Source organism: Salvelinus fontinalis, chromosome 3 (genome assembly GCF_029448725.1).
Source record: "Salvelinus fontinalis isolate EN_2023a chromosome 3, ASM2944872v1, whole genome shotgun sequence".
NCBI lineage: Eukaryota > Metazoa > Chordata > Actinopteri > Salmoniformes > Salmonidae > Salvelinus > Salvelinus fontinalis.
In genome coordinates this window covers 52676463-52748551 of record NC_074667.1, presented here as the reverse complement: position 1 = coordinate 52748551, position 72089 = coordinate 52676463, and the positions used below count along the sequence as shown (strand labels likewise).

General features: G+C 41.4%; 2 protein-coding genes and 1 pseudogene across 3 annotated transcripts; 1 reads left to right on the top strand and 2 right to left on the bottom strand.

The window, feature by feature from the left end:
- Positions 1 to 27853: 27853 nt before the first annotated feature.
- On the bottom strand, positions 27854 to 51288 carry LOC129851109 (macrophage-stimulating protein receptor-like). Its single transcript, XM_055917376.1, has 21 exons — positions 48911 to 51288; positions 45520 to 46840; positions 38126 to 38302; positions 37873 to 37995; positions 37588 to 37758; positions 37158 to 37318; positions 36075 to 36210; positions 35707 to 35843; positions 34786 to 34965; positions 34533 to 34632; positions 34189 to 34407; positions 33885 to 34025; positions 33535 to 33688; positions 33247 to 33336; positions 32849 to 33067; positions 32537 to 32617; positions 32051 to 32232; positions 31792 to 31901; positions 31432 to 31597; positions 31115 to 31251; positions 27854 to 28769 (listed from the first exon to the last, which is right to left on the bottom strand). The coding sequence occupies exons 2-21, from the start codon at positions 46735 to 46737 to the stop codon at positions 28538 to 28540; spliced, it is 4134 nt and encodes a 1377-aa protein (XP_055773351.1). The 5' UTR covers positions 46738 to 46840; positions 48911 to 51288; the 3' UTR covers positions 27854 to 28537.
- A 668-nt stretch (positions 51289 to 51956) lies between these two features.
- Positions 51957 to 58134, bottom strand: LOC129851110 (protein SAND-like). 2 transcript variants are annotated; one of them, XM_055917377.1, is made up of 6 exons: positions 58004 to 58134; positions 57482 to 57647; positions 54401 to 54805; positions 53411 to 54176; positions 53158 to 53305; positions 51957 to 52953 (listed from the first exon to the last, which is right to left on the bottom strand). In XM_055917377.1, the coding sequence occupies exons 2-6, from the start codon at positions 57612 to 57614 to the stop codon at positions 52813 to 52815; spliced, it is 1593 nt and encodes a 530-aa protein (XP_055773352.1). In that variant the 5' UTR covers positions 57615 to 57647; positions 58004 to 58134; the 3' UTR covers positions 51957 to 52812. The 2 variants fall into 2 exon arrangements, with proteins under 2 accessions (XP_055773352.1, XP_055773353.1); XM_055917378.1 differs by lacking the exon at positions 58004 to 58134 and adding an exon at positions 56899 to 56922 and having other exon boundaries at positions 57482 to 57561.
- An 80-nt stretch (positions 58135 to 58214) lies between these two features.
- LOC129851111 (E3 ubiquitin-protein ligase TRAIP-like) lies at positions 58215 to 71721 on the top strand (annotated as a pseudogene).
- Positions 71722 to 72089: the final 368 nt, after the last annotated feature.

Sequence of the window (72089 nt, the reverse complement as noted above, 5' to 3'; positions counted from 1 at the left end):
TTTGGGCTGCAGGGGCAGTATTGAGTAGCCGGATAAAAGGTGCCCATTTCAAACGGCCTCGTTCTCAATTCTTGCTCGTACAATATGCATATTATTATTACTATTGGATAGAAAACACTCTCTAGTTTCTAAAACCGTTTGAATTATATCTGTGAGTAAAACAGAACTCATTTTGCAGCAAACTTCCTGACAGGAAGTGGAAAATCTGAAATCGATGCTCTCTTCTAGGGCCTGCCTATAAAGGTTGTAATAAATACCATTTAAAATAACACAAGCATATTGCTATTACGTTGTTATAACTAACTTCTTTCAAAGCAGGGTTTCTCACAAACTCATAAGCACACATTTCAAGACACACACACACCCAGAGACAGATGGCTGACACAAACCCCACACAAACACTGATAAGACAGGAAAGGCCTTGATCAAAAGGGTGCTTGGGTCTGCATTTCACGAGATACTGAGACACACACACACCCAAGGACAGAGGGCTGAGGCAAACCTTTCATAAACACTGATAAAACAGGAACATCTACGCACACACCAAATCTCCTGTTTTAGCTGAACATTTCAAAACACAGAACTCTGGTACCAGGCCCAGAAGAACGACGCACAGCTCAACAGGACCAATCAGAAGCCCAGATCTACTAGACTCAACCTACATTATTTACTGTATATAATGTCTGCACACAATGTTTCGGGGCTCCGTCTGCAAGTTCCATATGAGCTGAATGAACGAGTCCGTGCACGCTTGTACCAGATATCTTTACTCTGAATAAACTGCCGCTTGTCATACAATTTACCACCTAGTCTGAATCCATCCTTGACCGACTCTCCCTTCTCCATATCCCGTTATCAACAAGGTCCTTGATATTTATTAGAATACATGCACTTCATACGTCTTCCACTAGATGTCGACAGGCAGTGAGAGAAGAAATGGAGTGAATTACTTGATCTGGGGTCGAACAAAAGCTCTTTATATGACGTGTCACCAGTTTCCTGTTTTCTGGAGATCGCGTGAAGGGACCTGGATTTGCCTTCTGATAAGCTGTCGTTATGGACGACTAATATCTCCGGCTTTGATTTTATTTGATACATGTGACAATATCATTATAAAGTATGTTTTTTCAATATAGTTTTATTAGATTATTGAAATTTTTTCGGGACGTTAGGCATGTTGCGTTGTCTGCGTTTGTTCACGAAGGAGAGCTTAGCGCCACTTTGCTAGCTTTCCGTGCTAATTGACTGGAGAAGAGGACATTCTAAATCCAAACAACAATTGTTCCCGACAAAGGACCCCTTGTACAACATTCTGATGAAAGATCATCAAAAGTAGGACCCATTTTATGATGTTATTTCATATATCTGTTGAACATGTTGTACTAGTAGTTTGCGGCCAGGTTTTGGGCACGCTCTCGCCATAACGTAAACTGCATATCGTAATGAAGTTATTTTTAGAATTCTAACACGGCGATTGCATTAAGAACTAGTGTATCTATCATTTCCTATACAACATGTATTTTTGATTTATGTTTATGAAGTTATTTGGTCAGAATATGTGAGTGCCAGAAAAATATCCGGACGTTGTGGGAAAAAGATGCTACGTTAGCACAATGTATAACCACTGATTTCAGCTCTAGATATGCACATTTTCGAACAAAACATAAGTGTATATATAACCTGATGTTATAGGACTGTCATCTGATGAAGCTTATCAAGGTTAGTCAAAAATTATATATCTTTTGCTGGTTTGTTACGATCGCTAACTTTTGCTGCTGGGGAATGGCTTGTGTTTCTGGCTATTGTGGTAAGCTAATATAATGCTATATTGTGTTTTCGCTGTAAAACACTTAAGAAATCGGAAATATTGGCTGAAATCACAAGATGCCTGTCTTTCATTTGCTGTACACTATGTATTTTTCAGAAATGTTTTATGATGAGTATTTAGTTATTTGGCGTTGGTGTCTGTAATTTTTCTGTCTGCTTTCGGTGCAATTTCTGATTGTAGCTGCAATGTAAACTATGATTTATACCTGAAATATGCACATTCCCGGGTGGCGCAGTGGTCTAGGGCACTGCATCGCAGTGCTAGCTGAGCCACCAGAGTCTCTGGGTTCGTGCCCAGGCTGGGCTGGGTTCGCGCCCAGGCTCTGTCGCAGCCGGCCGCAACAGGGAGGTCCGTGGGGCGACGCACAATTGGCATAGCTTTGTCCGGGTTAGAGAGGGTTTGGCCGGTAGGGATATCCTTGTCTCAGTATGTAAAAAAATGTAATAAAATGTATGCACTATACTGTAAGTCGCTCTGGATAAGAGCGTCTGCTAAAATGTAAATGTAATTTGCTGTACACCATGTATTTTTCAGAAATGTTTAATGATGAGTATTTAGGTATTTGACGTTGGTGTCTGTAATTACTCTGGCTGCTTCGGTGCCATTTCTGACGGTAGCTGTGATGGTAGCTGCAATGTAAAACTGATTTATAGCTCAAATATGCACATTTTTCGAACAAAACATAGATTTATTGAATAACATGTTATAAGACTGTCATCTGATGAAGTTGTTTCTTGGTTAGTTTGGTTGGTTCTTGGTTAGTTAGGCTGGTTTTGTGCATGCTACCTGTGCTGTGAAAAATGTCTGTCCTTTTTTGTATTTGGTGGTGAGCTAACATAAATATATGTGGTGTTTTCGCTGTAAAACATTTTAAAAACCGGACATGCTGGCTGGATTCACAAGATGTTTATCTTTCAAATGCTGTATTGGACTTGTTAATGTGTGAAAGTTCAATATTTCTAAAAATATATTTTGAATTTCGCGCCCTGCACTTGAAGTGGCTGTTGTCATATTGTGCCCGGCTTCGGGCTTGCAGCCATAAGAAGTTAAAAGTATATGGTGAAAGTGTTACATTTGCCCCTGCCACACACTCTACTTCTTCTAATCCTGTATCTCCCTAACCTGCCGCCACTCCCCCAGTGCTCTCTCCCTCTCTCTCTGTGTGTGGGTGTATCTGATTGTGTGAGTGGAGACAGGTGTGCTGGAGTCAGAGCAGATCCCCACCAGCTGCAACCTGTTCCATAATCAAGACCTCTACAAATACTCAGCAATGGCACTTCCATGCTGCCAGATCGTAGCCTATGCTTAGTCAGTCTGCATTTCAAGCAGGTTGTTCCTGCATGTTACCCTGTCTCTGTAGTCCAGAGAGGTTTGGCAGGTTCCTGTTTGCTAGGCCACGTTTGAGGTGATTGATTTTGAGGACAATGGAAGCTTATAGAAAATGATTGCCGTCATCCTGGGGTGTACCGCTTCCTGTGCTTTTTGTTTATTTTGTATTTTATGGTATGTTTTGTGTGTATTCATTTGCATGGTTTTTAGAGTAACAAGTTGTTTTTAACAACATATTGTATATGTAAATCAAGAGAATAAAAACATGGGGAAACTTGATTGCATTTGTGAGAACCATGCCTTAAAACTTCTTGTCAATATGGGGGCGCTGTTTCACCATTGGAAAAAATAGTGCCCAAATTAAACTGCCTCGTACTCAATTCTTGCTCGTACAATATGCATATTATTATTACTATTGGATAGAAAACACTCTAGTTTCTAAAACCGTTTGAATTATTTCTCTGAGTGAAACAGAACTCTTTCTGCAGCACATTTCCTGTCAGGGAGTGAGATTTCAGAAATCGAGGACACTTCTCATTGTATAAGCACGACTTGTGCCGCTAAATATGCACATTTTCGAACAAACTCTATATGCATTGTGTAATATGTTACGGAACTGTCATCTGAAGAATTCTGAGAAGGTTAGTGAAAAAATTTATATATTTTGGTGGTTTATACGTTATCGCTCTTTTTGCCTTGAATCAATGCTGGGGTGATGTTTGCACATGTGGTAAGCTAATATAACGCTATATTGTGTTTTCGCTGTAAAACACTTAGAAAATCTGAAATATTGGCTGGATTCACACGATCTGTGTCTTTCATCTGCTGTACGCTGTGTATTTTTAAGAAATGTTTTATGATGAGTAATTAGCTAATACACGATGGTCTCTGTAGTTATTCTAGTTGCTTTAGTGAGAGTTGTGATGGTGGCTGCAATGGTAAACTCTGATTTATACCTGAAATAAGCACATTTTTCGAACAAAACATATGCTATACAATAAATATGTTATCAGACTGTCATCTGATGAAGTTGTTTCTTGGTTAGTGGCTATTTATATCTTTATTTGGTCAAAATTGTGATAGCTACCTATGCAGGAAAAAAATGGTGGAGAAAAAAAAGTTGTCATTAGCTAATAGATTTACATATTGTGTCTTCCCTGTAAAACATTTTAAAAATCAGAAATGATGGCTTGATTCACAAGATGTGTATCTTTCATTTGGTGTCTTGGACTTGTGATTTCATGAACATTTTATTATATGATATCCCTGTGGCTTTATGCTAGGCTATGCTAGTCAGCTTTTTTGATGGGGGGGCTCCCGGATCCGGGTTTGTGAGGCGTTAGAGGTTAAAAATAAATGTTGAAACTGGTAATTTGTTTCTCTACTTCACACTGCCTGCTCAACCCAGATCTTAAGACTTCTACTTGCACACAATCCCGAATCCGGGAGCACCCCCATCAGTAAAAAAGCTGACTAGCATAGCCTAGCATTGCGTCACAAGTAAATACTAGCATCTAAATATCATTAAATCACAAGTCCAAGACACCAGATGAAAGATACACATCTTGTGAATCCAGCCATCATTTCTGATTTGTAAAATGTTTTACAGGGAAGACACAATATGTAAATCTATTAGCTAACCACGATAGCAAAAGACAACTTTTTTTTCTCCACCAGTTTTTTCCTGCATAGGTAGCTATCACAATTTCGACCAAATAAAGATATAAATAGCCACTAACCAAGAAACAACTTCATCAGATGACAGTCTGATAACATATTTATTGTATAGCATATGTTTTGTTGAGTTTACCATTGCAGCCACCATCACAACTCACCAAAGCAACTAGAATAACTACAGAGACCAACGTGAATTACCTAAATACTCATCATAAAACATTTCTGAAAAATAGACAGCGTACAGCAAATGAAAGAAAGATCTTGTGAATCCAGCCAATATTTCAGATTTTTTAAGTGTTTTACAGCGAAAACACAATATAGCATTATATTAGCTTACTACAATAGCCAACCACACAACAGCGTTGATTCAGGCCAACAATAGCGATAACGAATAAACCACCAAAAGATATTAATCTTTTCACTAACCTTCTCAAACTTCTTCAGATGACAGTCCTATAACATATTACACAATACATATAGAGTTTGTTCGAAAATGTGCATATTTAGCGGCACAAATCGTGGTTATACAATGAGAAAAGTAACCAAACTGCCAACAATATGTCGGGAGAAATCTTGGAGAGGCACCTAATCTAATCAGTAACTAATCATGACTTGACTAAAAATTACAGGTTGGACAGCAAATGAAAGATACATTAGTTCTTAATGCAATCGCTGTGTTAAATTTTTTAAATTAACGTTACTACGACATACAGCGTGCGTTAAAGCGAGACCGCACCGAAATGAATGGCGGAATATGAGTTTTACATTTTTCAACAGAACAACGAATTAACATCATAAATAGTTCTTACTTTTTGATGAGCTCCCATCAGAATCTTGGGCAAGTTGTCCTTTTTCCAAAAGAATCGTTGCTCGGTTGTAGATTGTCGCCTTCAACTTTGGAATTAGCAGTAAACATTAGCCATGTCGGCAAGACGTGCCCAACTCCCTAGAACGCAGCACAAATAAATACCAGAAAATCGCAATATACTGATATAAACTGATATAACTCGGTTTAAAATAACAACATTATGATGTCTTTAACACCTATATCGAATAAAAACAGAGCCGGATATATCTAAGGGCCATAACGGGAGCTTTCTAGAACGACATCCTGAGGTCCTTTTTGCGTCATGGCGAAGAAAAGAAAGGGAGGACCCCACGTTGCCAGCCCATTTATAAGCCCTCAGATCTGCCTAGCAACTCCATTCCAATTCTCACTATTCGCTGACATCCAGGGGAAGGCGTATGCAGTGCATCTCAACCAATAGAATACATGCAAATTAATAAACCGACCTCAGAACAGCCTGCAGATTTCAGCATTCTCACATCCTCATAGGAAAATTGCTCCAACTCGAGTTCTGTTTTACTCACAGATAATTCAAACGTTTTTAGAAACTAGAGAGTGTTTTCTATCCAATGGTAATAATAATATGCATATTGTACGAGCAAGAATTGAGTACGAGGCAGTTTAATTTGGGAACGAAATTATTACAAAGTACAAACAGCACCCCCTATTGAGAAAAGGTTATTAAGAACCTGGTCACTTTTCCACCATGAGCCAGACTAAGGGCACTTCAATCTGTATAACAGAAATTTAGCTTCACAGTATGATTGAAATGTAATGGCAACGTTGCCGCATTAGTAGAGACTGCATTCATGGTAAACGCACCATATGTCGGCTCAATCAGAGATTACCATTTAAAACTTGTTTGGGATAGGGGGCAGCATTTCCACTTTTGGATGAATAGCGTGCCCAGAGTGAACTGCCTCCTACTCAGTCCCAGATGCTAGTATATGCATATTATTATTAGTATTGGATAGAAAACACCCTGAAGTTTCTAAAACTGTTTGAATGATGTTTGTGAGTATAACAGAACTCATATGGCAGGCAAAAACCTGAGAAGAAATCCAAACAGGAAGTGGGAAATAGGGCTATCGTCTTTATACCACCCCTACCTTATCACAACACAACTGATTTGGTCAAACACATTAAGAAGGAAAGAAATTCCACAAATTAACTTTTAAGAAGGCACACCTGTTAATTGAAAGGCATTCCAAGTGACTACCGCATTAAGCTGGTTGAGAGAATGTCAAGAGTGTGCAAAGCTGTCATTAGCTACTTTGAAGAATCTCAAATATATATAAAAAAAGAACACTTATTTGGTTACTACATGATTCCACATGTATTATGTCATAGTTTTGATGTATTCACTATTATTCTACACTGTTGAAAATAGTACAAATAAAATAAAGCCCTTGAATGAGTAGGTGTGTCCAAACTAATGGCTGGTACTGTATATCCTGCCTCTCGCCCGCCCATAAAGGGTTCTCAGAATCCTGTGAAGCATGGGGGTGGGCGGATTTCCTCATCCTTCTCGTCAGTTGTGATTTTGGGCAGCTCCAACAAATGTGACCGTTCCTGGTGCAAAAACATTGTCCTATCCCGGAGCTCGAGTAAATTATATTACTAAGCTGCTGCCGAATGTACAACATCAGGACATGGAAATCGATTATTTCGTAGTCCATGTGGGTTTTAATGACATTATGAAGGGCAGCACTGAACTAAAACGGGATTTTAAAGAGTTGATTGACTCTCTGCTAGACACTAATAAAATACCCATCATATCTGGCCCTGTACCTGTTGTGGAAATATTGAATCAAATATGTCTCAGATACCAGAACGTTTAGATTCAATTTTACTTTAATACAAATGTAACAGAAGCTGAGCAATTCCATGGAAGAACATCTCTCCAGTCTCAGTACTCTGCTTTTATACAGTTTTACCCATAACATAGTCACCACTTTATCTAACTGATTAATACCTTTTAGCCTTGTCCATCCTAATCTTATTTTCTTGTTTAGTGCTCTTATTGGCTCAGACATTAGGGCATAGATTATACTGGTGGCATGACACACAGACATGCACACTCCTACTGCAGATCTAATGGTGCATATAACTGATTAACTTCTTATGGCTGCAGGGGCAGTATTGAGTAGCTTGGATGAAAGGTGCGCAGAGGTGCCCAGAGTAAACTGCCTGCTCCTCAGTCCCAGTTGCTAATATATGCATATTATTAGTAGTATTGGATATGAAAACACTCTGAAGTTTCTAAAACTGTTTGAATGTCTGTGAGTATAACAGAACTCATATGGCAGGCAAAAACCTGAGAAGAAATCCAAACAGGAAGTGGGAAATCTGAGGTTGGTCGATTTCCAACTCATTGCCTTTCGAATACACAGTGGGATATGGATCAGTTTGCACTTCCTACTGCTTCCACTAGATGTCAACAGTCTGTAGAACCTTGTCTGATGCCTCTACTGTGAGGTGGGGCCGAAGGAGACAGGAATGAGTCAGGTCTATCATGAGCTGACCATGCTCTGACCATGCGCGTTCACATGAGAGGGAGCTCTGTTCCATCGCACATCTGAAGTCAATGGAATTCTCCGGTTGGAACGTTATTGAAGATTTATGTTAAAAACATCCTAAAGATTGATTCAATACATCGTTTGACATGTTTCTACGGACTGTTATGGAACTTTTTGACATTTCGTCTGCTTTTAGAGAACGCGCTTCCTGACTTTGGATTTGTTTATCAAACACGCTAACAAAAATAGCTATTTGGACATAAATGATGGACATTACCGAACAAAACAAACATTTCTTGTGGAAGTGGGAGTCCTGGGAGTGCATTCCGACGAAAATCAGCAAAGGTAAGTGAAGATTTATAATGCTATTATGAGTTGTGTTGACTGCACAATTTGGCGGGTAACTGTATGGCTTCCTTTTGTGGCTGAACGCTGTTCTCAAATGATTGAATATTGTGCTTTTGCCGTAAAGCTTTTTGAAATGTGACACAGCGGTTGCATTAAGAACAAGTGTATCTTTAATTCTATGTAAAACATGTATCTTTCATCAAAGTTTATGATGAGTATTTATGTTATTTGACGTGGCTCTCTGCAATTTCTCCGGATATTTGGAGGCATTTCTGAACATGGCGCCAATATAAATGGAGGTTTTCGGATATAAATATGAACTTTATCGAACAAAACATTAATGTATTGTGTAACATGAAGTCCTATGAGTGTCATCTGATGAAGATCATCAAAGGTTAGTGATTCATTTTATCTCTATTTCTGCTTTTTGTGACTCCTGTCTTTGGTTGGAAAAATGGCTGTGTTTTTCTGTGATTTTGCGGTGACCTAACATAATCGTCTGTGGTGCTTTCGCTGTAAAGCCTTTTTGAAATCGGACACTGTGGTGGGATTAACAAGAAGTGTATCTTTAAAATGTTGTGAAATACTTGCATGCTTGAGGAATTTTAATTATGAGATTTCTGTTGTTTGAATTTGGCGCCCTGCACTTTCACTGGCTGTTGTCATATCGATTCCGTTAACGGGATTACAGCCATAAGAAGGTTTTAACTAATGTTCCTGTCTAAAGGTCTTCACAAGTTCAGGCCAATGTTGTCTATGTATGATTCATCCATGTGCATGTCCAGTAGCCTTCACAAGATCGAATATGGCCCAGACCAGTCTGTGTTGGTCCACCTTGCCTCATCCACATAGATTCTGCTTACTTTCTGTTTTTACATGTCTAATGGTCAACCTCTCGTGGGTAGGGGGCAGTATTTTCACGTCCAGATGAAAAGTGTGCCCAAAGTAAACTGCCTGTTACTCAGGCATAGACGCTAGGATATGCATAGAATTGGTAGTATTGGATAAAAAACACTCTGAAGTTTCTAGAACTGTTAAAATAATGTCTGTGAGTATGACACAACTGATATGGCAGGCAAAAACCCAAGGAGAATCCTTCCAGAATAAGCAAAAATTGAGGTGTCTGCCCATCCAAATACCTCCCAGATTGCAGTTTCCACTAGATGTCAACAGTCTTTATAAAGAGTTTCTGGCTTGTTTTTTGAAAAATGAGCTAGAATTTGCAGTTTTTTTAGGTGGCTCCCATTTTGACTGTAGTATTGTGTCGCGCGTGAATGAGGGCGCGCACTTTGTTATTTATCTCCGGGATTGAACACACTACATTCCGTATTAAATTTGATAGTTTATTTACATATTAGGGTACCTGAGGATTGATTAGAAACGTTGTTTGACTTGTTTGGACAATGTTTACCGGTAACTTTTGGGATTCCTTTGTCTGTATGTTGAACGAGTGGAACGGGTGGATTACTGAATCAAGTGCGACAACTAAACTGACTTTTTTTGGAATATAAAGAAGTACTTTATCAAACAAAATGACCATTTGTTGTGTAGCTGGGACCCTTGGGATTGCAAACAGAGGAAGATCTTCAAATGTAAGTGATTTATTTTATCGCTATTTCTGATTTGTTTGATGCCTCTGCTGGTTTGAAAATGTTTTTAATGCTGGTGCATGCGGGGCACTGTCCTCAGATAATCACATATGCTTTTGCCATAATGCCTTTTTGAAATCTGACAACGCGGTTGGATTAACCTTTACAGCCCAGACGTTCCGCTAGCGGAACTCCTCCCACATTCCACTGAAAAGGCAGAGCGCGAAATTCAAAAAATATTTTTCCGAAATATTTAACTTTCACACATTAACAAGTCCAATACAGCAAATGAAAGATACACATCTTGTGAATCCAGTCAACATGTCCGATTTTTTAAATGTTTTACAACGAAAACAGCACGTATATTTATGTTAGCTCACCACCAAATACAAAGAAGGACAGACATTTTTCACAGCACAGGTAGCATGCACAAAGCCAACCTAACTAACCAAGAACCAACCAAACATCTATTTTACATTTACATTTTAGTCATTTAGCAGACGCTCTTATCCAGAGCGACTTACAGTAGAGTGCATACATTTTTTATTACATTTTACATTTTTTTACATATTACATATTACATATTACATACTGAGACAAGGATATCCCTACCGGCCAAACCCTCCCTAACCCGGACGACGCTATGCCAATTGTGCGTCGCCCCACGGACCTCCCGGTTGCGGCCGGCTGCGACAGAGCCTGTGCGCGAATCCAGAGACTCTGGTGGCGCAGCTAGCACTGCGATTCAGTGCCCTAGACCACTGCGCCACCCGGGAGGCCAGAACCAAGAAACAACTTGACAGTCTTAACAGATGACAGTCTTATAACATGTTACACAATAAATCTATGTTTTGTTCGAAAAATTTGCATATTTGAGGTATAAATCAGTTTTACATTCCAGCTACCATCACAGCTACCGTCAAAAATAGCACCGAAGCAGCCAGAGTAATTATAGAGACCAACGTGGAATACCTAAATACTCATCATAAAACATTTCTGAAAAATGCATCGTGTACAGCAAATGAAAGACAAGCATCTTGTGAATCCAGACAATATTTCCGAATGTAAGTGTTTTACAGCGAAAACACAATATAGCATTATATTAGCTTACTACAATAGCCTACACACAACCGCATTCATTCATCAAGGCACGTTAGCGATAGCAATAGGCACGTTAGCGTTAGCGAATAAACCAGCAAAAGATATCAATTTTCACTAACCTTCATAAACCTTCCTCAGATGACAGTCCTATAACATCAGGTTATACATACACTTATGTTTTGTTCGAAAATGTGCATATTTAGAGCTGAAATCAGTGGTTATCCATTATGCTAACGTAGCTTCCTTTTCCCAGAATGTGCGGATATTTCTATTAGACTCTCACCTATTCTGACCAAATAGCTATTCATAAACATTACAAAAAAATACATGTTGTATAGGAAATGATAGATCCATTCGTTCTTAATGCAATCGCAGTGTTAGAATTCTAAAAATATCTTCATTACAACATAAGGCTTATGTTATAGCGAGAGAGTGGCCAAAACCGGGGCGCAAAACTACTAGTATACAGTTCGACAGATATAGGAAATAGCATAATAAAATGTTTCTTACTTTTGGTGATCTTCCATCAGAATGTTGGTCATGGAGTCCTTTGTCCAGAACAGTCGTTGTTTGGATTTAGAACATCGTTTTTCCCTCTTGAATTAGCAAGCACACTGGCTAAGTGGAGCGAAGCTCTCCTTTCTGACAAAAGGCACACAACGCAACACGCCTAACGTCCCGAATAAATTTCAAAAATCTAATAAAACTATATTGAAAAAACATACTTTACGATGATATTGTGACATGTATCAAATAAAATCAAAGCCGGAGATAGTAGTTGCCTATAACGACGGCTTTTCAAAAGGCAATTCCAGGTCCATCTGCGCACTCTCCAGAAAACAGGAAATGGATGACTCGTCGTGCCAAGAGGATATATTCCACGTCAGACCAAGATAAACACTTAATTTCTTCTCTCACATCCTCTTGACATCTAGGGGAAGGTGTATGACGTGCATGTATACTCATACGTTTCATGCCCATTTATAGGCAGGCCCTTGAACAGAGTATAATTTTCAGACTTTCCACTTCCTGGTCAGAAAGTGTGCTGCCAAATGAGTTCTGTTTTACTCACAGACAAAATTCAAACGGTTTTAGAAACTAGAGAGTGTTTTCTATCCAATAGTAATAATAATATGCATATTGTACGAGCAAGAATAGAGTACGAGGCCGTTTAAATTGGGCACGTTTTTCCCCCAAAGTGAAAATAGCGCCCTCTATCCTCATCAGGTTAACAAGAAGTTAGCTTTTAAACGATGTAAGACACTTGTATTTTCATTCATGTTTAATATTACGATTTTTGTATTTTGAATTTCGCGCTCTGCAATTTCACCGGATGTTGCCCAAAGAGGTTAACCCTTGTATCACCAGTTTGACTATTTTTTGCACAAATTCTGATCCATTATCTGAGCTGATTTCTGTAGGTATTCCAAACCTAGGTATTACTTCTCTGGTCAAAAATGTTATCACTGTTCCTGTTCCCTGATCTGCTGATGGTATTGCTTCTATCCATCTGCTAAATCTGTCTATGATAACTAACATGTATCTTTTGCCACGTACTGGCTTTTTTTTAATGGACTATCATATCCACATAGTCCATTAAAATGTGTCGAAATGGTCCTTCTGGGACCGGTATGTGACCTATAGTTGTAGTTATTCCTTTCTGTGTGTTATTTTGCGCACATACTTCACATCTCGTCAATACCTCATCTACTGTTGCCTGTACATATGGTGACCAGTATCCTTGTTTTTTAATTTTCCTTATTATCTCCCCCCTAGCGCAATGGTCAAGACTATGCACATCATCAATAAGAAAACTCAACAAGGTAGTGGATGCTACTATGGCTCAATCATGTTGCAGCCAATTCCACTAGTCGCTCTCTTTCACGTCATTTCAGGTCACAACTTGCAGACTTGTTTACATGCTGCTGTGTGTTTTGTTGCTAACCTTACTTTACCTGACAACTTTCCGTTTTTTACTTTTAAATAACCGTTTATATTTTTAGTTTTTCCCTCGCTCGACTTTTTTTCATTCAACTTTTTCACTCCAGACGCTTTATCTGGACGTGGTTCGTCAGGACCTCCACTAAATTGTAACATTAACATGATGCCTTCTAATTGCAATCGCTGTACTCATAATATACAGGAGAACGATCGCCTTACGGCGAGGATAGCTGTGCTGCAAGCCCAGCTTCAGACGCAATCATTAGGCAAGGGTAATTTCAGTGTAGGAAAGGATGAAACAGCGTCTGTGCCACCAGTAAGTACAGATAGTAGAATAAATCCCCTCGCACAGTCCCCGCAGCTGGACAACTTTCTCATGGCTTCTGGAGGGAAATGATGTAGGAAAGCTCAACCGGCGTCACTCAACCGGCGTCGCTCATCCAGCCGACAGAAACTTTCAAACCAGTTCTCCTCATAACTTCTTCTGGCTGCAAGGGAAAGTGTTGAGTAGCCAGTGAAATCGTGCCCATTTCAAACGGCCTCCTACTCAATTCTTGCTCGTACAATATGGATATTATTATTAATATTGGATAGAAAACACTCTCTAGTTTCTAAAACCGTTGGAATTATTTCTCTGAGTGAAACAGAATTCATTTGGCAGCACTTTCCCTGACCAGGAAGTGAAATGTCGGAAATATGTGTTCTGTTCAACTTGATGCCTATATATGGTCATGACACTTAGGAGTCTACTTACACTCCATACGCCTTCCTCTTGGTGTCAAGAGGATGTGAGAGAAGAAATTTTGTGTTCATCTTGGTCTGGGGTGGAATAAAAGCTATTTCTTTGACGTGACCGTCCACTTCCGGTACTCTGAAACGCGCGACAAGGAAGTTCCATTGCCTTCTGTTTTGCTGCCGTAATAGATGACTACTATCCCCGGCTCAGAATTATTTTGATACATGTGAACATATCATCGTAATGTAAGTTTTTTCAATATAGTTTAATCAGATTATTGAAATTTTTTGGGGAGTTTTGCCGTGTTTCGTCTTCTGACTGTGTTTACGTCGGAGAGATTTGTGCCACTCGGCTAGTGCCAATGCTAAGTGAAGAGGGAAATTTGCCATTCTGAATCCAAACAACGACTCATCTGGACAGAGGACACCTTGTTCAACATTCTGATGAAAGATCAGCAAAAGTAAGAACCAATTTATGATGTTATTTCATATATCTGTCGTGCATGTGAATTGGTCGTGGGTGCCCAAGTGTATCTGGCTATTGTGGCTGCGCAAATATAGCGCTACATTTTGTTTTCGCTGTAAAACATTTAATAAATCGGAAATATTGTTTGGAATCACAAGATGCCTGTCTTTCAATTGCTGCACACTATGTATTTTTCAGAAATGTTTTATGATGAGTAATTAGCTATTTGACGTTGGTGTCTGTAAATGTTATGGCTGCTTTCGGTGCAATTTCTGATTGTAGCTGAAATGTAAACTATGGTTTATACCTGAAATATGCAAATTTTTCGAACAAAACATATGCTATACAATAAATATGTTATCAGACTGTCATCTGATGAAATTGTTTCTTGGTTAGTGGCTATTTATATCTTTATTTGGTCGAATTTGTGATAGCACCTGATGGAGTAAGAAACTGATGGAGTAAGAAAAGTGGTGTCTTTTGCTAACGTGGTTAGCTAATAGATTTACATATTTTGTCTTCCCTGTAAAACATTTAAAAAATCGGACATGTTGGCTTGATTCACAAGATGTGTACCTTTCATATGCTGTATTGGACTTGTTAATGTGTGAAAGTTAAATATTTAAAAAAAAAAAAAATTGAATTTCGGGCCCTGCACTTGAGCTGGAGGTTGTCATAAGTGTACCGGTGTCGGGCTGCACCCCTAACAGGCTAAGCGGCGAGGCGGAGTCAGAGGCCGATCCTTCTCTGGTCTCTACTCCTCCCGTTACAATGGTCTGAGACGCCGAAGCCTCCCACCATTAGCTCTGACAAATTGAAAACCCTAGTCATTGGCGACTCCATTACCCGCAGTATTAGACTTTAAACGAATCATCCAGCGATCATACACTGTTTACCAGGGGGAAGGGCTACCGACGTTAAGGCTAATCTGAAGATGGTGCTGGCTAAAGCTAAAACTGGCGAGTGTAGAGATATAGGGATATTGTTATCCACGTTGGCACCAACAATGTTGGGATGAAACAGTCAGAGGTCACCAAGCGCAACATAGCTTCAGCGTGTAAATCAGCTAGAAAGATGTGTCGGCATCAAGTAATTGTCTCTGGACCCCTCCCAGATAGGGGGAGTGATGAGCTCTACAGCAGAGTCTCACAACTCAATCGCTGGTTGAAAACTGTTTTCTGCCTCTCCCAAAAGATAGAATTTGTAGATAATTGGCCCTCTTTCCGGGACTCACCCACAAACAGGACCAAGCCTGGCCTGTTGAGGAGTGACGGACTCCATCCTAGCTGGAGGGGCACTCTCATCTTATTTACGAACATAGACAGGGCTCTAACTCCCCTAGCTCCACAATGAGATAGCCAGCCTGCCAGCTTAGTGGAGTCTGCCACTAACACAGTCAGTGTAGTCAGCTCAGCTATCCCCATTGAGACTGTGTCTGTGCCTCGACCTAGGTTGGGCAAACTAAACATGGCGGTGTTCACCTTAGCAATCTCACTGAAATAAAGACCTCCTCCATTCCTGGCATTATTGAAAGAGATTGTGATACCTTATATCTCAAAATAGGGCTACTTAATGTTAGATCCCTCACTTCCAAGGCAGTTATAGTCAATGAACTAATCACTGATCATAATCTTGATGTGATTGAAACAGGGCTTAAGCCTGATGATTTTACTGTGTTAAATGAGGCCTCATCCCCTGGTTACACTAGTGACCATATCCACCATGCATCCCGCAAAGGCGGAGATGTTGCTAACATTTATGATAGCAATTATTTTTTTTTTTAAACAATGTTTTTGTCTTTTGAGCTTCTAGTCATGAAATCTATGTAGCCTACTCAATCACTTTTTATAGCTACTGTTTACAGGCCTCCTGGGCCATACACAGCGTTCCTCACTGAGTTCCCTGAATTCCTATCGGACCTTGCAGTCATAGCAGATAATATTCACATTTTTGGTGACTTTAATATTCACATGGAAAAGTCCACAGACCCACTCCAAAAGGTTTTCGGAGCCATCATCAACTCAGTGAGTTTTGTCCAACATGTCTCCGGATCTACTCACTACCACAGTCATACTCTTTGTCCCGTGGAATAAATTTTGTGGATCTTAAAGTTTTTCCTCATAATCCTGGACTATCGGACCACCATTTTATTACATTTGCAATCACAACAAATAATCTGCTCAGACCCCAACCAAGGATCATCAAAAATTGTGCTATAAATTCTCGGACAACCCAAAGATTCCTAGATGCCCTTCCAGACTCCCTCTGCCTACCCAAGGACGTCAGAGTACCAAAATAAGTTAACCACCTAACTGAGGAACTCAATTTAACCTTGCGCAATACCCTAGATGCAGTCATACCTCTAAAAACCAAAAACATTTGTCAGAGAAGATGGCTTTCCCTTCAGCAGTGATAAATTCATTAACTTCTTTGAGGAAAAGATCATGATCATTAGAAAGCAAATTACGGACTCCTCTTTAAAGATATACTTCTCCTTAATGCAACCGCTGTGTCAGATTTCAAAAAAGCTTTACAGCGAAAGCACACCATGGAATAATCTGAGTACAGCGCTCAGAGGCCAAAACAAGCCATACAGATACCCGCCATGTTGTGGAGTCAACAGAAGTCAGAAATAGCATTATAAATATTCACTTACCTTTGATGATCTTCATCGGAAAGCACTTCCAGGAATCCCAGTTCCACAATAAATGTTTGTGTTGTTCGATAAAGTCCATCATTTATGTCCAAATACCTCCTATATGTTAGCGCGTTTAGTTCACAAAATCCAAATTCACAAGGCGCGAGCACTAGGTACAGACGAAAAGTCAAAACAGTTCCATTACAGTTCGTAGAAACATGTCAATCGATGTATAGAATTAATCTTTAGGATGTTTTTATCATAAATCTTCAATAATGTTCCAACCGGACAATTCCTTTGTCTTCAGAAATGAAAGGGAACGCAGCTCACTCTCACGGCCGCGCGCCTAACTTAGCTCATGGCATTCTGCCAGACCCCTTAGTCAAACAGCTCTTATTCGCTCCCCCTTCACAGTTGAAGCCTGAAACAACATTCTAAAGACTGTTGACATCTAGTGGAATCCTTAGGAAGTGCAATCGGACCAAATTTACACTATCTTGGATAGGCAAAGGCTTGAAAACCTACAAACCTCAGATTTCCCACTTCCTGGTTGGATTTTTTCTCATGTTTTTGCCTCCCATATGAGTTCTGTTATACTCACAGACATAATTTAAACCGTTTTAGAAACTTCAGAGTGTTTTCTATCCGAATCTACTAACAATATGCATATCTTAGCAGGCAGTTAAGTCTGGGCACGCTTTTCATCCTAATGTGAAAATAGTACCTCCAGCCATAAGAAGTTAAATCTGCTTATTCATCCAAAGCTCAGTTGTCCTGAGTCTGTACAACTTTGCCAGGACCTAGGATCAAGGGAGAGACTCAAGTGTTTTAGTACTATATCTCTTGACACAATAATGAAAATAATCATGGCCTCTAAACCTTCAAGCTGCATACTGGACCCTATTCCAACTAAACTACTGAAAGAGCTGCTTCCTGTGCTTGGCCCTCCTTCCGTGGCCTCCAATTGCTCTTAAATACAAGTAAACTAAATGCATGCTCTTCAACCGATCGCTGCCTGCACCTGCCCGCCTGTCCAACATCACTACTCTGGACGGCTCTGAATTAGAATATGTGGACAACTACAAATACCTAGGTGTCTGGTTAGACTGTAAACTCTCCTTCCAGACTCACATCAAACATCTCCAATCCAAAGTTAAATCTAGAATTGGCTTCCTATTCCGCAACAAAGCATCCTTCACTCATGCTGCCAAACATACCCTTGTAAAACTGACCATCCTACCAATCCTTGACTTCGGTGATGTCATTTACAAAATAGCCTCCAAAACCCTACTCAATAAATTGGATGCAGTCTATCACAGTGCCATCCGTTTTGTCACCAAAGCCCCATATACTACCCACCACTACGACCTGTACACTCTCGTTGGCTGGCCCTCGCTTCATACTCGTCGCCAAACCCACTGGCTCCAGGTCATCTACAAAACCCTGCTAGGTAAAGTCCCCCCTTATCTCAGCTCGCTGGTCACCATAGCAGCACCTACCTGTAGCACGCGCTCCAGCAGGTATATCTCTCTGGTCACCCCCAAAACCAATTCTTCCTTTGGCCGCCTCTCCTTCCAGTTCTCTGCTGCCAATGACTGGAACGAACTACAAAAATCTCTGAAACTGGAAACACTTTTCTCCCTCACTAGCTTTAAGCACCAGCTGTCAGAGCAGCTCATAGATTACTGCACCTGTACATAGCCCATCTATAATTTAGCCCAAACAACTACCTCTTTACCTACTGTATTTATTTATTTTGCTCCTTTGCACCCCTTTATTTCTATCTCTACTTTGCACCTTCTTCCACTGCAAACCAACCATTTCAGTGGTTTTGTTTTTTTACTTGCTATATTGTATTTACTTCGCCACCATGGCCTTTTTAAAATATTTTTATTTATATATATATTTATTTGCCTTCACCTCCCTTATCTCACCTCACTTGCTCACATTGTATATAGACTTATTTTTCACTGTATTATTGACTGTATGTTTGTTTTACTCCATGTGTAACTATGTGTTGTTGTATGTGTCGAACTGCTTTGCTTTATCTTGGCCAGGTCGCAATTGTAAATGAAAACGTGTTCTCAATTTGCCTACCTGGTTAAATAAAGGTGAAATAAATAAATAAAATAAAAATAATAAACGGCTCTCTATCCACCGGATGTGTACCAAACTCACTAAAAGTGGCAGTAATAAAGCCTCTCTTGAAAAAGCCAAACATTGACCCAGAAAATATAAAAAACTATTGGCCTATATCGAATCTTCCATTCCTCTCAAAAATGTTTGATAAAGCGGTTGCGCAGCAACTCACTGCCTTCCTGAAGACAAACAATGTATACGAAACACTTCAGTCTGGTTTTAGACCCCATCATAGCACTGAGACTGCACTTGTGAAGGTGGTAAATTACCTTTTAATGGCGAGGCTCTGCATCTGTCCTCGTGCTCCTAGACCTTCGTGCTGCTTTTGATACCATCGATCACCACATTCTTTTGGAGAGATTGGAAACCCAAATTGGTCTACACGGACAAGCTATGGCCTGGTATAGATCTTATCTGTCGGGAGGATATCAGTTTTTCTCCGTGGATGGTTTGTCCTCTGACAAATCGACTGTACATTTCGGTGTTCCTCAAGGTTCCGTTTTAGGACCACTATTGTTTTCACTATATATTTTACCTTGGTAGAGATACTCTGAATGATCGGCTATGAAAGCCAACTGACATTTACTCCTGAGGTGCTGACCTGTTGCACCCTCGACAACTACTGTGATTATCATTATTTGACCCTGCCGGTCATCTATGAACATTTGAACATCTTGGCCATGTTCTGTTATAATCTCCACCCGGCACAGCCAGAAGAGGACTGGCCACCCCTCATAGCCTGGTTCCTCTCTAGGTTTCTTCCTAGGTTTTGGCCTTTCTATGGAGTTTTTCCTAGCGACCGTGCTTCTACACCTGCATTGCTTGCTGTTTGAGGTTTTAGGCTGGGTTTCTGTAGAGCACTTTGAGATATCAGCTGATGTACGAAGGGCTATATAAATAAATTAGATTTGGATTTGAACACAAAAAACGTAATTTAATCCTATTCACTTCTCAATTCATTTTACTGTTTTAAGCCATTCCCACTTGTCCTTTTGTTGCACCCGGGAAGCGCTTCATGACAGCATCTGTGGTGGGAAAACAACAAATAGAATATAAAGAGCTCATTGAACAGTTAGGAGTTGGATTTATGGTCATAAATGTAAAAAAAACATTTTAATAGAAAAACTTATCAGATTCAGTTTAATAAGAAATCCTTGACCATTAATGCCCTATGTGCAATGACTTGTAAATTCAATTAAGGGATAGTTCACTTTTTTTACAGCCAGTTCCTTACCCTGAAAGTAGTCTATGTGCCAGACACTGTAATGCATGGTTTAAACAGCCACTATTAACTCGAGGGGATTTGGCCACAAATATTGAACTTTGTCTAATTGCCCCTATCACCTACATATTTTTTTGTTAGACATCTGACTATAAGGTGTAAAAAAGTGAACTATCCCTTTAACATCTTCAAGGTATTAAAATTGAACCCAACCCTGTTATTTTTAATGTGATACTGAGAGATTTGGAGATTGGACATTTTTCTACTTACCCAGAGTCAGATTAACTCACGAACACAATTTGTCTATCTCTGTGTGTAATTTGGAGATTATTGAAGTTAGCAATAACCACAAACTGTCAAATGCTCATTTCCAATCGATGAACAAAACCTACTCACCAGTTATCGCAGCACTTTTATAGGATCCAATCAGTCTTTCTCCCCATCTTCTCCCCTTTTAGCTTTTCCACCTTGAATTGTTAAAATGAAATAAGTTCAATGTGTCATAAATAATTATCCAAAATCCTAATAACACAGACAGATATTAAAATGTTAGTTAGGTCTGAAAATAATGGCTTATCTGTACAACACGACAAATACATACTGTACCACAGCCATTGTTACATAGAATTAGAATGAATTAGAACAGATCTTCCCATCTGAAACAGTGATTGGGTGAACAACAAGTAGCCTCTTTTCACAGGTGATATATCTCCGACACAACGCCTCTTATCCTAGATATGTGCTTTCTGAGATGGACCCCCAAAACATTCTTAGAACTACTGAGCCTGAGAAAGCTCCTTCCTCACCCCAAAGGCAGAGCCCCTGCCAGCAATGATCTAAGGGCGTAGTTTTTGCCTTGGCACTAAACAAGTGATTCAAATAACCAACTAATCATCAAGCTTTGATTATTTGAATCAGCTGCGTAGTGCTAGGACAAAAACCAAAATATGCACCCATAGGGGGCCCCAGGACAGATTTTGGGTAACCCTGATCTAAAGCACCCAAATGCGCTCTTGCCATTTCAGTGGAACTGTTAGCCTGGTTGCATGGCCGCCCTCCAGACGTTCTTTGGGACTGTAACGTTGGAGCCAGGGAAATTTCCATCTTCAAAATATGAATAATTAAGTCAGATGCTGTAAAAGACTAAAGTACAGTAATAGAATATGAATAAAAAAAATACATTCTCAGTATTTATGTTAACCTCAAGCACTAAGTTTCAATAAAAATGCCTTTAAATAGCTAAATGAACCATAAACCAGTACATACCTTGCATAACCGCACACCCAGTCATCTCTATGTCAAGATCTCTAACAGTTCACTCGATAAATTTACACATTTAAATATTACAATTTCAACATAACATTTACATTTAAGTCATTTAGCAGACGCTCTTATCCAGAGCGACTTACAAATTGAAGGTAAAAGGTAAGTATAAAAAGGTAAGTATAAATCAGATAATCATTTTGACTAACATTTTCTATAAATAATGTGCTTTTGTACACTATATACCTATTTAATTAAGAGAACAAAGCAAAAAAAGAGAAATGGTAGTTGTCACAGGAGTCTTCGAGTGTTAAGTGGAGGGGAGATGCAAACCGCTGTGCTCCCTCGCCCCCTGCTGGTGGCAACAGGCATAAACAATTCCCAATTGAAATCCTTGGAGGACTCATCCCAAAATAATAGTGGATTAAAATCATATTCAGACGTCATAGATTACAACAATATCTAAACAATGTTTTAGAAATACAATGTGATTCCATAACCTCATGGGCAGCCACAACTATAGTGTACGAAAATAAACATTCATACTTTTATTATTTTTTTATTTTTTTTATTTTTTTAGGGGTGGATCAGCTTAGTATTGCGGAAAGAATGTTGCTTCCAATGTAATTGTCTGCATCATTTCCATTCCCCCATATTTTTTGGGGTAAATATATATATCCATATACGTATGCATACATATACACATACCTATATAGACATACATACTTTTTTAAAGAATATGCCTTTATTATTATTCCCCGCGACCCTACCACCAATCCCCCAATTGGAGTAAACTTATAAACACTTCTGCTTTTACCTTCAATTTCTACATCTTATACCTATCTTACAGACACAGTCCACTTTACAATAGTTCTCTCTTATTTGTTCTTAGTCCTTCCTCTATTTCTGTTGTCCATCCAATTTTATTTCCACTTGTAACTGTGCTATTTCACAAAAGCTCCGCACCTATACACATTTCACAGATCCCGTATGCCCTATATTGTTTATCTTGTTATTAGTCCCACCCTTCAGCTCCACCCAACCCCTCCCATCTATCTTCCAACATCATCCATTTCGGATTTCTATTTGCCATACATTTCTCAACTGTGCTGTGATGCTTCACAAAAGACCTGAACCTTCCTATTCTCATAGCTTCTACAGATTGTAAATTAAAAATAAACATCTTTGCCAAAATAATTATTATATTATTGATTGATTGACTATGGCTTTTCAAATCCCCCAGTTCATACTTCATACTTAGGTTTCTGTGCATTTTCAAAAAGTGTACATCACAAATTCTAATCCTACAATGGTCTATGACATCTCAATCTAATTTCAAAATGAGATGACAACATCTACAGTAGATACGAAGATCTGACAAAGTAATCATAAGGTTGCCTAACACTAAATGAAATTAGAAAATAATTCATCCCTACATTGGAAATGTAAGTATTGCTTTAAAATATATGGCATGTAAAAAAAAAAAGTTTCTGGAACACATTTCAAAGCAACAACATTTTTTAAATAAATCTGAGTACATTTTTCATGATGAAAATACATATCCATATTATTCTTTTTTGTATGTTGGATGTGAGATTTACATGTTATTAAATGATATGATCCTAGATGTTTAAATGTTTGTCAGGTTTATATGGGTTTTAAATATACGATCATATATTAAAATATGTCACAGTCTTTGATATATAAGGCTATATACACTTCGGAAAGTATTCAGACCCTTTTTTTGACTTTTTACACATTTTGTTACGTTACAGCCTTTTTAAAACTGATTAAATTGTTGTTGTTTTTTATCTTCGTCAATCTACACACAATACCCCAAAATGAAAAAGCAAAAACAGGTTTAGACATTTTTGCAACATTTTTAAATACAAAAAATGGAAATGTCCCATTTACATAAGTATTCAGACATTTTACTCAGTACTTTGTTGTAGCACCTTTGGCAGCGAACACAGCCTCGAGTCTTCTTGGGTATGAAGCTACAAGCTTGGCACACCTGTCAAGCACCGTCAGGTTGGATGGGGAGCGTCGCTGGACAGCTATTTCCAGGTCTCTCCAGAGATGTTCGATCGGGTTCAAGTTCGGGGCTCTGGCTTGGCCACTCAAAGACATGCAGAGACTTGTCCCGAAGCCACTCCTGCATTGTCTTGGATGTGTGCTTGGGTCGATGTCCTGTTGGAAGGTGAACCTCCGCTCCAGTCTGAGGTCCTGAGGTCCTGAGTGCTCTGGAACAGGTTTTCATCAACGATCAATGATCTTCCCTGCCACTGAAAAACATCCCCACAGCATGATGCTGCCACCATCATGCTTCACCGTTGCGATGGTGCCAGGTTTCTTCCAGAGATAACGCTTGAGTTCAATCTTGGTTCCATCAGACCAGAGAGTCTTGTTTCTCATGGTCTGAGAGTCGTTTAGGTGCCTTTTGGCAATCTCCAAGTGGGTTGTCATGTGCCTTTTAATGAGGAGTGGCTTCTGTCTGGCCACTCTATCATAAAGGCCTGATTGGAGGAGTTCTGCAGAGATGGTTGTCCATCTGGAAGGTTCTCCCATCTCCACAGAGGAACTCTGTAGCTCTGTCAGATTGACCATCAGGTTCTTGGTCACCTCCCTGACCAAAGCCCTTCTCCCCGATTGTTTGGCCGGGCGGCCAGCTCTAGGAAGTGTCTTGGTGGTTCCAAACTTCTTCCATTTAAAAATAATGGAGGTCACTGTGTTCTTGGGGACCTTCAATGCTGCAAAAATGTTTTGGTACACTTCCCTGACACAATCATGTCTCGGAGCTCTAAATCAAATCAAATTTTATTTGTTACATGCGCCGAATACAACAGGTAGACCTTACAGTGAAATGCTTACTTACAAGCCCTAACCACTAAAGCAGTTTAAATTCCAAAAATGTAAATAATTAAAGAGCAGCAGTAAAATAAAAATAGCGAGGCTATATACAGGGGGTACTGGTACAGAGTCAATGTGCGGAGGCACCGGTTAGTCGAGGTAATTGAGATAATACGTACATATAGGTAGAGTTATTAAAGTGTCTACAGACAATTCCTTTCGACCTCATGGCTTGGTTTTTGCTCTGACGTGCACTGTCAACTGTGGGACCTTATATAGACAGCTGTGTGCCTTTCCAAATCATGTCCAATCAATTGAATTTACTACAGGTGGACTCCAATCAAATTGTAGAAACATCTCAAGGATGATCAATGGAAACAGGATGCACCTGAGCTCAATTTCGAGTCTCATAGCAAAGGGTCTGAATACTTAAGTAAATAAGGTATTTCTGATTTTAATTTTTAATACATTTGTACACATTTATAAAAAACAGTTTTTGCTTTGTCATTATGGGGTATTGTGTGCATACCCAATAATGAGGAACTATAATTTTTTAAAGTATTTTTTAGAATAAGGCTGTAACGTAACAAAATGAGGAAAAAGTAGAAGGGTCTGAATAGTTTCCGAATGCACTGTCTGCACAAAAGTATGTGGACACCGCTTCAAATTATTAGATGTGGCTATTTCAGGTGTATAAAATCGAGCACACAGCCATGCAATCTTCATAGACAAACATTGGCAGTAGAATGGCCTTAATGAAGAGCTCAGTGACTTCAACGTGGCACTGTCATAGGATGCCACCTTTCCAACAAGTCAGTTCATCCAATTTCTGCCTTGCTAGTTTCTGCCCTGCTGCCCCAGTCAACTGTAAGTGCTGTTATTGTGTAGTGGAAACATCTAGGAGCAACAACGGCTCAGCCACGATGTGGTAGGCCCCACAAGCTCACAAAATGGGACCGCCGAGTGTAGAAGCGCTTAAATATCGCATTCTCTGGAGTGATGAATCCCGCTTTACCATCTGGCAGTCCGACGGATGAATCTGGTTTTGACGGATGCCAGGAGAACGCTACCAGCCGAAGGCATAGTGCCAACTGTAAAGTTTGGTGGAGGAAGAATAATGGTCTCGTGCTGTTTTTCATGGTTTGGGCTAGAACACTTAGTTCTAGTGAAGGGAAATCTTAACCCTACAATGACATTCTAGACAATTCTGTGCTTCCAACTTTGTGGCAACAGTTTTGGGAAGGCTCTTAACTGTTTCAGCATGACATTGCCCTCATGCACAAAGTGAGGTCCATACAGAAATGGTTTGTCAAGATCGGTGTGGAAGAACTTGACTGGCCTGCACAGAGCCCTGACCTCAACTCCATCGAACACCTTTGGGATGAATTGGAACGCCGACTGCAAGCCAGGCCTAATTGCCCAACATCAGTGCCCGACCTCACTAATGCCTTTGTGGCTGAATGGAAGCAAATCCCCACAGCAATGTTCCGACATCTAGTAGAAAGCCTTCACATAAGAGTGGAGGCTGTTATAGCAGCAAAGGGGGACCCACTCCATATTAATGCCCATGATTTTGGAGTGTATTACTTTTCCATATGGCTAACCATGATTGCGTTCCGACCCCAGAGCAGCTCAGTGTAAACAAGCATAACAGTAGGGTCGGAATCTTCTGGCAACAACCCGAGGCTCTGTAAGAGGCCTATACACTACTGATAAATGGCTGAATCAACACGCTCAGTCGCTCAGCACGCCTCCTACGTTGCCGACTTCTATTCTGACATTGCTTTTGTGCCAGACGATTTGTGCCAGAACCCTGATTTACCAGCAGCTGGCCAAATGCGGTACTGTGGAAGTATTGTTACGAAACCAGCTAGCCAGCTTTCTGAAATGTCTACTCTCGCTATGTCTAGGGTTCTAGTCCTAATTAACTTAACCTGTCTTAATGTGTGCATTTAACATTAAAGTAAGAATCGACAGACAGAGTGTTGGATGCATGTGTCTAGGCAACAGATTACTCACCAGGGTCCAGGGACAGCTTTGTCCGGATGCCAACAGTCGGCCAACCCAAGCAGGTTATGAATTGCTGGCCTTCCGACACTAAAGATTCAAACAAAAGCAGAAAGGCCCCGCCAAGTTCCAGAGGCTACTGTTCAGCCTCACTGCTCTCACCTACCAGACCCCTGCACCTATAAAGCCTGGCCCCGTTGCTGCTGCCACCTAGGTGTGGAAGTGCAAAGGTACTGTCTACCTGTGCACCTAATCACCTCCTTACATGACTACCCTCCATTCCTGACAGTGTTTACACTTTGATTTAGCTTATGCTATAACCATACTGCAGTAAGTGATACTATGTCTTTTGAAAGTTAACAGTCATTCATTCTCTTCATGTATACTGTAGCTAGTAAGAGCTGACAGAACATGTCCCACAACTCTGATGTTTGAATAAAATCCTAGAGAAAAGAATTTGTTGAATCATTATAGATACTGTACATTATAGATACTATACTTTCAGATGAGAATGCACTTGTATAAATATTTATTGGATGTGTATTGCCTGCACATGGAGAGAAGAATCACGGTATGATAAGAGACCCAACATTGAACCGATAGAGGTTCTCAGTCAGATAAAGATGAAAATTGGAGGCATGCAGGTTAAGTTGGGTGTGATGAAGCCAGGTTTCACAGTGGCTGCCGCATTAGCACACAGACAGGCAGGCAGTGCGGTAGAGAGAGACAGAGTTTTCCCCTTCATCCCCTTCTTCTCCTGTAAAACCCAGGGTTCTGCCCTACTGGGTGTTACCCTCCCCGGAACCCAGGCACATTTTTTACAATGTGCGCTTTTCTTAGAAATAATCAAATGTCCCGCCATCTGGAAATTCACTTTTGTTCTTATGTATCTTGGAAAAAACATAGACTTTATGTTTATTTCCCTCTTGTTTTATTTGTCTTGGACTCTTTTTGTGTGCAAGAAGCGGGACTGTTGTGTGACTACTTTCCACAGAGATCCAGCTCATCATTGGATGGGTGTTTTATGGTTGTTCTTCCTATTAATTCATGACAACAGCCAAATCTAATTGGCTAATGACCACTGTGTGCACTTACAAAGAGATAGATATGCAATTTAAAAGTATGGAAAGGATATTATCCATATGGTATGTACACCATTACTACATGTTTTTCAGTGAGCTATTTCTATTTTACTTTTATGGTGTTCATACAAAGTGATTCACATATTAAAGAAGTGCTGAATTTTCTCCATATTTCTCCAGTGGTCCATAAATATAGTAGAACACTGGCCTCTAGTGGAAGCCTTTCTCAATGACAGTAATAATATCCTGATGGACTCATTAAAAAGTATAGATAATTTGGGGGGTGTACATATGTACACGTTTATTTACACACGTGTGAATTGGAAATGTGTTTTTTGCATATCCCAGCTGCATATTTACCAGTGACAGTTTACACAAGTGTCAGTTGTCTCTGATCTACTGTAAGTGTAGAGTGACAATGGGTGAAACAACCACATGGGAAGAAGCTAATGTAGAAAATGTTAAAACTTAAATTACATAAATGAATATCTTATCATATTGGAATTTTACATAAATGAGACATTTTACTCAAATCTCACAGGAACAAGAGTATATAAACAAATAAATATGTTAATTTATTACACTATCTAAAACACATTGTGCATGAAATAAAAGTAACAGAATAATGACAGATCACTGTTAAAACAGTAGGGTACATTTTGTTTGGTAAAAGTATGATCCAAAATATACAGTATAATTACTACATCTCAAGAAAATTAAGAGAAAACATATAGACATTACATCCATTCTTATTTACAAAAAGCTTTGCCAGGTATTATACTATAATGTGAATGGGGGAGGTCCATTCAAGTCCCTACACTTAGAACACTAGGTAGTAAAAGACAAGTCATTTTCTCCAGGATAACCGACGACCTTTAGTTTGACTTTCTAACTGAGCCCCTTGTGCTCATAGCACCAAGCCATACTGTACTACATGTACCTGTCCTGATGTGACATCAGGAGGACATTGAGCGTGTGTCTTCAGTGTCTGAGGAATCACACTCGTCTGCGGACTCTGTGAGGGCAGGGTAGGGGCGTGGCTGGTCCAGATTGACGTAGGTGACCTTGAGGCTGATGTAGTGCTCCCCCTCAAGGCCAGACAGGATGGTCAGGACAGCAGACACCAGCGTTGCGAAGCTGGGTCTCATCTCTGGGTCTGGGTCCCAGCACTGCAGCATGATGGCATACCTGGAGAGAGTTACATATAGCACTTACTATGGGGCTTTCTTCTAACAATAGAAGTACAAGTCATACACTACCGTTCAAAAGTTTGGAATGTCCTTGTTTAAAAAAATATAAATAAAATGTTGTCCATTAAAATAACATCAAATTGATCAGAAATACAGTGTAAACATTGTTAATGTTGTAAATAACTATGGTAGCTGGAAACGGCAGATTTTTTATGGAATATATACAAGGCGTACATAGGCCCATTATCAGCAACAATCACTCCTGTGTTCCAATAGCATGATGTGTTAGCTAATTCAAGTTTATCATTTTAAAAGGCTAATTAATCATTAGAAAACCCTTTTGCAATTATGTTAGCAGAGCTGAAAACTGTTCTGATTAAAGAAACAATAAAGCCTTCTTTAGACTAGTTGAGAATCTGGAGCATCAGCATTTGTGGGTTCGATTACAGGCTCAAAATGGCCAGAAACAAAGTCCTTTCTTCTGAAACTTGTCAGTCTATTCTTGTTCTGAGAAATTAAAGCTATTCCATGCGAGAAATTGCCAAGAAACTGAAGATCTCGTACAACGCTGTGTACTACTCCCTTCACAGAACAGCGCAAAATGTCTCTAACCAGAATAGAAAGAGGAGTGGGAGGCCCCGGTGCACAACTGAGCAAGAGGATAAGTAGAGTGTCTAGTTTGAGAAACAGACGCCTCACAAGTCCTCAACTGGCAGTTTCATTAAATAATACCCGCAAAACACCAGACTCAACGACAACAGTGAAGAGGCGACTTCGGGATGCTGGCCTAGGCAGAGTTGCAAAGAAAAAGCCATATCTCAGACTGGCCAATAAAAATAAAATATTAAGATGGGCAAAAGAACACAGACACTGGGCAGAGGAAGATTGGAAAAAAGTATCTTCAGGGACTAATCTAAGTTTGGGGTGTTTGGATCACAAAGAAGAACATTTGTGAGATGCAGAAAAAATGAAAAGATGCTGGAGGAGTGCTTGACGCCATCTGTCAAGCATGGTAGAGGCAATGTGATGGTCTGGGGGTGCTTTGGTGGTGGTAAAGTGGGAGATATGTACAGGGTAAAAGGGATCTTGAAGAAGGAAGGCAATCACTCCATTTTGCAACGCCAGCCATACCCTGTGGACGGCGCTTAATTGGAGCCAATTTCCTCCTCCAACAGGACAATGACCCAAAGCACAGCTTCAAACTATGCAATAACTATTTAGGGGTGAAGCAGTCAGCTTGTATTCTGTCTATAATGGAGTGGCCAGCACAGTCACCGGATCTCAACCCTATTGAATTGTTGTGGGAGCAGTTTGACCGTAAGAAATGCCCATCAAGCCAATCCAACTTGTGGGCGGTGCTTCAGGAAGCATGGGGTGAAATCTCTTCAGATTACCTCCCCCCTACAAATTGACAACTAGAATGCCAAAGATCTGCAAGGCTGTAATTACAGCAAATGGTTTGAAGGACACAGTTTGAAGGACACAATTATTATTTAAATTAAAAATAATTATGTATAACCTTGTCAATGTCTTGACTATATTTCCTATTCATTTTGCAACTCATTTCATGTATGTTTTCATGAAAAACAAGGGCCTTTCTAAGAGTCCCCAAACTTTTGAACGGTAGTGTACAAATTGCTTAACTGAAATAAAACAATATTGTGCAGGCTATGTACTTATTTCAATTTACGGACCAAAATGACTTAGCAAAAGCGATATGGAGACAATTTATGGCTTTTACATATTTGATGTGTTTTTTCCCCACACAGAACAGTCAGCCATTATGTTTTGTTATCCTACTCTACTGTTGTTTTCTCAATTGTTAATCTGTATTTCAACACTTCCTATTTTTCACTGGGAGAAGGGACACATTAGATTAGACTGTAGGATGTATCATTGATAATGGGATGAGGACACATGGAAAAACATGTTGACGTTCAGATGTAATCTCACACCAGTAAATGTGTGTGCATATGGGCGCGTATGAGGATATCTTTCAAGTGAAGCATATTGATGATCATTAACTCCCAGACGACATTGCTTGACAATATTTGGATATGTGTGTGGTGGACATTTACAGGTTTAACACTGCAGGTTGACCTTTCCAACATCCTTTAATTACTGCCTATACTTTCCTGTTCCTCTTTGTTGCAACTGTAGAGGTGGGAAATTCATCCAGAACATTCAGATTTTTTAAAGCATCTATGTTACTGTATAACCATATTTACTATAGACATATAATTTGTTTACTTTGAAAAGGGCTTCTCTTTTTATTTTGAGTTCTACTATGAGGTATTTCCAACAAAATGAACTGTTATCTAGACTATCATTACCACTACTTACAAAGGGTCAGAACAGAACTGTGGTTGGGGGAGTCTCCTGCCTTTCAGCAGGTAATGTGTGATGTCATAGGGGTCCACCTCTGGGTAGGGGCTTGCTCCTCTGGTTAACATCTCCCATATCAACACCCCAAAGGACCACTGTAATAGGAGGTCATGATGAAAGTTAGCATGGTGAGAAAGGATTTGGGTGTAATATAAAGTTGCTCTTATTGCTGTGTAGTAACACTGTAATTAATCAAGTAACAACATTGTCCGTCCTAATTCCACAAATGCTGCCTAATTCTTATTATGTTATCAGAAAGTAATTCCTTCACTTACTACGTCTGACTTGGCAGTGAATTTCTGTGTCTGTAGGCTCTCAATGGCCATCCACTTGACTGGTAGCTTGGCCTTCCTGTGGTCCTGAACACTGTAGTACTCCTTATCGAACACATCCCTGGCCATGCCGAAGTCTGCCACCTTCACTGTGTACGACTCATCCAGCCTGCACAGACAATAGTAAGGGCAAACATAAGGGTCACAGATTGGTGATCTGTGAAAGCAAGCCTGCAACTATAGTACAGTAGGATTGCTAAGTAAAATAAAACCAGTTTGCTTATGTCAGGACTAATGTGTAGTTTAAAGTGGTGACTAGCCCCAGTCACAGAGAACTGAAGTGACTGCTCAACCCTGACTTACATGCAGTTGCGTGCTGCGAGGTCTCTGTGCACAAACTTCATATGTGCTAAGTACTCCATCCCCTTGGCAACCTGAAGCCCAAAGCCAATCAGGTCTTTCACCGTGGGGTTCTATAGGAAGAATCAATATCACACAATAAAGATGTCGGTCACATAAGCTTTGAGATATATCACTCAGGTGTTAAGGAGATCCCTTGTATGCTGATCAAAGTGAACAGGTGGTAGTATTGTAGCTACTGTTTTGGCACCGGCTTCCTCACCCTTTTCTCACAGCGTATGAAGTGGCGGAGGTCCCCGTGCTTCATATAAGGTAGTACCACCAGGGGGAGCCCCTCCTGAGGCAACAGGATGCCCAGCAGAGAGAGAACGTTGGTGTGATGGAAACCCTTCATCAAGATGCCCTCCTTCAGAAACTGCTCTACCTCTTCTACATCTGTTATCCCTGATATGGCACACACACAGACATGCACGACACATGTACAACACACGCACACACAAATGCATGCTCATATGCAGGGCACACACACACAAATGAACGTAAAAACTGCTTATGAACAGTCAGCATTTACAGATAAAGCTTAAAAACCCTAAACAAACCACATTAAACCTAGTGTACATGTTTAATTCTTCCTGCGTATGAGCAGGGTTGTTCCATGTTTACCCAGCTGGTCACATGTACAGGTGACTAATACTCAGTCCACCTGGTTCAGCTCTAGAACATTGTGAATCAGGAAGGAGGTGCTCACTGTTCAATGACTTGACAGCACAGTGGATTTCTCTGTTGTTATGGTCTGTGAAGTAGCCATGGTAAACTGTGCCAAAATGACCTTGGGGAGATAAGAGAACATTATAATCATCAGAAACAAAATTCAACGACATACTGTATATCACGTCATCGGTGTGAGTCCCTATTATGATCCATGAACTATAAAATTGCTGATTTATATGCTATAATAACACCCTCTATCCATCAGTCAAGGTGGTATGGGAGTAGTAGCCTATGTGCATTTGATTAAAAAGCACTCTCTGTGTGCTGTACACACTGTAATGAGACTGACCCTTGCCAATGATCTGGTGGTGCTGGACGATGAGCATGTCTGCTGGGATCAGCACGTCCTTCACCTCCTCCAGGAGCTCTGGTCTAAAGCTGGAGATGGAGATCTTCTCAGGGGGCATGAGGGGGTTGAGGGTGGGGTCCATGCTGCCTGCAGCATAGGCCGAGCTGGGGAATACCACTGGGCTTCCCAGAACCGAACTTGGCCTCTGAGGCAGGACTACTAGAGTGGTGAGGGGCAAGGTCAGTAGAGTTCCTTCAGCATGTGTAGATAATTAATTTATGTCAGTATGTGTAGATTTCAACCACTGTTGTTGAAACCTAAGAATAGAAATTGAACGAGACAAAATGGATTGATAGATTCCCTACATAAAATATTATATTAGCCAATTACAGTCTCACCTCTTCTGTAGTCCCCTACAGGTGACAGTTCCACACTACTGCTGCCGGAGCGGTTGTGGTTATGGGCCAAACGGGTCTCCACCTGAGAGGCTGGAAATGAGTTTTCAATCATAAACCAAGGGAGTAGGGAACCGCATCAAAAGTCAACAAGACAATGTTAGCTACCACTGTCACTTTACATGGCTGTGGAGGTCCTACTGAAACCAGTTGCATAAGACATCCTCATTACCAGTCATTGGGGTTGTGTAAGATGGCCTGATTAAAGTCCAGACAGACAGGGAAACCCACCTTTCTTCTGCTTCCTCAGGTGCTTCATGACTACGAAGGCCAGCACGGCCCCCGCCACCAGGGCCCCCAGTATCCCCAGTACGATGCCCACCATGTAGTGGTTACTGACCAGGACCACAGTCCCAACGTTGTGAACCTGCCCATTGATGGAGATCTGGGGGAGGATAGACAGTGGGTCAGATCAAGACTGCTGCCAGAGACTACTGTCTTGTTTTTCTCATTTAACCACATATTTAGGGAAAACAACCAATTGGAGCCCAATAGTAGGATGTTTATTGCTTGAATCTATGTAAAGTTGTTGACATACTCTAATGTTGAATGGACAACATAGTGTCCAGTTACTAACTTACCTTCACAGGCAGTCCACTGATGGTTACGTTTCTAGGGATCCTGCAGGTGATTTCATTGTCCAGAACCTTCGCGTCACAATCCACTCCTCCCACTGTCATAGTGATTGTCATGCAGGAACTCACAAGATTCAGTTTCTGGTGCTGTGAGGGGAAGAAAAAAAGAGTTCTGAGTTTTTCTTCTTGAAAAGGTTTAAACAGTATGTAAGCAATAAAAACAATAGTCTTAACTCCTTCTGACAGTAAGTTGCAGTCAAATAGACATGACACCATTAACATTTTGTTGTTATGACACTGTTGCACTTACATGTAGTGACACTTCATCTTGTCCAGCATACAGCCTAAGTACATGGCCCTCAGTTTCAAAGGGTATTGGCTCGCCATAGGGGTGGTAGGAGAACACTCCATTCCACAGTCCAACAGCTCCATCCATATCAAAGGAGAGCTCCCCTTCCTCTGTCTCTTCCCGGGGGAAAGCAGGGGTAATGCACTCCATCCGTGTGGGCAACGACTTGCCTTTGCACTCCTGGAGGGAATTATAAAAATAGCTGTATGAATATGATTATATTATGTATACTATAGAAATAAACATGTTTTCATCTCTATCATGTACACAGTATGTGGTAATATAATCTTACAACGAGATCTTACTCTGGTGACAGGCTTCAGGTGGCTCTCATTGGGCCTAAAGCGGATGATGGTCCTGTATACAGAGTCCAAGTTCTTCCCCTCAATGATTATCTTTGACCCCCTGGAGAGTGGAGAGACGATAACATAACAGATTCTACAGAGACCCAACAGCAGGGCTTAGACTGATTGACCTTGTCTCATGGTTGAGATGGTAACACTGATCGTAGAGACTGGTCATTCCATATAGTGAAGAAGCCTCACTGGCTTGGCCTACCTGTCAAAACTGCAGTCTGGGAGGACGGCTGTGACCTCGGGGTTCTCTTTGTAGTAGAAGACCTTGGTGGTGAGGACGGGGGACTTGTCTATGAACACACTGAGGGGGACGTCCCTCACCTCCGAGATGGGCTGAGACAGACAGATGATGGAGGACATGTTCCCTCTGGGCGCTGTGACACTGGAGACAGGTGGAGTAGAGGAAGTCCAGGGTTAGTGCTCCTACAGGCTATACTATAGGATGTAGGTTCACCTCACTCTACATTTGGCTTTCACATCTGACACATTAAAAAGTTTAACAGACAACTTAAAAGATATACTGGTAGAATATTTGAAAAAAAATATCTATATATATTTCCAACACAATGAGTTAGTCATCAAAACAACTAGTTTTTCATTCACTCCCTGTAATTGAAAGGTTTAAAGGTAAAATTTTTTTAAATAATAAGTAGTCTGAGCACAGTCAGATCGAAATCAGTTTCCAATACTGACATTACTGTATAAACAAATGCTGGGACAAGCATGCGGCTCTCACAGGTAAATAGTAGACAGTGAATTATGTCAAACTCTTAGAAGAAAGGTGCTATCTAGAACCTAAAAGGGTTTTTCAGCTGTCCCCATAGGAGAACCCTTTGAAGAACCATTTTTGGTTCCAGGTAGAATCCTTTTGGGTTCCATGTAGAACGCTTTCCACAGAGGGCTCTACATGGAACGCAAAAGAGTTCTACCTGAAACCAAAAAAGGTTCTATCTGGAACCAAAAAGGATTATCCTATGGGAACAGTGGAAAAACAATTTTGGAACTTTTTTTTCTAAGAGTGTACAGTCAGGTATTTTAGAAGTCCAGGTTAGAGAAAACAGACTTTGGGTGAAAACATCACAAGAGAGACATAATAACATAACCAGTAACTGCATCTGCCCACCTGGTGATTGGGCAGGGCTCTCCATTCAGAGTGACCCTTCTGGTCTTCCCAGCATCCAGGTGAGGCCCAGTCACAGTGATCAAAGTTCCCCCAACACGAGGCCCGTAGTTGGGCTGGATCTCTGTGATGTTGGGAATCTGCCAGAGGGAGCAAAATGTCACCAATTTAATCATAAGGCCATTCATCAAGTATTGCTAAAAAAGTGATGGTGACTTTGTATGTACAACAAAGGATACTTCCAAACTCACTTGATATTTACAATATGTTTCTGTTACATGCAATAATATATCTTATAATTAACAGAGGCATAATAAAATGAATCACCCAACTACAACTAAGCAGTTAAATCAATGGTAGGTTCAAATTACCACAAAGGTAAATCCTGGCATCTCTGCTTTCCCGTCGATGGAGTAGCGGCCCTCCACCTTCCCCTCTTGCACCTCTACAGTGATGTTAACTGGTTTGGACAGCTCAATGGCCCCAGAGCGAATCTTACACACCAGGCTAAGGAGCGGCACAAGAACAGGCTCATCAACATGTCAGTGTCAAACTAACATTGATGCAGCAGAAATCACCACAAGACATGAATACATTTCAGTTGAAATAACATCTATGTTGCATTACTAGTTGAGTAAAACCTACCTACATATAATTAACCTACTGTATACACTGAGTAAACAAAACATTAAAAACAGCTGTTCTTTCCATGACATAGACTGACCAGGTGAATCGAGGTGAAAACTATGATCCCTTATTGATGTCACTTGTTAAATCCACTTCAATCAGTGTAGATTAAGCCTTAAGACAATTGAGAGATGGATTATGTATGTGTGCCATTCAAAGGGTGAAGACCTGCAATGCTGCTGGGTTTTTCAGATTCAACAGTTTCCTGTGTGTATCAAGAATGGTCCACCACCCAAAGGACATCCACCCAACTTGACACAACAGTGGGAAGTATTGGAGTCAACATGGGCCAGCATCCCTCTGGAACGCTTTCAACACCTTGTAGAGTCCATGCCCCAATGAATTGAGGCTGTTCTTAGGGCAAAATGGGGATGCAACTCAATATTAGGAAAGTGTTCCTAATGTTTGGTATACTCAGTTTATGTCAATATGCCCATTATGATTCACTGTGTATCTCTGTCATTGTGAGTGGTACTCACTGAGAGTGTTCAAACTTAGTCCTGGGCTAAGAGAGTATACACACTTAAACATTCTAAAGTGGGCTAGCACCAACCTTGGCCCAGGACTAGCTGGCCCTGCTTTGGAGCAGGATTAGCACCAACTTTTCGGGGCTAGCCAATCACAGAGTTCTATTGTTACCTAATTTGAATATGCTACTCCAGAAAAGTGACATTTGGTTTTAGTTCTGCTTGTGGGAACACAGGCTAAGTTAACCCAGGGTCAGTCTTTGCCTGGGGAGAAGAACAATGAAGTGTGAAAAAGCCTACTGTGTGTTGTTGCTCTTCAGTGGCAGCACAGCACAGGCTGTTTGTCCCAGTCTGACCAGGTGGGTTCTGGAGCTGATGGCAGGCCTCAGGGGAGACTGGAACTCCCAGCCACACAGAGTCAGCTCTGACTGACCATCAGGGGGAGCCATCTTGGGAAAGAACTAAACCAAACAGGAACAAACAGACTCAGCATATGACCAACAATAACAACTTAGCATAATCACAACATACAAATACAAAGTTATGGTCACATTATGCTCAGGTAATCTGTAAATATGGACAATCTCAAACATATCTTTATGATAACCAAACATGCATATGACTAATGACATTTCTAGCCAGCATTAACAACCATGGTATTGGTGGGTAGCTAATTGCTCCAATCTAAACTGCATTAAACAAACACATCCCTCTCCCCAGTTCTTCTCACCCCGGTGATACCAGGGGGGCAAGACTTATTCCTCCAGCGGCCACTGCACTCCTCCTTCCAAGAGCACACTCCAGAGCACCAGCCACAGCCCATGAACTCAGGAGCCATCAGGCACATTGCACAGGTCATGAAGTGCTGGCAGCCTGGCCCCCTCTGAGGTACCTGGATCACCTGCCAGCCAAAGAGAGAGATGTGATTAACTTTGATCAAATCAAAGAGTCACTTTGATTGCTGTGTACAGTGTATTTACTAACTGTAACTGATTTTGAACAGGCTTTTCCATACCTTGTCTCCAACCACAAACAGTAGAGATTCTGATGAGTACACAGCAGCAATGGAGGAGACCCTCTGGTTCTCTACCAAGGTGTAATTAGCAAAGATAGTAGGGCTTGATCTTCTCAAAACAAGCTGACAAAAAGACAGAGCAGATAGTTAGTAATCTATCAAAGAAGGGCCGGACTGTGTTCACATTTTTCATTCATTAGCTCAAATGGAACAGGATCACATACTATTGTGAGCTCTCTGTCCCCCTCCATACCTGCAGGAGCCGTCCAGTGGAGGTGCCAATGTGTGCCACGGTCTTGTTCTCAATGGTGGTGACCAGCAGTGAGGTGAGCAGGACATCATTCATCTGCTTGTTGAAGAGGTCCACTCTGTAATAAGGCTTAGACACCATGCTGGGGTGGTCCCTGCAGGTGGCGTTGTTCTCCATGCTCTAGTAACAGGGAGATAGGCCATTGTAGATAGGGAGACGATGTACGTTTTTAGTAGGGCCGGGAGTTTTTTCTGACCACAGGCCCAGACCAGGCAAACATTTGGGGTCCTAGTTATAGCCCATAACAACAGCCCAGAGTTTTTCCTGGTCAGGAAACCATGCCCAAGTCATGAGTAGTATGAATCTATCAGAATCCTTCTGGGCTTCAAACAGAGGACACTTAGGGGTATGAAGGACTGCATATATAAATCTAATTGTGCTCTTCAAATAATAACATAAAAAAGTACATACACAATATTTAGATAACACTCTTAGAAAACAAGTTGTTATCTAGAACCTTAAATGGTTCTTCGGCTGTCCCCTTAGAAGTACCTTTTGAAGAACCCTTTTTGGTTCCAGGTAGAACCCTTTCTACAGAGGGTTCTACATGGAACCAAAAAGGGTTCTACCTGGAACCAAAAAGGGTTATGTTATGGGGACAACCAAAGAATACTTTTGGAATACTTTTTTCTAAGAGTGTAAATAACAGAAAGCAAAAAAAGTATTATCTTGATGCATGTACAAATTGTGTTCACATTTCGTAACAAAAGCCCTCCAGCTCCAACCTGTTCGCTAAAGTGCTTTAGTAAACGTAGGGCAGTATATAAGGGTACATGACAGGCCTTGAGGCACTACAGCCTACTGCTGTTGTTTTGTAAACAAATGTGTCATGAAAGTTCTAGGAAAAAGGAACTAGATGAGCAGCTTTTCTGATGGCAAGTGAACAAGGAAGAAAAAGTTGTAACGCTTTAGAAGGGAACACTTTGAGAACACGCAGACCAGTGAGTTGCTCCACAGTTCTGATGCTATTATTATGTCAGTTGTAGTCTGTGCATCATTATTGACTCATTCTGCCCACCTTCCTCATGGGACCAGAAAACCACAATGGTGTCTGGCCTCAGAGGCCACAGTGATTCATAGTGCTAATATATTCTGCTGATCACTCTGACGTGGTACAATTAAACCTATTATTCGATCCATCTAAAGAGGTACAAATAACATGATAAAGAAGCAATCATTGTCTCAGATTTCAAGTTACAACAGTCAAGAAAATGCACACAAGCTGTTGTGCAAATTAGGAATTCTCCAAAAAGGCAGTTGAATCAAAAACTAGAAGAAGAAGGATATAGCCAAGGAACAGTATATGCTCATTAGTTCAACAGAACTGCTTGTGGTGTTTGGGAAACAGTATCTGTACTACTGACACAAAAGTGAATATGTTGTATGATCAGAGTGTTTTTTCTGACTGTCTCGGGAACTTATAAAAAAGGGTGTTTTCTCCCACAATACTGTACTAGGAAAAGATTGGTTAAGGTGGGTTTATTTCCATGGTTTCATAACATCTGTGTGTGCTGGAGGTAGCGGGCAGACAGTGTGGCAAAGACCAGACAACAGTAAGCACTCAATGCCATGGGCCAGTAATAGTACACGGAAACAGACTTCAAATTATACAGTCGGGTCCCAAATTATTGGCACCCTTGATAAAGATGAGCAAACATTTTTATAAATTGTATTATTTTAATTATTTACATTTTAATACAATTGGTCAGAGGTTTTGTTTAACTAATAACCTCCGCTTGCGAGGATAGTGACACAGCATTTTTCTCAAATGTTTTGTGAGATTGGAGAACACATTGGGAGGGATCCTAGACCTTCCTCCATATAGAGAGACCATTCCTCCATCTTTCCAGATCCTTGATATCCTTAGTGTGCGATTAAGGACTACCCTCTTCAATTCAAACTACAGGTTTTCAATGGGGTTCAAGTCCGGAGACTGAGATGGCCATTGCAAAATGTTGATTTTTGGTCAATTTACCATTCCTTTGTAGATTTTGTTGTGTGTTTGGGGTTATTTTTCTTACTGGAAGATCCACTTGTGGCCAAGTTTCAGCCTCCTGGCAGAGATAACTAGGTTTTTGACAAAAATGTCCTGGTACTTGGAAAAGTTCATGATGCAATTGACCTTAACAAGGCCCCCAGGACCAGTGAAAGCAAAATAGTCCCAAAACACCATATTTTGCAGTAGGTATGAGGATATTTTCTGCATATGCATCTGTTTTTCGACACCAAACCCACCACTGGTATGTGTGGCCAAAGAGCTCTGTTTTCAAGTCATCTGACCACATAAGAAAATATATCCACTTCAATAATGCCTACTACACAACAGATAATGACACTAGAAGGAAGTGTAGTTGTTCTTGTGAGAAGCAGGGTTATTGGTATCAGCTATGAGCTACTGTTGGAGAGGGAGGGGACAGGATTTCAGATTTCTGTCAATTCCAGCTGGCAGGCCACTGCTGCCCTGAATTGTGAAAACACACAGGAACAGAAAAGTACTGTAAAACATGGTAGAGGTGGCCTCAGTTGCCTTCACCTGGAATTGCAGTTTTGCAGAATGAGAATCTAATGAAGGATTATCGTTCATCCACCCATTTAATGTCAAGTGTGACTAATAGTGGAGAAAACTACACAAACAACATGTTAGGTCTTGGGCTTCTCTTAGCATTCAGCTAACGATGTCTGACATCATTCCATAATCTCCAGGTCAAATCTACCTGAAATCTACCACATCCATTTTTCCTCCCACAAGTTTCATGACACTTGGATTAACATCAAAACTATGTTTTTTAATTCCCTAATCCTGGGCCATAATATTTCAATTATATATCAATGTTCCGTGAGCACAGGAGTTCGTTGGCAAGTTCTTAATTTAGCATAATACTTCGCTTATGAATCTGGCCAAGATTTCAAGCTGTCATCCATCTTCAATATCATTGGAACCTCTAAATTAAGGCAATAGTTATCTGATGCACATAATGTGGCTAAAAGTCAAACTCTCCAACGGCCTTACAGGAACATTCCACATTCAAGGAAGTTCATGGCCAGGCTTCCTTCAGTTTGCAGGAGGCTGAATGTCTCTCACCGGAAAAGCATCCGATTGAGCGAAACAGCAACCCTCTGTCTCAGTATGTGTACGCCCTCTATCTGATGCCGTCTGGTCAAAAAGAGTATGACGCCCGTAGCATTGAATGCAAGGGAAGCCAGCAAGCATTTCGCTTCCCTTGATAAAATAATAATAATAATAGACAATCAACGCTGAGCTAAACCGAGTGAGCGCAACTGTGAATGATCCTGGCGCACCAAAAAAAAGTGTCAAGGGAAGCCAGTTTGGATTTGGCTTCAAACCAATCACAAGCCAAACGTAATTTACAGAAAAAAATGTATTATTGCATCTCGTTGTGTCGTTGTCCTCCGGTGGCTAACTAGCTAGCTAAAATCGTCCCTTTCCTAAATTACCCATGGATCGAGATAGGGATTTGGACTGGTGGTTTAACTTAATTCTCCGTACTGGCAAACTATTATAATGCCGATTCTGATCTATCCATAAATTCATATATTGTTTCCCTGGCCTGAGAGGATGGAAGTTCAATATGTAGCTAGAGGTAGTAGGCTAATGTTAAACTAGCTGGCCTGGCGCATCGTTGCCCATCAAAGAAAGTTAGACTAACGAGCAAGCATTTTAACCAGGTAACCTAGGACAACAAAAACTAAAAGTGTGTACTCTAGGACAGAGTCATGAAAGAGAGGATGATGGCATTGGCGTTTCAGGGTGAGTCAACATGTTTTTTTCTACTTGCACGCACGCACGCACGCACGCACGCACGCACACACACTGTCAGAGCAGCTCATAGATTACTGCACCTGTACATAACCCATCTACAATTTAGCCCAAACAACTACCTCTTTACCTACTGTATTTATTTATTTATTTATTTTGCTCCTTTGCACCCCATTATTTCTGTCTCTACTTTGCACTTTCTTCCAATGCAAACCAACCATTCCAGTGTTTTTTATTTTTTTTATTTTACTTGCTGTGTTGTACTCACTTCGCCTCCATGGCCTTTTTATATTTTTATTTATTTATACATATATCTGTTTGCCTTCACCTCCCTTATCTCACCTCACTTGCTCACATTGTATATAGACTTATTTTTTTTTTCACTGTATTATTGACTATATGTTTGTTTTTACTCCATGTGTAACTATGTGTTGTTGTATGTGTCGAACTGCTTTGCTTTATCTTGGCCAGGTCGCAATTGTAAATGAGAACGTGTTCTCAATTTGCCTACCTGGTTAAATAAAGGTTAAATAAAAAAATAAAAAAATAAATAAACACACACACACACACACACATAAATCAGTACCATGGACAGCCATATCATATTTAGCTTAATTTGATTGGACAAAATCGTTTTTTGGTATCTTAGTTGTCACTGTATTAGACTAAACATAGGTGATTGATGATGTTGAAATATTGATGTTGAAATGCTGCTGGAATAGTGGAGGCAGCTCCTGTTTTCTTTGCAACTTGCAGTAACTATCTGTGGTTCTAAATCAATCATTTTTTAGTAGTCTGAAAATGTTGGAAACATTAACTTGCTTGACCATGCTGTAGTAGGTCATGTAACTTTTTGTTTTGTGGACTTCACCAGGCAGATGTTGCTCTCCGGTTTTGTGATGAAACAAAGGTGTGGTTGAATTTATTCTGCCACTGTGTCTTCTTATTGTCTCGGCCGTACGCCTATATATCACGATAACAAGGGATATGAACTAACAACGCAATTATCACAACACATAGGTTGTAATATGGCTTTTTTCCCTGGCTTGGCTTCGTCAGTAATTTTACCCATGCACCGCTACTGCACAAAACATTGTATTTTACCCAATTTAACAAAAGAATGTCAGAACCAGAGATCTGTAGAGGTCTGGGAATGTTTGCAGAGTCAAATGAGATGTCATAGTGACACTCATTGGCATGTTTTCAGCTAGGCCTATTTGCTGATATTCTTGGTCTTACACAAATACAATTAACAACAAAAATGTTGTTTAATTTCCAGATTAATGAGGCATAAAATTCATTTGACTGACAATAGAACATTGCCAAAGGCACTGTTAAAGTACATGTGCCATGAGAGATTTATTCAAAGACACATATCTGGAAACAAGTTTAAAAGCTAACTAACTCCCAAATACATTGGCCTCTGTCCAAAATCCTGTTCCTTTTCAGCTGTTTTCTTGTGTTGGAATAATGGTGTGTCCTTTTTCCATAAAACAGTTTTACATCCTAAAAAAGAGCTTCCGGACAAATTGATTGCTCCCTAGAGGAGTCAAGGAGTCAGAAGTATGGTTGCAAAGCTACCGGTAGTTTACCAAAGTTACCGGAATCTTCAGGTATTTTGGTAATGAATAGAAAATCTATAGCAATCTATGGTAAACTTTGTAAATTTTACTTGAATAACTTAAAATATATATATATTCATATATACTATTCATTTTTTATATCAGTGTCCATATTGTCCCTGAGTTTCTAATAGATAGGCCATATGGTTCAAGAGAAAATTGCCTTTTTAATGAAAAAAAACATCTAATCATAGATGACATTATTAAGAAAACAAAAAAATCACAACTGCCACTGGTTTGATGCCAGAACATTGACAAAAAATACATATTGACATTGTAAAATAAATAAAATAGTGGAAAAAATATATAAAGGATATTTCATGCTGAAAACCTCATACTAAACACCAATGCTATTCACTAAGTTGAATAGACAAAATATTAGCTGACAACAGAAGAATTTTGATTAAGCTTTATGGATGTGTCATCTGGGCAAAGCTGTCATCAAGGCAAAGGGTGGCTACCTTGAAGAATCTCAAATATAAAATATATTTTGATTTGTTTAATACTTTTTTGGTTACTACATGATGCAATTTGTGTTATTTCATAGTTTTCACGTTTTCACTAGTATTATACAATGTAGAAAATAGTAAGAATAAAGAAAAACCCTTGAATGAGTAGGTGTGTCCAAACTTTTGACTGGTACTGTATGTAAGGTATTTATTTATTTTTTATTATAAATTTGCAAAAATTTATAAAAACCTGTTTTCGTAGAATAAGGAAGTAACGTAACAAAATGTGGAAAAGGTCAAGGGGTCTGAATACCTTCCGAATGTACTGTAGAATATACAAATGATCTTATATCTTCATCTACACAGGAATGAGAGCCATTAAAATAATCTGGATTCCTGCCATAAGAGTAGTACAGAATGTTTCAGTCCTCCAGACAGCTCCCATTTGTCTCCTGGTGCACTCATTATCCTTCACACTGTTTCACACTTTTGTAAAACTTGGATCACCCACTGTAAATCAGTGGATCACCCACTCTCACTGACTTCACAGACATCCAAGTCTCCATTTTACCAGTCCAGCCAGGCATGTACGCACTGTCGTAGCTGAATCAGAATGAGTTAGGTAACATAACTATGCAGAATATCAGAAAGAGAGAAGGGCTCCACTATGTCTGTACGCTAGTCACTCCCTTCTTTTCCCATTGGGGGGAGGAGTATGGAAGTGTCTGGAATCATTGTATTACCCCTCTCATACTGTTGAACTTATCTTTCATGGTATATGACCTAGAGAATTACTCCCCTTTCTGAGCTTGTCCAGGAGGGGGTGTATTTGAGATGGGAGTATCTAGAATTGACAATTGATTTATGCCATTGGATGAGGTAATGTTTTGGTCCTAAGGAGTACCAAGAACGAGATTAGAACCTCGGTTAAAGAGACCAAACTGAACGATAATTTATAGCTAATGCTATAAATTATGGGATACTCCTCTTTCAAGTAAAAGGTTCTTTGTGAACTGTTCCTAAGATCTGTGTTTCGTCATGTGAGTTGAGAGGGGTGTGTCTTGGCTATAAATGATACTAAGAATTGTTTTGTAGGGACTCTCAGAGAATTAATTTATAGACACTGAATTGATCTGAAAGTCAAAAGGGCTATGGTGAAGCTCATATAATTAAAGATGGACTTTATAATATAACTCTGACTTGTGTGTGGTTTGCTCTCTCATCACGTAGTAATACAGGAAATTACCACGACAGCACACATCTGGGCTTCCTCTCTGTACTGCTCAAGCAGCCAAATTAACTAACGTTTACTCAGTCTGTCACAAATATTAGAGTGCAGTAAGCCTGTAAGCGAAAGACTACATGCTATATATGCATTGTGGAGACATACTGCACAGACGGAGTATACATACAGTATATAATACAATTTATCATCACCTCTCTGGAGAAACCTGTGTGAGTGTTGAGTGGGTGAGCTGGTGAACTCACCTCATGAGGACAGCTCTCGCAGGCCTGGAAGTGGCACAGTCCCCGGGACAGCTGCTCTGGGCCGGACTTACAGCAGTCATCCACCCCGTCATCGATAGCCTTGTTCACGTTGTCCATGGGAAAGGCACAGAGGGCTGAGTCGTGCTCTGTGACCCCGTTGTCATCTGTGACAGCGAACACTCCATACAGGATGTCATCCTCTTCCTCTGCCCCTAGTTCATCTGCCAGCTCCCTGCCTGCCTTTCCAAAGTGGGCTGCCTGCACCACATTGTAAACCACATCCTTAAAGGCCTCGCTCCCGCTCACCGGGTTCCTCCTCCTCCGCTTGGGTTCGAAACGGCACTCCAGAACCACCTCCCGGTACCTTCTCATCTCCCACTCGCTCCTCGGCAGGCGGCCCAGCCGAGTCTGAAACGGGGAGAACTCCTGGTCAGGGCTCTCTCTCTGGACAGACAGGAAGTAGACAAACTCCTGGGTGAAGAAGCTGTAGACATACTCAATGTTGTAGGTCCGGCGCAGGCTAGGCAGAACAGTCAGTCCCCGGACGTCGCTGTAGAACCCATCTTCTGTTGCCAATGGTCGGCGCACTGATATGGACTTCCTGCCATATCTCTGTGTAACACTGTCGTTGACAGTGGCAGCCACAAAAAAGTATACAGTCTGGCCCTCCTCCACCATGGTGACTTTGGTTCCCAGCGGGCTGGCAAGGCAGTCAGGGCAATAGGCAGCAGAGTTAGATTCTTTTCTGAATAAACATTTTGAAGAATTCTTATTGGGTGCTTGTCCATCTGTCTTAAGTTGGTGGAAATGGCACACACCATATTGAGAACTCCCACAAGAATATAAATACATAAAGAACGTATCCAACAACAATACCTCATTGTCAGTGTTCTCTAGGAAGTTGGGATCCTTGTCAACATCACACAAATTGCAAATCTTACACTCAGGGCTGCCCACAGGGCCTGTAGGAAGCTCCCACACCTTCTCCAAACTCATGTTCACAGCTTCGACCACATTCTGAGATGCAACATATACTTCCTGGTACATTGAGTTGGTCACTATGTTTTGGATGGGGCTTTTTGTTTGGAAGAAGGGCATGGTGTAGGCCACAGAGAAGTTGACAGGGCTAGGGGCTGTGGAGGGACAGGTGTCCAACGCGGAAGCCAGGACAGTCTGGAGCCAGACACATGTCAACCACTGGGTGGCCCAGTGGACCATCTCCAATCTGGGACACAGAGAGAAGGGAGCACTGATGTCTTTGGGTTACCTCCAGGTCTGATGGTTGGACAATGTCATCCTTATTGAGACCAGCTGCAGATCTCTGAGGAGACGAAAAATTATGAATTATTAAAGTAGGACGCCCAGACAGTCCACAAGATTGCAGTCAATATGACTCCTAAACTGTAAACATAATGTGATTTTATCTAAAAAAACAAAGAGCTGAGTACTTTCTGACCAAGCCAAATATGAGAGAGACAGTGATGAAGAGACGTGTGGTGATAAAGAGCCAAAAGCTTCTGCTGAATCATAGTAAATAACAGCCTAATAGGAAATGTTTAGACACCGGTAGCCAAAGAGAGTTGTGTTGCTATTACACAGTATGTGTCTGTGAAACCTTTTCTTAATTAACAATCTGAAGTATTTCATAAAGTGCCTAAAAATGTCATGCTCTGTCCTCTAACCTCACAACCTAATAATGTAAAAGCCCCAGTAGTGTCAAAAAGCATCTATCCCAATTTGTTCCATGTTCTCATACAAAGGTTATAGTAATTCAAACCCTCTGTCTTTCTAGCTCAATACAGTTCAATAATCCAGACTTCTTCTAATTCAAGAGAATAGTAATCTCCCTGGAGGTTTTAATTTCCCTAGAGGTCTTTACATTCAAATGATGAATGGGTTGAAATACATAATTGCTAATCAATACTGAACAATGTAATTACAGCTAGGACTGAAGTTGACCAAAGCACTCCCATGTCCCCTGGACATTCTGCATTTTAATTGAGCCTGATCCCCTGGGTTGATGTTTAACTGGACACATCATAGCAATGTAGCACTCAGGGACCTGGGCCTCTCTACTTTGCATTCCTGTCACAACCACTACGTGCCTTTCTGGGAAAAAGATGCACACGGACTGATGGTCATACAATACGTGCCTTCTAAGTCCCACATGAATCTGGGAGCTTCTCAAAAACATGTTGTGCAATTTCAACAACAGAATAATTATAATGAGGTTAACTACCGGTATATAATAATCTTCATGATACAGTAAAAATACCTATAATAATTTGCCTTTAGACTTGATTGAAAATTGGAAATATAAAATGTTGAGTCTATATACAACATCAATAATTCATAGAATTGCACTGGTGTACATGTTACATTTTAACACCTGCAACTTCATGTCAAACCAACTGAGGTTTAGTGTTTAAAACCAGAAGGGACATGGGTATACATATTAATAGGACTGATTGACCTTCTGCATGCTCATGGTTAATAAACCAAAGGTTTGAAATTGAGTTTCCATTCATTGCCATTTTTAGGTAGGCATGTGATGCATTGTAATCTGGTTTAGGTAATTGAAAAGTCACAAATAGCATTACCTTAGCCTTTTCAGGTGCTTTCTACAAATGTCATTAGGAGAATAGAGCATTACAATAGGCTATGTATCAATGAATACAGTGGAGTACACTACTTTGTCTATGCAGCTTGGTCAACCGTCTGAGCCATGAGTCCGCCTGGGAACATCTCCAATAGCACTAATGTATTAGCTATCCAACTAAACTGAGATGTGATTAATAGGTTTATAATTCTCACAGCTGCCCTGTTAAACATGCAATAAGAGTTTATCTGACTAGCAGGAAATGCCATGTGTATATCATCATGGAACAGTTAAGGTACACAATTCCTCCATAAAACCAGGTTAATACATACAGTAGTAGTCAATACACTATTATATATTTTTTATTTATTTCAGCATATCTCAACCTAGTTCTAAGACTGACAAAAACAATATAGACAGAAATAATGTTGTCCTTCAAGTGGAGTAGAAACACACTTGACACACAGTCACTGGTTGAATCAACGTTGTTTCCACGTAATTTCAACTAAATGAAATTTAACCAACGCGGAATAGACGTTTAATTGACGTCTGTGCCCAGTGGGAGGTTTGAAACACCCAACGTAGACAAGTTACTGGGAATCTATCATAGAAAATCGTAGATTATATTTCAGATTATTAAATCATATCAGTGTGAATATGACCTTCTTCTGAATCCAAGTTGAATACATTCGATGTCTAAATCACAGTATAGTTGGGTGAGGAGGGAGAACGAGGAAACTCATCTCACATTATATAAAGCATTTTACGACACCATAGCGTTTCGCTACTTACCTGTTTGAGCTAATGAAAATAGATCACGAATCTCTCATTTGTCTCTGACTGCATTGCCAAACTCTTGACGGCGCGCGGACTTGAACATGTAAACCTACTTTTTCACTCCACCGATAAGCCTATTGATTCTAATACAGCATTACATGAGCCTGAATTTTCCCAAATAATATAGCCTACCCTATTCAAAAAAGTATATTAAAAAATGTAAACAGTTCTTAATTCCATGCACAAGTTGAACCATAGACTACATGCAGTACTCCTAAAATGAGGGAACGCACGCCCCTCCTCTTGGCGCGCACTAGTAATACAGGGTAGCATCTGCCAAGTGCATAAAATGACAGTGAAATTGATGAAGCTTGCCACTTGACTTCAAAAATGTATTTCCTATGTATTTATTCACAAAGAAAAAAAACTGTTTTTGATTTAACATAAATATATGAATGAGTAGTCCATGTGCAATTGTTGAAAGTAACGAAATAAAAACAATAAAAAAACAAATTACAATAAAATCTTACCAAAGAGGGGGTAAAAAAAATCTGTCTCTTGTATGTGGTTAAATAGTTACTGATGTCAGTTGTCCTATGATAGCCTACAGACAAAATTCTCACAATGTGTTGTATTCAGACATGAACACCTACACATTACATAACACATGTATTATTTATCCTAATATTAAATCACTAATCCCTAGGAACATTTGTTAGACTTGTGGCACAAATGAACAGTGGAGTAAAGTACTTAAGTAGTACTTCAAAGTATTTTTTTGGGGGGGGGGGGGGTATCTGTACTTTGGTATATATATTTCTGACAATTTTACTTTTACTTCACTACATTCCTAAAGAAAAAATTAATTTACTTTTTACTCCATACATTTACCCTGACACCCAAAAGTACTCATTACTTTTCGAATGCTTAGCATGCAGGAAAGTGGACTAATTCACACACTAATCAAGAGAACATCCCTGTCATCCCTACGGCCTCTAATCTGGCGGACTCACTAAACACATGCTTCGTTTGTAAATTATGTTGAACATCCGAGTGTTGGATATCCATAAATTAAACAAAACAAGAAAATGGTGCCGTCTGGTCTGCTTATATAAACTCAGCAAAAAAATAAACGTCCCCTTTTCAGGACCCTGTCTTTTAAAGATAATTCGTAAAAATCCAAATAACTTCACAGATCTTCATTGTAAAGGGTTTAAACACTGTTTCCCATGCTTGTTCAATTAACCATAAACAATTAATGAACATGCATCTGTGGAACGGTCGTTAAGACACTAACAGCTTAGACGGTAGGCAATTAAGGTCACAGTTATGAAAACTTAGAACACTAAAGAGGCCTTTCTACTGACTCTGAAAAACACCTAAAGAAAGATGCTCAAGGTTCCTGCTCATCTGCGTGAACGTGCCTTAGGCATGCTGCAAGGAGGCATGAGGACTGCAGATGTGGCCAGGGTAATAAATTGCAATGTCCGTACTGTGAGATGCCTAAGACAGCGCTACAGGGAGACGGGACGGACAGCTGATCATCCTCGCAGTGGAAGACCACGAGTAACAACACCTGCACAGGATCGGTACATCCGAACATCACACCTGCGGCACAGGTACAGGATGGCAACAACAACTGCCCGAGTTACACCAGGAACGCACAATCCCTCCATCAGTGATCAGACTGTCCGCAATAGGCTAGGAGAGGCTGGGCTGAGGGCTTGTAGGCCTGTTGTAAGGCAAGTCCTCACCAGACATCACCAGCAACATCGCCTATGAGCACAAACCCACTGCCGCTGGACCAGACAGGACTGGCAAAAAGTGCTCTTCACTGACGAGACGCAGTTTTGTCCCACCAGGGGTGATGGTCGGATTCGCGTTTATCACCGAAGGAATGAGCATTACACCAAGGCCTGTACTCTGGAGCGGGATCGATTTGGAGGTGGAGGGTCCGTCATGATCTGCGGCGGTGTGTCACAGCATCATCGGACTGAGCTTGTTGTCATTGCAGGCAATCTCAACACTGTGCGTTACATTGAAGACATCCTCCTCCCTCATGTGGTGATTTCCCACAAGACAGGAATGTCAGTGTTCTGCCATGGCCAGCAAAGAGCCCGGATCTCAATCCTATTGAGCACGTCTGGGACCTGTTGGATCGGAGGGTGAGGGCTAGGGCCATTCACTTTAGAAATGTCCAGAAACTTGCAGGTGCCTTGGTGGAAGAGTTGGGTTACATCTCACAGTAAGAACTGGCAAATCTGGTTCAGTCCATGAGAAGATGCACTGCAGTACTTAATGCAGTTGGTGGCCTCCAGATATACTTACTTTTGATTTTGACCCCCCCCCCCCTTTGTTCAGGGACACATTACTCCATTTCTGTTAGTCACATGTCTGTGGAACTTGTTCAGTTTCTGTCTCAGTTGTTGAATCTTGTTATGGTCATACAAATATTTACAGTTTGCTGAAAATAAACACAGTTGACAGAGAGGAAGTTTCTTTTTTTGCTGAGTTTATAATATTTGAAATGATTTATACTTTTAATTTTGATACTTAAGTATATTTTAGCTATTACATTTACATTTAATACGTGAGTATATTTAAAACCAAATACTTTTACTCAAGTAGGATTTTACTGGGTGACTTTCACTTTTGAGTCATTTTCTATTAAGGCATCTTTACTTTTACTCAAGTATGACAATTGGGTAATTTGTCCGCCACTGTAAATTAATCAGCTACAATACCCTAAAACCCTAACAAGCTCCAGCCATCACACCCCATTAGCTTAGCACAACTCTGAAGGCAATTAGGTAAGGCATGAAACATGAGGGAAGGCTTTTGATGACTTTCAAAGTGAATGTGAAAATTACAGTATTTTTCTTAATCAAATGTGATGGACCCATGAAACACTTATAATTTGTGAGATAACAAATATCATATTAATACAGACACCTCAGAGAATACCATCTTAAAATAAAGATACTTTTCCAATTACATCATCTTTGACAGTGAAAATCCATGATCAAAACATCAATCCAAGCAAAAAATGAAGACACACAAATAATCATTAAAAAACAATCTTTTGAGAAACAAAACAGTAATCATGGTAGAATTTTCACATTACTCTTGCAGTATGCAGACAAAAAATATATACTTATTCATTTCATTATTTTTAAGTATGCGCATATGTGCCTAAGTAGAGCGCATGGGGCTAACTGCATTACAGTCATTAAGTGAGATTAATCTTTCTTTTGTTTCATCAATTATTGGGCTAACTATAAGGTACTATTGACAATATTGACTCTATTGAGTCACAGGAATGTGCTTTCCCCAGAAAGTTAACCGTTGCCCTTGACATGCATCCCCTAGCCAAGCAAGAGCATCTTGGTAAACATAAATCAGCCCCTCAGGCGCATACTAGAGTTAGATAAAAACAAATGTAGTTCCTTTTCAAGATAGTCAGTCTCTATTGGCTATGTTTGTAGGTTACTGCTAAAACAACACACAGCATTCCTCACGTCCAGGTAGTGATTCCATACAGTGAGTTTAAAATAATCATCTTACAGCAACACGGACAGCATCACAGATGTTATTGTTATTAATTGAAATGTCTGCTGCGTAACTCTCAATTCCCATAGGGCAATCACCGTAATTGAAGCAAACAATTAAAATCAAAAAATTATGTTTGATAAAACATAGCTGTACCCTCATTGTGATGACCTCATTGGACCCCCTGATGACCATAGACTGAAGGGTCTGCAAAGAGCAAACACAGACTGCATATGCACAACAGTGATGCATGATGGTTTGTTGGCATTATATCCATGGCCTCCAATGGTGTCCATCAGACTTCAACGTCATGAGGCGAGTTTAGAGTGTCAGTGCTTCTTTGAACTGTAGCTAGTTCAGATGGGGGCTCAGTATGTCAGGGGACTAAGGATGAAGAGGCGGTCCTCCTCCCTCCTGATCCACTTCAGCAGCTTATTAACAGCAGCCACGGCCATGGCCTTGGTCCCAAGAGGACTGAAACAGAGGTAGAGCTCAAAGCCACTGGTCACCTAAAGGAGAGGTAGGGTAGAGGTGGTGGAAGAGGGTTTAGAGGGGAGATTAATAACAATTGTACTACAGATACCCCCTGAAGAGATCCTTATGAACCAATATCTTTATTATGCACTGCAAGACTGAATTGTAACATCTACAAGATGGTATCAATAAGATGAGATGTATAACAATGCAATTCTATAGCATAACACTATGCTTACCCAGGCCAGCAAGTTCTCAGTCTCTCCACAGCGGTAGATGGAGCGCAGGGGACGTGTCGGTTGGTGCAAGCGGCTGTGGAGGTACTGGTACAATCCCATCAGCCTCTCCTGCTCCTCTAAAGATTGATATGGCAAGGGCAGCTCAGGGCTGATGGAGAACACAGAAACAGAATGGTTGAATTGGTGGTAAGTCAGGATAGGAGATCATGTGTGCCATCATGTGTGTCTGATGTGTCTGATGATCCATACTCACCTAGTGTAGAGCCCTGAGCTCTTGGACTTGTACAGAAAGTGCCTGAGCTCTGGGATGCCGACTTGGGTGACAGAGTAGCTGGGGCACTTCAGCGCCTCCTTCAGGGACTGGTAGGCAGTGCGTCGGCTCAGCCGCTCCAGGAAGCGGCGCTTGCAATCAGACAGGTTAAAGAAGTCTTCCCGGTCGGTGGACACCAGGATGAGGCATAGGTCAGAGGCAGGCTCCAGGTAGGAGATGTGGGCATGGAAGAAGCCAGCAGTGTTGAATTTAGGGAGGCAGATGGGCGTCCAGCCTTCGCCATCGCGGAAAGATGACGAGGAGCCCACCAGGTTGAAGAGCAGGTGCAGGTCCATGTGGTGCAGGTACTGGTCCTTCTTGCGCACCAGGGTGACCAGACGGTCCCCAGCCAGGAGGATGGAGAAGACCAAGCTCTTGGCCTTGGCGGCCTGAAGGCTGGAGGAGACCAGGTCGCGGGTGGAGCTGGCCAGGGGGAGGCAGGTGACAGCACTGAGGAGCAGGCCCGGGTCGCGGTCCAGCAGACGCAGCAGGTTGTCAGTGAGGTGCTCGGAACCTGCCAGTAGGCGGCGCAGGTCGTAGTTCTGCTTGTGCTGGAAGATGTGGTTGAGCTGGGTGAGGGTGAGCAGGCTGACAATCTGGTAGTAGATGTACTGCAACTCACGCGTCAGCTCTCTGTCTGACTGACAGGTCCGGGACACACCCACCAGGACCAGAGGAGTTTTGCGAAGGAACACCACTTTGTAACCATCTTGAACAGAAGATTTGAATGAGAGGGCAATGAAACATCTACAGTACTAGTAGATAGGTGCAGCCTTTCTTGCAATATGGCATGTCTTACTGACAGAACTACCGACTGAGCTTTCAATTATGTAGCCTACTTCATAGTTGTTCACCATGTTTCATTGACAAAAACTGCAAGCTATCTAACTAATTTGCCCCTCCACAGAGATACTCCCTACATCTTCTACTTACCTGCGTGAATGGAGCGGATTATATTCTTATCTGCCTCCACGACAGAGACCAGTGCCATCATGACCCCCATGGTGCTGGAGAGGGCTTCCTCTGTGCCGTAGCGGGTGTAGATGGGCTTGCCTGCCTCGCTCAGTACAAACACATGCTTCCTGTGGCTACGCCAGACCTCACTGCACACATCCTCTTCCTTACTCCTGTTTTCTGGGCGCTCCTCCTCTACCTCCACCTCCGGCTGCTGTTCCTCCTGGGTCTCCTGCTCAGCCCCCAGACATAGAGCCTCCTCCTCTGCTGACTCTCCAATCACAGTCTCTCCTTCAGGCTCTGGCTCAGTAGTCGGCTCACTGTCAGCAGTCAGGTCCTCAAAGGACTGTGCATGAACAAACATGGCACTTTTCTGGCCAGCACCTGTGGAGATGAGATCATGTGTTTAATACAGTGATTCTGTACATAAACCCATCCTCATCAACATCTGAATACAGGGGGGAAATGTATGGCTTAACTGACTGTCCTGACAGCAAACCCTGGGTAAAATATTGGTATTTTATAATATCAATTGATGAAACAGTGACATCTAGCAGGCAAAAATATTAAATGAGTACAAGCGTAATGAAGTAAAAGTGAAATCAGTTTATGGATGTTCTTGGAAGGACAGAGAACTGAACTGCTTCAACTGTGCTTTACCTACAACACTAACAGCCATTCCAGACAGAGGTCATAAGTGGTGTGCATTATAATAGCCTCCAGTAGAACAGCACTTTGATGTGAGTTCCTAAGGGGAATGGGAAAAAGAGGGAGGCCATCTTTCATTGAATGATGTACAAATGTTTCCTGGAAAGCAAGTCATATCCTATTTAGATAATAATCTAATCTAGATGACACTTCCATCTGCAGTAAGAGTTCCCAAGCCTTTTCCCAGGTCAGACTAGGATTTAAGTTCACCCCTGGAAATATATAAAAACAGCATGCGATAGAATCTGAGGGGGGCTGAAATTGTGTAAAAAAATATATATTTTCAGCTTTGCTTTTCCCTGGGTGCTCTTAGTCTTTGTTATTTTAGCTAATCATTTATATTTTTATATAAATTACATTTCAGCTTTTGGTTTTTAACATGGATTAGTCTCTACAGTCCTCTTGTTCTCTGCTTTGACTGTTTGTGCTCTTTTTATTGTTTTTATACATTTCCCGGTAAAGTGTATTGCGTTGCATCCGTGTCTGAAATGTGCTATATAAATAAAGTTCAATTTGAAAAATGAATGTACCCCTGTTAAATGCCCACATCAGTAGAAATAAATGTTTTCGTACTGAAAGACAATGGCCAGTGCTTACCCAAGATGTTTCACAACAATTTAAGTTGATAAGTCATTGTTTTTGTAAAGTATGACATACTTGGGCTTGAAGTGACAAATCCGAACTGCCTACTTCTTGCAAATCCGTGTGAATGTTTTTTCCTATGATATGACATACAAATTCTATTCAGCCTACGTTTCATTTCAGGGCTGGGTTTTATTTTAATGTTACCACCTACCAGCATGGCATTGTTAATTAAATAGAAACAGCAGCTGCAAAGTTATTCCTCTTGATGAGCCAAGCTGAGATGAGCCAAACAGCCTTGTGTCCACTTGGCCACCTGAGCCATGGAACAAATAAAAATAGACGCTGCAAACTTGTGTTTATGCACATGCACTTTTTTTTATCCATCTTTCAATAGTTACCGGAGCTTCATCTTATTTTTCAAACTATTTCTATGGCGGATTCGCAGGCGCAATTTATGGAAGATGCCACATTTTGGAGATAACAATAGATGGCGAAGTCAAAGATGTTTCCATCTGTGGCAAAGTTTTCCCAAAATCAATGCTAATCACAAATCCAGCTCCAGAACCAGCCATAGAGCCAACTGGCTAATCTTTTTAATACGGTGTAGTAACAACAGATAACATTAGCTAGCTAAATAAGGTTAACATGCTCGCTAGCTACACTGACAGCTGTCTGTGCCCTATTTGTTAACGTTTACCAAATCAACGTGGAAATTCCCACACCCAATTCATGAATACGTATAAGCAGCCGTTGTTATTTTTCAGAGGTGGAACCTCAACGTGCATTTAATCTCTAGGACAGGAAATTACGTCGATGCCAAGAGGCGGTCCTTTGAAATGTTCCTTTCCAGGGCCCGAGACTTATAGGTTCATTGGCCATGCACTGCCAAAGTATTGGTAAAACTCATTGTATGCCATTTTTATCCCACTCAAGTTGTGTTCTGATTATGAGGGGGTCCCTGAAGAATTTGCTATCATAAAAGGGGTCTCCGGCACCAAAAAGTTTGAGAACCCCTGCTTTAAAAGAAAGAAATCACTCCTGAAGAATAGAGTACTGTATTTCCTTCCCAAAAACAAATCTGTATCATGACCTTCAGAAAAGGCAAATAAACAAACGTACCATATCAATCATAATCCAACATACTCTCAGTCTGAAACAGAACAAATAAGACAAGCAAAACCTACCACTTATTTCAAAGACCACTTATTCTAAATCCAGGAAGCAAGATATGTGGATGAGAAAGGATACATGTGAGCTCTTGTGCAGCGACATTCCTACTCCCTCTTATCCATCTAACACACACTGAAGGCCTGTTCACAGAGGTTGCATGGTTCAAAATGTGTCAAAGCGGTTTCTTGGAAAACATCAATTCAACAGTTATTTCATGCTGCCGTCGCTCTCGTGAAATTGTGGCACAGCAAGAGCTGTTAGTTCAATCAATAGAACATGTGGCTTGTAAAGTATTTATTTGAAACTATTTCCAATTAAGTAGTTAATAATAATGATAATAATTAGGTCTATAGTTGGCCAAGTGCAATATTATAAGCAGCCCATTTACCCTCTGTTCAAGTGGACACATATTTCAATTAGAGAAATATAAATTTTCTGTCACCATAAAGTGGCATTGTTCAGAACTATAGAACTATGACTGGATGTGTAATTCGGACAGGGGAGCTGGTCTGTAGTAACATGACATTACAGTAAGTAGGCTACAAGTGGATATCGGTCACTGGAAAGTGATGCCATTATTAGAGTAGCCATGCCCACCTGGTTCTGTGCCCACCACCAGGCCTGGAGTGGGGCTTTCAGACCTCTCGTTGCGGAGACGGTCCACTGGTGCCAGGGTGCCATTCTGCTGGACCTCCCACGGTATACCCTTGTTGTGGACATATACAGCCATCACTGCTGCATAAGTTACTACAGGGACAACCACCTGTAACACGGGATAGTAGATATCAAGTCTGTCAACATCTGAAACAGTGAGTTTCAGTATTCACATCGGCTTAGTCTCGTGTTGTACACATTGACTCCAAGTTGAGTACACTGACTGTGTTTTTCTGTGACTATGTATACATGTCATGTTAAAGATGAGAGTGAAAGACGATTGGTACAACAGTCGACAACTTTAGCGGATCTTCGAGCTGTTCTTGCTGAGACAACACTTAGCTATGTAGCTAGCTAACGTTAGTTTGTTAGCATAGCTAGCTAGTTGTGCAGGTAAATAGGATAGTTAGCTAGCTAGCTATTGCATTTTCCTGTGTACACAAATTATTTTCAAATCATAGCTACCTTTAATTTCTTCGAGAAGAATTGAAATGCATGTTAAATGTTGTAACGTTATCGTAAACTGTTGTTTGACTCTTTGTGTGTAGAATAATACCACCTCTAGCGGGCGAGCATCTCCTGACGGAAGTACAGTGCCTTTATTATTGAATTATGGGGAAGTAATTCCTCACCATTTTGAGTGCATTGGGCACGTTCCCGAATGCGTCTATTTTACGTTTACGAGGATTTGCATGATGCTGCGTAGATTCGTTCATATTTTGTACATTTACAATTTTCAGTGTGCCAAACTCGCTAGTTTTGTGGTGGTTAACAATATTTCAATTTAGAAAGTATGCGATGGTCTAGCTCAGACTAATCAATTTCACGGCATAGCTCAGACAAAGAAAACAAAAAAAAGTTATCTGAGAGTACCCCTTTGATGACAAGATACACACAAGGGGCAGATACTTTTACTTTTACTTAAACCTGCTAGGTAAAATCACAGTTGAAGTAAAACAAAAAAAGACATAAATCAAATCCTTTACCTGGTTGCTGGTTTTTTTTTGTCTGCCTGTTCTTCCCACAGGGGGTTTCCCCTGTGTTTGCAGAGGTACTGGGTAATTTATCCCTCACCGGGCTCCTATTCCTCCAAGCGGGTCACAACATAGCTTTCCCAGGGCGTCGGAACCCTGCTCCGTGGCCTTGTTGGCTTGGCTGAGCTTATGGCTTCCCTTTGTGACAGGTGTGATGGTGGCATCCCCCTGGGGATCTGCATACCTCGTGTATGCACTGCCTGGGTTTAGGCCATACTGGATGCCTGTTTTGTGTGGTGTTCTTAGAACACCTGCACCTTGCGCGATTGGAAGCCATGCACAAGTGGGTTGGCCAGGCTGGGGTTCAGGCTGGGGACGAGCTCCCTCCCTCAGGAGTGATGCGGCAGCGAGTTGTTAGTCCCTCTACTGGGCCCAGTGCCCCTCCAAGGAAGTGTGGCCAGAGCCATCGCAGGCAGAGCCCATCTGCTGCCAGTCCTGGACGGGGGCATGAGTTGGACCGCTTCCCTCTGCCATATCCCTCACCGGGTTCCTATTCCTCCAAGCAGGTCACGACATATGCTCTTCTCCGTGGCCTTGTTGGCTTGGCTGAGCTTATAACTTTCCTTTGACAGGTGTGATGGTGTCAACAGTCACCACCATAGGGACGTGCCTGAGGGACCCATGCGCTCGGGGCGCCAGAGGAGAGGTGGGCCCCGGCAGGTCCCCTGACACACCCTTCCCTGGCCTGAAGAATTCCTCACTCCTGGACAAGGGTGTCGTCCGCAGGATTGAGACATCCGAACGGCTAGGTGAGTTATACTCCACTTTTGTTGTGGTCCAAAAAAGAAACTGAGGGTTTTGACCGATTCTGGACCTCCGCAACCTCAATAGGTACTTTGGTCTATGCCCAAACAGTTTGAGCCTCTACTTTTAAAGATCCATCTCTCCAGAAATAAGTCCCTCACTGTTGTTGTTATAAGACCCCCCTCAGCTCCCAGCTGTGCCCTGGACACCATATGTGAATTGATTGCCCCCCCCCCCCATTATCGTCAGAGTTTGTACTGCTAGGTGACCTAAATTGGGATATGCTTAACACCCCGGCCGTCCTACAATCTAAGATAGATGCACTCAATCACAAATTATCAAGGAACCTACCAGGTACAACCCTAAATCCGTAACCATGGGCACCCTCATAGATTTCATCCTGACCAACTTGCCCTCAAAACACACCTCTGTTGTCTTCAACCAGGATCTCAGCGATTACTGCCTCATTGTCTGCGTCCGTTATGGGTCCGAGGTCAAACGACCACCCCTCATCACTGTCAAACGCTCCCTAAAACACTTATGCGAGCAGGCCTTTCTAATCAACCTGGCCCGGGTATCCTGGAAGGATATTGACCTCATCCCGTCAGCAGAGGATGCCTGGTTGTTCTTTAAAAGTGCTTTCCTCACCACCTTAAATAAGGATGCCCCTTTCAAAAAATGTAGAATTAAGAACAGATATAGCCCTTGGTTCACTCCAGACTTGACTGCCCTTGACCAGCACAAAACACCCTGTGGCGTACTGCACTAGCATTGAATATTCCCTGTGATATGCAACTTTTCAGGGAAGTCCGGGACCAATACACACAGTCCGTTAGGAAAGCAAAGGCTAGCTTTTTCAAACAGAAATGTGCATCCTGCAGCACTAATTCCAAAAAGTTTTGGTACACTGTAAAGTTCATGGCGAATAAGAGCACCTCATCCCAGCTGCCCACTGCACTGAGATGAGACTAGGAAACACTATCACCACTGATAAATCCACGATAATCGAGAATTTCAATAAGCATTTCTCTACGGCTGGCCATGCTTTCCACCTGCCCCCAATCCCCCCCAATCCCCCCCCCCATTCTCCTTCCCCCAAATCCAGACAGCTGATGTTCTGAAAGAGCTGCAAAATCTGGATCCCAACAAATCAGCTGGGCTAGACAATCTGAACCCTCTCTTTCTAAAATTATCCGACACCATTGTTGCAACCCCTATTACTAGTCTGTTCAACCTTGTTCGTATTGTCTGAGATTTCTAAAGATTGGAAAGCGGCCGCGGTCATCCCCCTCTTCAAAGGGGGAGACACTCAAGACCAAAACTGTTACAGACCTATATCTATCCTGCCCTGCCTTTTTATAAAGTCTTCGAAAACCAAGTGAACAAACAGATCACCGACCATTTCGAATCCCTCCGTACCTTCTCCGCTATGCAATCTGGTTCCCGAGCTGGTCATGGGTGCACCTCAGCCACGCTCAAGGTCCTAAACAATATCATAACTGCCATCGATAAAGACAGTACTGTGCAGCCATCTTTATCGACCTGGCCAAGGCTTTCGACTCTGTCAATCACCGTATTCTTATCGGCAGACTCAACAGCTTTGGTTTCTCTGACAGAGTTCAGTGTGTCAAATCGGAGGGCCTGTTGTCCAGACCTCTGGCAGTCTCTATGGGGGTGCCACAGTGTTCAATTCTCGGGCCGACTCTTTTCTCTGTATATATCTATGATGTCGCTCTTGCTGCGGGTGATTCTTTGATCCACCTCTACGCAGACGACACCATTCTGTATACATCTGGCCCTTCTTTGGACACTGTATTAACAAACCTCCAAACGAGTGTCAACGCCAATCAAGACTCCTTCCGTGGCCTCCAACTGCTCTTAAATGCTAGTAAAATGAAATGCATGCTCATCAACCAATCGCTGCCTGCACCCGCCCACCCGACCAGCATCACTAATCTGGACGGTTCAGACTTAGAATATGTGGACTACTACAAAAACCTAAGAGTCTGGCTAAACTGTAAACTCTCCTTCCAGACTCACATTAAGCATCTCCAATCCAAAGTTAAATCTAGAATCGTCTTCCTATTTCGCAACAAAGCCTCCTTCACTCATGCTGCCAAACTTACCCTTGTAAAACTGACTATCCTACCGATCCTTGACTTCGGCGATGTCATTTACAAATTAGCCTCCAACACTCTACTCAGCAAATTGGATGCAGTCTATCACAGTGCCATCCATTTTGTCACCAAAGCCCCATATACTACCCACTACTGCGACCTGTATGCTCTCGTTGGCTGGTCCTCGTTACATATTCGTTGCCAAACCCACTGGCTCCAGGTCATCTATAAGTCTTTGTTAGGTATAGCTCCACCTTACTTCAGCTCACTGGTCACCATAGCAACACCCACCCATAGCACATGCATATATTTCACTGGTCATCCCCAAAGCCAACACCTCATTTGGCCGCCTTTCCTTCCAGTTCTCTGCTGCCAATTACTGGAGCGAATTGCAAAAATCCTTATATCTTATATCTTATTCTTATATCGCCTACTCTAACTTTAAGCATCAGCTGTCAGAGCAGCTTACCGATCGCTGCAGCTGTACATAGCCCATCCAACCAACTACCTACCTCATCCCCATTTTTGTTTCTGCTCTTTTGCACACCAGTATTTCTACTTGCGCATCCTCATCTGCACGTATATCACTCCAGTGTAAATTGCTAAATTGTAATTACTTCGCCACCATTGGCCTATTTATTGCGTTACCTCCTTACTTCATTTGCACACACTGTATACAGATTTTACTATTGTGTTATTGACTGTATGTTTGTTTATCCCATGTGTAACTCTGTGCTTTGTCACGCTGCTTTACTTTATCTTATCTTGGCCAGGTCGCAGTTGTAAATGAGAACTTGTCTCAACTGGCCTAACTGGTTAAATAAAGGTGAAATAAAATAAACTGAGGAAATTCTGCCGGGAACTAGTCAGCACAAACGCCTCCCAGATCGTCTGGGGGGGTGTGACCGAGGGCAGGTCGGCCAGTGGCTGTTGGCTATCCCCTTGGAGCGGCAGGCACATCAATACACTACAGCTCCGTGCTGTACTGCTGGCCTTGCAGTCTTTCCTTCAACATCGAAGGGAAGACATGTTCTGATGAGAACGGACAACACCACAGTGGTGGCTTACATCAACCATCAGGGTGGGCTGACGTCCCACTGCCTCCATATTATGGCACGGGAGCTCCTTCTCTGGGCTCAGGGACGTCTAGCGTCTCTATGCACAGCGCACGTACCCGGAATCGAGTTTGCCACCATGGACAATGCACACTGCCCCCTGTGGTATTCCATGTCAGAGCCACCAGGTCCTCTGGGCGTGGATGCTCTGGCTCACGATTGGCCAGGGCTGGAGCTTACACATTCCCCCTTTTCCCCTGATCCAGTCTGTGCTGGACAGGACCAGGATGGCAGAGCATTGTTTGCTTCTGGTGGCCCCATACTGGCCCAGACGACCCTGGTTCAGCCTTCTCCTGTCCCTGTTGTCTGGGACACCTTGGCAACTTCCCCTGAGACCGGACCTGCTGTCTCAGGTCGGGGGAACTCTGTGGCATCCGAGGCGCACCGCCTCAGTCTGTGGGCTTGGCCACTGAACGGCACCAATGGTCCATGTTAGGACTATAGGAGGGTGTAATGAACACCATGCAGAGCGCAATGGCGCTGGTTACAACCAGTTGCGCTGGCAGTTGTTCTGCTCTTGGTGCACTGGTATTGAGGTTGTGCCCGAGTCAGGCGGGTGCAGGTAATGGAGGGCATACTGCATGTCTCGCTTGGATGAGGGCTTGGCAGCCTCTACACTGAGAGGGTATTTGGCCGCTATATCTGCCTGCCATGCGGGGTGGATGTCCCATGGTCTCCAGGTTTATGAAGGGGGTTCGTCGCCTGCATCCAGCTAGGACCCGCTGAATGGCGATCTGGATGTGGTCTTGGCAGCTTGGCAAAGCCGCCTTTCGAACAGTTGGAGTCTGCCTCCCTGAAACGCCTCTCTATGAAGATGTTTTTCTTGGATGGACCCTGGGGGGAGGAGTAGATCTCTCCTCCCCAACCCTTTATTCCTCACGACGGTTCTGTCAGACAGTCATGTGAACATCCCTTTTTATCCTGTCTGCTAAGGCCCGAAAGTGGCAGGGGATTCTGGGCCTCCCTCCGGCATGCTGTCTGCCTATCTGGAGCGGACATGGTCAGTAAGAACAACAGACCAGCTCTTTGTCTCACTGGATTGTGGACACGATTACGACAGCATACTGCCTGACCGGCAGGCCAGTGCTGGGATCTGTGGTGGCACATTCAACACGGGGTGTGGCTGTGTCCTGGGCTCTACTGAGAGGAGTGCCCCTCGCTGATATCTGTGTTGTGGCCAGCTGGGCTTCCTCTTGCGCCTTTGCTAGGTACTATCAAGTAAATGTGGCACCTCCCTCTGCGGTTGGTTCAGCGGTCCTGGGCGGTGCCTCCCCTTCCGGGGACTGTGCCGGGAACCCCCTTCCACATTGACGGCCCCTGCATCCCGGTCCCGCGCTGGGACTTTGCCGCTGGCTGGCCAGGTCCCTCTAGCACAGACTAATCTGGTGCGGGTATACCAATACGAAGGTTACGTATGTTATGTTTCACTATATTGGATTACTCAAATCCTCTACGGTGCTAGAGGCACCTCAAAAATGATGTAGAGAACGTGTGTCGTGGCCATGGGGTCTATATATAGTGGTGGACCCCAGCCGTGAAACAGGTGTACACGGGAGTAAATCTGTAAATCTTCACCTCGGATGTATCCCTCCGTCGCGGAGGGATACCAATATATTGGAGTGATCCATATAGCTCACAAAACTGTAGTTACATACGTAACCTTCGTTGTCTAGCTATTGTTAAATGACAGTAGTTTTTACCCCTTCTGCCTATAGTCTTCAGTGGTTCCATACTGCTCCCAACAGGATATGTTCACAATGTAGAAAACAGGTATTTTATCCTGTTATGGCTGCAGGGGGTGTATTGAGTAGCCAGATAAAATGTGCCCATTTCAAACGGCCTCGTACTCAATTCTTGCTCGTACAATATGCATATTATTATTAATATTGGATAGAAAAAACTCTCTAGTTTCTAAAACCATTTGAATTATTTCTCTGAGTGAAACAGAACTCCTTCTGCAGCACTTTTCCTGACCAGGAAGTGAAATGTCAGAAATCGATGCTCTGTTCAACTGCATGCCTATACATGGGCGTGATACGTAAGAGTCTACATACACTTCCTACGCCTTCCCCTGGTTGTCAAGATGCGGTGAGAGAAGAAATTTCGTGTCTATCTTGGTCTGAGGTGGAATAAAAGGTCTTTGTTTGACGTGACCGTCCATATCCTGTTTCTGGAGCGCGCGAAAGAGGACATGGATATGGCTTCTGTTTAGCTGTCGTTATGAAAGACGAACATCTCCGTCTTAGATTTTATTTGATACATGTCACCATATCATCGTAACGTATGTTTTTTCAATATAGTTTAATCAGATTATTGAATTTTTTTCGGGAGTTTTGCCGTGTTCCGTTCTCTAACTTTGTTGACGTTGGAGTAATCCGTGTCACTTGGCAAGTGCCCATGCTAAATGAAGAGGGATATTTGCCATTCCAGATCAAAACAACGACTGTTCTGGACAAAGGACACCTTATCCAACATTCTGACGGAAGATCACCAAAAGTAAGAAACATTTTATGATGCTATTTCTAATATCTGTCGTGCATGTTGACTGGTCGTGGGCGCCCAAGTGTTTCTGGCTATTGTGGCTATGCTAATATCACGCTACATTTTGTTTGCGCTGTAAAACATTTAATAAATCGGAAATATTGTCTAGAATCACAAGATGCCTGTCTTTCAATTGCTGTACACTATGTATTTTTCAGAAATGTTTTATGATGAGTAATTAGGTATTTGACGTTGGTGTCTGTAAATATTATGGCTGCTTTCGGTGCAATTTCTGATTGTAGCTGAAATGTAATCTATGATTTATACCTGAAATATGCAAATGTTTCGAAAAAAACATATGCTATACAATAAATATGTTATCAGACTGTCATCTGATGAGGTTGTTTCTTGGTTAGTGGCTATTTTTATCTTTATTTGGCCGAATTTGTGATAGCTACTGATGTAGTAAAAAACTGATGGAGTAATAAAAGTGTAGTCTTTTGCTAACGTGGTTAGCTAATAGATTTACATATTTTGTCTTCCCTGTAAAACATTTTAAAAATCGGACATGTTGGCTTGATTCACAAGATGTGCACCTTTCATCTGGTGTCTTGGACTTGTTAATGTGTGAAAGTTAAATATTTAAAAAAAATATCTTTTGAATTTCGCGCCCTGCACTTGAGCTGGATGTTGTCATAAGTGTACCGGTGTCGGGCTGCAGCCCAAACAGGTTAATTTACCTTTTATTTAACCTCTTTTGGCGCATGAACCGCTAGCGGAACACCTACGACAACATCCGGTGGAATTGCAGAGCCCAAAATACAAAATACAAATTTTTTTATATTAAACATTATTGAAAATACAAGTGTCATACATAATTTAAAAGCTTAACGTCTTGTTAATCCAACCGCGTTGTCAGATTTCAAAAAGGCTTTACGGCGAAAGCATACCATGCGATTGTCTGAGGACAGCGCCCCACACCAAAATACTTTTTCAACCAGCACAGGCGTCACAAAATCGGAAATGGCGATTAAATAAATCACTTACCTTTGAAGATCTTCCACTGTTTGCAATCCCAAGGGTCCCAGCTACACAATGAATTATCGTTTTGTTCGATAAAGTCCTTCTTTATATCCAAAAAAGTCTGTTTAGTTGGCGCCAACGATCTCAGTAATCCACTCTTTCAACATGCATACAAACGAATCCAAAAAGTTACCAGTAAAGTTCGTCCAAACAAGTCAAACGATGTTTCTAATTAATCCTCAGGTACTCTAATATCTAAATAAACAATAATATTTTAGACGGAGAATAGTATGTTCAATACGGAAGATAAATAACGAACAGCGCACACCTCATTCACGCGCCAAGACCACTTTTGTAATGACAGACCTTGTAGTTCTACCAACTACTTGTTCCTTTTTCAAAAAACAAGCCTGAAACCCTTTCTAAAGACTGGTGATATCTAGTGGAAGCCATAGGAACTGCAATCTGGGTCCTATCTATTTGTATTTCTCATTGGCAAGCACTGAATTGGCCTGTGACCTCAAAAAAAAAAATATTCCGGATGGATTTTCCTCTGGTTTTTGCCTACCATATCAGTTCTGTCATACTCAGGCATTAGCTTAACAGTTTTGGAAACTTCAGAGTGTTTTCTATCCAATGCTACCAAGTATATACATGTCCTAGCTTCTGGGCCTGAGTAACAGGCAGTTTACTTTGGGCACGTCAGTCATCTGAAATTCTGGACAAAAACCAGTATGCTAATGAAGTTAACTAGGAAAGTCAGATAAGAACAAATTATTTATAATGACAGCCTAGGAACAGTGGGTTACCTGCCTTGTTCAGGGGCAGAACAACAAATGTTTAAATTGTCAGCTCAGGGATTTGATCTAGCAACCTTTCAGTTACTGGCTCAATGCTCTAACCATTAGGCTACCTGCCGCCCCAGGTAGGACTCGCTATACTTATGTTCCCTTCTGAACACTGGTGTTTAAATCTGCATGCATTACATCAATCCCATTCATCTCAAAATGACTCTACAAATTCTTCTTCTGCATGTTTATCTTTATCTGGACTCTACCCTCAGGTTAGCATCCGACACATCAACAGGTTGTTCTTTGACATTCATGGTGAAGAAGAGGGATCCTCTGCTGACCCAGAGAGTTTGCAGGTATGCCTATACCAGGAGGAAACACTATTTACTCATGTTGTGGCAACATTGAATAGCCTATTGTCAGTGTCACTCATGGCATGTGGATTGGGGTTAATATTATTGTATGATTTGGCATCTATTCAGTGTTTCGTTAATTTCTTCTGCAGAATGAGCTCGATGGAATGAAAGCGGTTTTAAGTACCAAAGGTTATAGGCCAGTGAATAAAACTGATGCTTGTTTTGATAGACCATGTGTCATGATGGTGTAACTATTTTGCATTTGGTACGGCTGAAACATTTACTTGTATTTTTATTCTCAGAGACTCAAGGGACAGACTGAAGATAGTAGAGGGCTTGAAGGAGACTGTGGACAGGCAGAAGAAAGACCTGGACATTGTGAGGAAGGAGATTGAAGAGAAAGAGATGCTCAGCTCACAGGGTAGGATGCCAAGTTGTCAAACACAAAGCCAAATGTATTTACACGCTCTTGTCTACCTGACATGTCTCTGATGTGTAGTTTTTACATTTATTTTTTACCTGTCCGAAAAGGATGAAATACCTGGAGAACCAGCAATGTGAGACCCAGGCTGCCAAGGAGGAGACCCGAAGACTACGGACCAAAATGAAAACATATGAGAGGTAGCCCGCAGCACACTCACACAATAATAATTAGCACACTATCGTGCCAACATTAACCATACTTTGCTGGCTTGTATATTTTGTGTGTGTGTGTGTGCTTCCCAGTCTGGATGTGGTGTTGCAGGATCAGAGAACAGAGGTGGAGTCCATGATCACTGACATGGGTGTTGGCCAGGCTGCATGTGGAGCAGCTTTCCATCTACTGCATTTCTCTCAAGAAGTAAGGAACATCAAACTCATAGCTTCTGTGTGTTACTGTTGCACTATACATTGTCAGGGGCATCAGTGTTTTTTAAGTATATTTATTAAGTAATCCTATTATCCTTGGCAGAGAGTATGACAAGCTAAAAGGGAGCCTCAGATCTTCAAACTAAATGTGTGAAAAGCTCAAAAGGGAGGTGTTTGCTTCAAACAACAAGGTAATGCATGTAAACAAAACGCATGAATTGAAATTTTCTGGGATAATGTCGGTTGTGTCTCTACTTCCGATCTCAGACTGACCGTCTCTCATATCTCTGTAGTTGCATAAAGCCACAATGGAGTTGAACAGGACCAAGGATGACATGAAAGCTGTCCAAAATGACTTGACCAACGCAGACAGAGATTATCGTAAGAAGCCCCCCTTCTTGAAATTATAAGCACTATATAATTTGCAAAGCTATGTTTCATTTGTATAATAAAAATACAAATTTAGTTTACTACTCACTACTTTGTCTTTTTAATATTATGTTAGTCTGAAGAAAAAAGTTGTGATTGTTCAAAAGACCCTGAGCACACTTACCCACACTAACGAAGCTCTGAGCCGACTATTCTTCGAGAGGTTTGTCACTTCACCAATCGATTCTCTACACAACACGTTACTTAGTATACAGTGCATTTGGAAAGTATTCAGACCCCTTGACTTTTTACCAAAAAAAAGATGTTACACCCTTATTCTAAAATTGATCAAATAAAACATTTTGACAAATTATACCCCATAATGACAAAGCCAAAACTTTTATTATTGCAAATTTATAACCCCCCCCAAAAAACAGAAATAACTTATTTACATAAATGTTCAGACTGTTTGCTATAAGACTTGAAATTGAGTGCAGGTGCATCCTGTTTCCATTGATCATCCTTGAGACGTTTCTACAACTTGATTGGAGCACCTGTGGTAAATCCAAATGATTGGACATGATTTGGAAAGGCACACACCTGTCTATATAAGGTCTCACAGTTGACAGTGCATGTCAGAGCAAAAACCAAGCCAGGTTGAAGGAATTGTCCGTAGAGCTCAGAGACAGAATTGTGTCGGTACAGATCTGAGGAAGGGTACCAAAACATTGTTGCAACGTTGAAGGTCCCCAAGAACAGTGGCCTCCATCATTCTTAAACAGAAGAAGTTTGGAACCACCAATACTCTTCCTAGAGCTGAAACATGGTGGCAGCATCATGCTGTGGGGATGTTTTTCAGTGGCACTGGGAGACTAGTCAGGATTGAGGGCAAGATAAACGGAGCAAAGTACAGAGAAATTGTTGATGAAAACCTGCTCCAGAGGGCTCAAGATCTCAGACTGGGGTGAAGGTTCACCCTCCAACAGGATAACGACCCTAAGCACACAGCCAAAACAACGCAGGAGTGGCTTCGGGACAATTCTCTGAATGTCCTTGAGTGGCCCAGCCAGAGCCCAGACTTGAACTTGATCGAACATCTCTGGAGAGACCTGTAAATAGCTGTGCAGCGAGTCTCCCCATTCAACCTGACAGCGCTTTGGAGAAGAATGGGAGGAACTCCCCAAATACAGGTGTGCCAAGCTTGTAGTGTTATACCCAAGAAGACTCGAGGCTGTAATCGCTGCCAAAGGTGCTTCAACAAAGTACTGAGTAAAGGGTCTGAATACTTATGTTAATGTCATATTTTAGTTTTCCTAACCCTGTTTTTGCATTGTCGTTATGGGTTATTGTGTGTAGATTATTGAAGGGAAAAAACAATTTAATACATGTTACAGCCTTCTAAAATAACAACATTTGGAAAAAGTCAAGGGGTCGGAATACTTTCTGAATGCACTGTAAAGATACCTTCTTGGTAGATCTGGTGTCAGTCACTGGGTTCTTTTCCCCTTGTCTTTCAGCCCTACCCCAGTGGAGCTGAAACAGCCCCCTCTCCACCAGTCTGCCAACAGTGAGGACATTGCCCTCAACATGACCTTTGACATCATCACCCCTGACCCGGTGTATAAAAGGTTGTCACAGGTCCCATCCAAGAAGATGCGTCTGGACCCAGCCGCGTGAGTCTCCCTCTACAGTGTGTCATTGACGAGGAACATATGCTACTGACACTACTTTTTTAATAAAGTTATGATGAAGTATTGATCATAATTAACTTATGTTTTTGTTTCTCAGCTTGTCGTCCTCACCGACCAAACACCAAGACAAAGCCTCGTTTGAAAGTAAGGTATTTTACCACTTCCAAGGGTTCACTTAACACATGAACAGACTTTTCTCTGGATAGGATAATTTGCTAAATTACTAATGTAATGTTACATTTTAGAGCAAGATGTGTTGTACATTAGTGTGCATGGCATACCATAAGCTTCTGTGTTAATGAATTCTTAGGCCAGAGAGGAGGCGGAGCCCATGGATACCTCCTTCCGTAACGCCAACCTGTTCAATAAGAACCTTCGGCAGCACGCTGGACCCCAACATGATTCAACTGGGAGCTGTAGGTTTAACCTGACTCTGTCTTGTTCTTGTCAACGATATGACAAGGTCAGAAGTGGTTACAGTAGACTTGGGGGAAGAACCAAATTCTTCCAGCCTGTATCCTTTTCTCAAACCATACAATTCAGGTGTACTAACAGGTATTTTTATTGATATGGGTATTGAAGTAAATATTGTGACTGTATTATATCCTCTATGATGTCTATTGACAAATGTATGTCGTTATACATTTACTGTAACTAATCTCATAGGAAACCATAGTGGAGGAACACGTGAATGCCATTTATGGAATTTTCCTTAATTCAGCCCCCCACACCAGTCTCTTTTGTCAGAGATTCACCCGCTCATGATGAAGGCCAAGATGAAAAAATGTTTCCCGACCAGCTCCTCCCAAGATCTCCATCTGCCTTACGCTTAACAGTTTTCTGGAGTGACCTGTGACCTTTCCATACCTGACTGATGCATGTGTGTCAGTTGCACCTCTGACACTAGGGACCAGCCCGTCTGGGGCAATATAGAGGAGCAACCTGAATAGGTTTACCGGTCAGGTAAAAAATAACTTGGACCTCTTAAGGGCCTGCTCCAAGCTTTGGGCATGAATGGGCATAGCTGCTAGTTTGATGAAAATATTTAATTTGGTTTATTGAGACTTCATTTGGCTCATGAAACCCCCTGTCTGTTTAGTAATTTTGTGTTGAGACATTTCATTTTTGTCTGGTTTATAATTTTGAGTGTGAGGAAGAGTTATCTGCTGACTGAAATATATCATTACTAGCATCTGTGACATGTCAGGCATTTGACTCGGTTGCACATTACACAAATCCACATTTTAGCCATCTTTCACACTTGAACATTTCTTGTTTTACTTACTGTCTGAATATTGTAATACAGCATTGTATTGAATATTTTGAAGTTGTTTCCCACTTGGGGCGGAAGGTAGCCTAGTGGTTAGAGCGTTGGGCCAGTAACCGAAAGGTTGCTAGAGCGACTCCCCGAGCTGACAAGGTAAACATCTGTTGTTCTGCCCCTGAACAAGGCAGTTAACCCACTGTTCCTAGGTCGTCATTTTAAATAAGAATTTGTTCTTAACTGACTTGCCTAGTTAAATTGTAAAAATCCCCAGAACAGCATCCTCTTGTTTCAAGTGCAATTTCTTTTAGATGCATACTTTTACTTGTGATTATTGCGCAAGATCTCTTGTCAAATGATAAACTATTGTTTTTTCATAAACTGTTGAGTGTGGTGTGTTAAACTGTTTGTTTCTCCATTCTACACAGACCTGGATAGGGTTTGCTGCAAGATGCGTCTCACTATGATACTGTAGTGTATCTCCACAGGGCAAGTAATGTGTCACACTCTAGTCTCCACACTACAGAATGGTTAGCTTACCCAGTAAGTAGTTCTGTTTTACTGTACAGTTTCAATAAATCTCCCACAGGGGGCAATGGTAGCCTCACTCAATGGAAGAAAGCTACAGTTATAGAAGTACAATACTTAGGTGGAAGTGTGGGGTACTGTATGTACTATTGGGTTTTATCAAATGGAGTTTTAGTATAACCGTATTTG

Excerpts from the sequence above, each read along its gene's own strand:
- LOC129851109 (XM_055917376.1), bottom strand. The coding sequence starts at position 46,737 with ATGGTCCACTGGGCCACCCAGTGGTTGACATGTGTCTGGCTCCAGACT. Across the intron at positions 37,319-37,587 it reads GCCCCCCTGGTATCACCGGG|TTCTTTCCCAAGATGGCTCC; the intron begins GTGAGAAGAACT and ends TGTTTGGTTTAG. Across the intron at positions 34,026-34,188 it reads AAGATGAAGTGTCACTACAT|CACCAGAAACTGAATCTTGT; the intron begins GTAAGTGCAACA and ends TTCCCCTCACAG.
- LOC129851110 (XM_055917377.1), bottom strand. The coding sequence starts at position 57,614 with ATGGCTGTATATGTCCACAACAAGGGTATACCGTGGGAGGTCCAGCAG. Across the intron at positions 54,806-57,481 it reads GGTGGTGGGCACAGAACCAG|GTGCTGGCCAGAAAAGTGCC; the intron begins GTGGGCATGGCT and ends TCATCTCCACAG. Across the intron at positions 53,306-53,410 it reads AGCTCAGGGCTCTACACTAG|CCCTGAGCTGCCCTTGCCAT; the intron begins GTGAGTATGGAT and ends GTTCTCCATCAG.